At 33.3% G+C, this 72,089-nt stretch overlaps 7 protein-coding genes across 8 annotated transcripts in view; 4 read left to right on the forward strand and 3 right to left on the reverse strand.

Moving 5' to 3' along the window:
• LOC133824428 (G-type lectin S-receptor-like serine/threonine-protein kinase At1g34300) overlaps positions 1 to 267 on the forward strand; it is a 2,649-nt gene extending 2,382 nt beyond the window's left edge. Inside the window, exon 1 of the mRNA XM_062257307.1 lies at positions 1 to 267. This exon is cut by the window's left edge and continues 2,382 nt beyond it. Coding sequence (XP_062113291.1) covers positions 1 to 190 — 190 coding nt within the window. The 3' untranslated portion in view covers positions 191 to 267.
• A 6,076-nt stretch (positions 268 to 6,343) lies between these two features.
• LOC133824429 (uncharacterized) lies at positions 6,344 to 8,459 on the reverse strand. The gene is made up of 2 exons (XM_062257308.1): positions 8,291 to 8,459; positions 6,344 to 8,056 (listed from the first exon to the last, which is right to left on the reverse strand). Exon 2 carries the CDS (start codon positions 8,049 to 8,051, stop codon positions 6,525 to 6,527), a length of 1,527 nt encoding a protein of 508 aa, XP_062113292.1. The 5' UTR covers positions 8,052 to 8,056; positions 8,291 to 8,459; the 3' UTR covers positions 6,344 to 6,524.
• A 1,804-nt stretch (positions 8,460 to 10,263) lies between these two features.
• LOC133821677 (uncharacterized) lies at positions 10,264 to 12,114 on the reverse strand. Its single transcript, XM_062253840.1, has 2 exons — positions 11,551 to 12,114; positions 10,264 to 11,436 (listed from the first exon to the last, which is right to left on the reverse strand). Exons 1-2 carry the CDS (start codon positions 12,033 to 12,035, stop codon positions 10,413 to 10,415), a joined length of 1,509 nt encoding a protein of 502 aa, XP_062109824.1. The 5' UTR covers positions 12,036 to 12,114; the 3' UTR covers positions 10,264 to 10,412.
• A 6,256-nt stretch (positions 12,115 to 18,370) lies between these two features.
• On the forward strand, positions 18,371 to 24,605 carry LOC133824430 (protein POLLEN DEFECTIVE IN GUIDANCE 1). Of its 2 annotated transcripts, XM_062257310.1 has the most exons (11): positions 18,372 to 19,139; positions 19,473 to 19,624; positions 19,960 to 20,063; positions 20,415 to 20,503; positions 20,639 to 20,712; positions 21,165 to 21,315; positions 21,418 to 21,585; positions 21,963 to 22,060; positions 22,176 to 22,298; positions 23,054 to 23,122; positions 23,991 to 24,605. In XM_062257310.1, exons 1-11 carry the CDS (start codon positions 18,455 to 18,457, stop codon positions 24,195 to 24,197), a joined length of 1,920 nt encoding a protein of 639 aa, XP_062113294.1. In that variant the 5' UTR covers positions 18,372 to 18,454; the 3' UTR covers positions 24,198 to 24,605. The 2 variants fall into 2 exon arrangements, with proteins under 2 accessions (XP_062113293.1, XP_062113294.1); XM_062257309.1 differs by having other exon boundaries at positions 18,371 to 19,139; positions 20,415 to 20,712.
• Positions 24,606 to 27,781: 3,176 nt separating this feature from the next.
• On the forward strand, positions 27,782 to 30,189 carry LOC133824431 (protein RGF1 INDUCIBLE TRANSCRIPTION FACTOR 1). The gene is made up of 4 exons (XM_062257311.1): positions 27,782 to 27,973; positions 28,530 to 28,799; positions 29,355 to 29,513; positions 29,648 to 30,189. Exons 1-4 carry the CDS (start codon positions 27,971 to 27,973, stop codon positions 29,894 to 29,896), a joined length of 681 nt encoding a protein of 226 aa, XP_062113295.1. The 5' UTR covers positions 27,782 to 27,970; the 3' UTR covers positions 29,897 to 30,189.
• A 14,968-nt stretch (positions 30,190 to 45,157) lies between these two features.
• Positions 45,158 to 48,037, forward strand: LOC133824432 (binding partner of ACD11 1). The gene is made up of 6 exons (XM_062257312.1): positions 45,158 to 45,517; positions 45,810 to 45,893; positions 46,256 to 46,359; positions 46,430 to 46,505; positions 46,834 to 46,917; positions 47,101 to 48,037. Exons 1-6 carry the CDS (start codon positions 45,473 to 45,475, stop codon positions 47,668 to 47,670), a joined length of 963 nt encoding a protein of 320 aa, XP_062113296.1. The 5' UTR covers positions 45,158 to 45,472; the 3' UTR covers positions 47,671 to 48,037.
• Positions 48,038 to 48,295: 258 nt separating this feature from the next.
• On the reverse strand, positions 48,296 to 52,426 carry LOC133821678 (cyclin-SDS). The gene is made up of 7 exons (XM_062253841.1): positions 51,356 to 52,426; positions 51,097 to 51,264; positions 49,969 to 50,135; positions 49,250 to 49,378; positions 48,928 to 49,108; positions 48,802 to 48,846; positions 48,296 to 48,653 (listed from the first exon to the last, which is right to left on the reverse strand). Exons 1-7 carry the CDS (start codon positions 52,412 to 52,414, stop codon positions 48,624 to 48,626), a joined length of 1,779 nt encoding a protein of 592 aa, XP_062109825.1. The 5' UTR covers positions 52,415 to 52,426; the 3' UTR covers positions 48,296 to 48,623.
• Positions 52,427 to 72,089: the final 19,663 nt, after the last annotated feature.

Genomic DNA, 72,089 nt, shown 5'->3' on the forward strand with positions numbered 1-72,089 from the left:
ACAGTCGTACGATAGCAGGGCCCATTTTGAGATGGTTAATCGGATGGTGCAGACGGCGATGTGGTGCCTCCAGAGTCGGCCGGAGATGCGGCCGTCTATGGGGAAGGTGGCTAAGATGTTGGAAGGAACGGTGGAGATCACTCAACCTTCTAAGCCTACTATTTTTTTCCTTGGTGACGATGATCAATAATTAATTATGAGATTTTCTAACTCAAAATATAAAACTAACATTTTGTAACTTTGTAGGCTTGATGTTTTTTTTTTGTTTTTAAACCAAATCATATTTTTATCTTATTATTAATAAGAAAATTGATAAGAACTAGATGTGTTATCCATCACAATGAGGTGTTATTAGTATAATTTAATTGAGTTTTATATATTTTAATTTAATAAGTATTATTACATATCACATTATAAGGTTGTTGTACAACTTAACAAATATTAATACTCTATTAATAATTATTATATGTTAAGCAACTAGCTAGAGCTATAAATATTTTTTATCAATACTTCAAATTCACTTTATAAAAAAGTTTCAAATTTAAATTGTTAGTAAACTTTATAATTAGTATTAGGACGATCAATTACTTTTATTTTATATAATAATTAAAAGACGTATAATTATTTTTATTCCATATTTTAATTAATAAAAAAATATTATAAACTATTTAATAATTGTTATTTCTAAAATTTCAGTTTGATGACGTAGCAATCAGAAGTGACAAGTGGTAATGCATGGTCAGTAAATGACACATTAATAGTCAATAAATGTGTTGGCTCTTCGGAGTTGTGATAAAGTGATCTGACCAATCTGATAGAATTTATGTCCGACTGGTGAAGATTTTTGATTGACCAGTCAAGTGTCATGCTAAACCAGAGATGTGTCATATTAGACCAGAGATGTGCAATGTTAGACCAGAGATGTGTCATGTTAGACCAGTGGAGTGCCTGGCCGACCAGCAAAGTATTTGGCCGACCAGTGAGGTACTTGGCCGACCAGTCAGGTGTCGTGACTGACCAGTCAGGTGCTTGTCCGACCAGTCAAGTGTTTGCCCGACCAGACAAGTGTTTGGCCGACCAGTCACTTGTCTTGGCCGACCAGTGAGGGTTTGGCCAACCGATGAAGGGTTTTGGCCCTCCAGTTTTCCTTGGGTGTGACGTGGACCGACTAAACAGATCATTGCTACGCAAGAGATCCCAGTAACGACTTCAGCTATAATCGGTCATACCTGCGCGGGAATCTCTCATATTATCTCAAACAATCGCATATTGTTGTATTTTAGATGTTATTATTAATTAAATATTTAAAGAATAATAGAAAGATCTCGATTATGAAGGACTGCGTTTGTATGATCTCGGACCTATAAATACAAAGCTCATGGCACCATTGAAAGGATTCGAATTCAAATTTTCTTAAGAGAGTATTTTGCATTATGAGAGAAGTGTTGTATTCTTTTCATCTGCACTGAAGAAACTCAGTTGACTCAGGTTCATCTGATCTTGAGTGTAGATTTATAATCATAACTCTAAGTGGACTAGGCTATTACCAACACATTGAGGCTGAACCACTATAAAATTATCTGTGTCGTATTTTTCTTGAAGATTCATTGTAGTTTTGACGTCTATGCCAAAATCGTGATCAACAATAACTATACTATTTCTAATTATGTTTCTGCTACCTAATATACTTTAATATTAATTACAAATTCAGAAATAAGAATGCATTTATTATTCGATACTTTTATTAATAAAAAACAATACAAACAATTTCTTTCAGAAATAAGAATGCATTTATTATTCGATACTTTTATTAATAAAAAACAATACAAACAATTTCTTTTATATAATAGTTATACAATCCCTAATTATTTTAATACTACCAATGTGGGAATTCTTAGCCTTTATCAATTTTTTTTATTGGGAGCATTTATTAAATGATAATAACATAGTATTATACTAAATGAAAAGAGTACATCTATTTTTTTTTAATGATTGTAAATATCAAATAATACACAGATTATAGCTTTAATTATATGTATAATGAGAGTATAAGAACCATCGCATGCAAACAAGGATATATAATAGGGAGTTAGAAAAATGATTTTGTTTTAGTTATTTTGTAATTTTGCTTAATTTTGATACGGTTTTACAATATGGCCTCTGACACCCTTTGCGATAATTTTGCTACGCAAATATACGTAATCGTTAACAAGTAATAATTCGGTAAATACGAGTATCATCTCAAAGAGATTTAATTATCAATTATCAATAATTAACTCTTTATTTCTAATTGGCTAACAAAAGATTGATTATAAAAGAAAACTATAGCAAAAACTTAAAAATTATGAAACGAAAACAATTATAAACTATAAACTCAAAACAAATAGTACTAACCAAAACTATCTAATGAATGAGAAACTACGAATTTAATTTCGTCTACTTTTCACTCTCTTATTTCACTAATGCATTCTTTCACAATTATTCTTCCCATTGAGATAGCAAGTTTGCATAAATAATTTATATTCGAATTAAAATATATAAATTTCAACCTATATGATAATTTTCTACATCTCTGTGATAAACTCAATATAGAAAAAGCATTAAGCATGGAAACTCATAAGCTACACAAATCATATTGATACTCTTGTTCAATATCAAAATCTATGTCTAATCAATTATAGCATGTTTAAATCTCACATTTCAAATTTTGAATCAAACTCATATAAATCGTGTAAAAAATGGTCAATAAATCACAAACAATAAACATGAATTGAAAAGATCTCAATAATGAAGAATAAAACATAAACTTTGCATTAATTCATAGTAGAGTTTCAAGAGACTCAATTAAAAACCCTAGAAATAATATCAGTTCATAATCATAATAATCAAATCCATAAAACTAGAATTCCACTTGAAATAAAGACAAAAGAAAGAAGAAAAAAAACTCTAGAGCGATCTAATCTTCTCCCAAGTGTTCCAAATCGTTAATTCTAGGTCTTAGGCTCTGAAAACTTTATTAATATGATGAAAATGGCGATTATGTACTAAACCATGTGTTTCCCCAAAGTGAAAAGACCAAATTGCCCCTTAATTAAAAATTCTAGAAAAATGCATTTCCAGAGAACCAGCGCAGTTGCGCTACATGCTTCAAAATGCCAGTTTCGACAGATTTTCGTCTTTTGTCGATTTTTCGCTCCAAAGCATCTTGAGTCATTCAAAACCTAAAAACAAATCAAAACAAGCGTAAAATAGAACAAAATAAACCTAATTAACTAAAACACTCCATAACACCTTTATCACGATTTTCAGACAGCTAGTCCAGGTAGCCTGTGTCGAAATTTTAAACACTAGATTCTAGACAGAGACCATTTTGCGAAGAACTATTAACATTAGATCAAATTGCAAAATATAATTTAAAAATAGACTATAAAAATGGTCTTCCTTTTTTTGTTTTTCATTAAAAGACATTGAATTTACCTAGATACCTTTTTTTTTTAATTTAAAAACCAAATAATGATAAAATTAAAAAAAACACATTATTAAATGTAACATCCCTAAAATAGTAGCAGTCCTCTTCTTCTCCTCCATTATGTCATCCTGAGCAACGCAATCCCTCCTCCACAAGGTATTTCAGCATTCGAATCTTAAATGCTGAATAATAATTAGGATTATTAGGATCCCCGAATTATTACTAATCCAAATCGTGCCCCCTAATTTTTCAACGTGTTAAAAATTCTCTTTGAATTATTCACGTTACTGAGGGACTTCTGTCCAATTTCGCTAACGGAATAGTGATGTGGCAGTTTGGGCGCCATTGTGGTATTGCCACGTCACTGCCTCATTTATAGTATAAAGAATATATAGAATTCTTGCCCCCGAACTATTACTGTTTACCGCGGTTTTGGCCAACTACGAGTAGACGTCAAAACTACAATAAACCTTCAAGAGAAAAAACGACACTGGTGATTTTTATAGTGGTTCAGCCCCAATGTGTTAGTAATAGCCTAGTCCACTTTGAGTTATGATTATAAATCTACACTCAAGATCAGATGAATTTGAGTCAACTGAGTTTCTTCAGTGTAGATGAAAAGAATACAATATTTCTCTCAAGATACAAATACTCTCTTAGGAAAATTAGAATTTGAATCCTTTCTATGATGCCATGAGCTTTGTATTTATAAGCACAGGATTGTACAAACGCAATCCCTCATAATCGAGATATTTCTGTTATTCTTTCAATATTTAATTAATAATAACATCTAAAATACAACAATATGCGATTCTTTTGGATAATATGAGAGATTCCCGTGCAGGTACGACCGATTCTAGCTGAAGCCGTTACTGGGATTTCTTTGCGTAACAATGATCTGTTTAGTCGGTCCACTTCATACCCAGAAGGAAAACTGGAGAGCCAAAACACTTCACCGGTCGGCCAAACCCTCACTGGTCGGCCAAGACAAGTGACTGGTTGGCCAAACACTTGACTGGTCGGACAAACACCTAACTGGTCAACCAAGCACCTGACTGGTCGGTCATGACACTTGACTGGTCGGCCAAGCACCTGACTGGTCAGTCAAAAATCTTCACCGGTCTGACAGAAACTCTACCAGTTCGGGCAGATCACTCCCAAACCAAATAAGCGATTTCCATGTTAGTAACACCACCAGATTAATCTAAAACCTTTTACTCAACCATTCCTTGCCATTTGTCACTTCTATTGCCACATCATCATTTTCAAATTTTGGGGATAACAATGACCATTACCAAATCGTGCCCCCCAAATTTTTAAAAATTTAAATTAAACAATCTTTTGAATATTAAAAAGAAAGAAAAAAAACTATTAAACCAAAAATCAATTGAAATTAAAAAAAAAAATTGATGGTGACAAAAAAATAGCTTAGGTGTCGGGCATGCATCTGAGTGAACTTGAAGTTGGCTAGGTAACGACATCATTGACAGTTAATGTCTTATCCAAAAAGTTGTCCTTCTGAGGCTAACCTCTCATACCCCTGCACAAAAGAACGAAAACGGGGATGTGAAGGGGACTAATAAGACTGAATGCCCCGACGACATTCAACTTTGAGTTTTTCGTTATATTGTTAATATCGGGTTCAAATTTGTATGAATTTGAGAGATTTAAATTTTGATTTGTATATGTTGTGATTTTCTTTTTTTTTTTGATTGAGTTTTTGTTGTGATAAATTGATGAGTATTGTTGAGATTGTTTGGTTAGTGCAAATGTGAGGGAAAGTGAAAGAAAGTTAGAAAAAGTGAAAGAAAATAATAAAATATTTTAATATAGTTTTGTTTTTATCTATTTGATTTTTTTATTTTGTATGATTTAATTTAATTTAAATGGATTTTTAGTTTAATGTTTTTTATTTTTTCTTTTTAATATTTAAAATATTATTTAAATTTTAAAATTTTGAAATCAAAGGGCATGATTTGGTAGTGATAATAGTTTGGGGGGTAAAATCATATTTATTCTTTAAATCATACACATGACAATGCCACATCAGCAAGCAAAAAGTCACGTCAATATGTCATTAGGTACATTGAAAAAAATTGGATGGAAATCTCACTTTACAACACTGTGAATAGTTCAGGAGAATTTTTAACGACCCGAAAAAATTAGGATTACGATAATGTATAAATCACAGTTAGAGGATAAAAATCCTACATAGCCAAATAATCCATATGGTGGATATGTGTAATTAGATTAGTGTGCAAGATTATTAGGACTGTAGTAATAGTAATGAGCCAAAGATGATGGTGATAGAGTATAAAATAAATGGATAATGTCAATTTGCAACTGGGAAGTAAAATTATTTGTTAGTTTTGTAATCTAAGTTTTGAATCTATAAGAATTAACTCCACAACTTTTTCATTTTGGTATATAGGTACAATATCACATTTTGATGGGTATGTACTATGTCTAAAAAGCTAAATAATTTGAGTTCAATCAATGACTTTATTGAACCTATTTGTCTAATGGTGTTAATAATTAATTCAAGCTGATTTTTAAGTATTAGTGCTATTGTTTGAATTGAACCCTTCATTCTGATTTGATGTCACGATTGTTCCATTTGAATAGAAATGTAAGTTTCTCACATGTTGCTTAAGAATTTCACACAAAGAGGAGACAACAATTTTGGCATCTACCAATTACGTTTCATTAAGCCAATTAGGATTTCAAATTTTTTAATTTTGGCACATTAAAAAATGAAAATGAAGGAAAAATGAAAACCCAAAGTTACTATTTTGAATTAAAACTATGTACTAAAAAAGTATCTCCTTAAAGGACACACCCTAGACCAGCCCAAACCTGGTATGGCTGTATGAATGCAAAAAGAAGCAAGTATGAAACTTGCTTATGTTTTCTATAGAAATTTTGATAAACAAACATAACGATAACAATAACAGCAGTAAATTAAGAAAAAATGGAAAACAAACAAAATCAATAGCTTTCTACTTATCAAAATAAGCTTATATTCAGTTTTTGTTTCCCTTTAAGTATGCAAAAATCACTCGATCATGTTACTGTCTCCATCTTCATCTTCGCTGAGATCAAGGTCAGCTAGCATTTCATCCAATGGAATAGATGGCAAATCTTCTCCATCGACTGTGGATGCAATCTCTGATGGCTGGTATTCTTTGTTACGGTACAAAGAAATATTGAACCTCATATCAGGATTTTCCTCCAAATCTTTCAAGAACTGTTCATACTCTGAGTTCATCTTCTCTTGATCGCCTTTATTAACTCTATCATCAACCTCCATGTTGAGTGACTTAAGCTTCCATGAACGGGGCTTCCCGCGCTTCCTCTGGCGTTTCTCTTCGTAGCTCTTCTTTACTAATATGGCATCAGGAAGGACTAGACCCCTGTACTTATCCAACTCCATGTCATTGCTATTAGCTGCATACAAATCAAAACCGAGAGCCTGATCTCCAGGGTTTAGAAGATTGCCAAGATGTGTTCTTATGTTGAAAATAGTATCATTCCTGCCAAAATCGGACAGCCGGGCAACTTGAGCATCAGCTAGCGTGTATCCACCAAGACTAACTTCAGGTTTAACAATCTCGACATCTAGAACAATGTACTCCACAAGCTGCCTACTAGTAAGTAGGGATTTGAAAGATGACCTCCAATATTGATCGGCATCCAGAAAACAGTGCCTAAGGGTGAGCGGGTCAAGTAAGGCAATGCTGTTAGTCACTTTTGTGCAGATCACCAAAGGACCGAGATTCCCAAGGCTCACAGCTACTTTGGGAGGCAGACAAATCAAATCCTCACGGCATACAGGAGATATTTCGACAGAAAAAGTATACTTGTAATTGTAGTTATTACTCTTAATATCATGAGAGACAAGCTGTTTGTCATGTCGACTCCTCACCGGTGCAACTTTTCCAATGAACTCGACAAATTTCACACCATGGCTCCGGTTAGAGAAAAAGAAGTCAATCCCTTGATCCATCTGTTTTATCTTTATAGCTGTGGCAGCAGCGCCATGCTTCAAAATCATCTGCTCCAAGTAAAAGAAGGTGCGTCTATGAGTAACGTGTTGGCGCAATTGAACGGCTGCTATCCACTGGTCAGGATTGGCCTGAACCCTCGTACAAGATTCACACATGTGTTCTTGCTGAACAAACTCGACAACATAAGACTGCTCAAGCACAGCTCCATTAAGAACCTCTTTCTGTACTTTCAGCTTGACCTTGATCCTTTTGGAATGTGGCTCAGTCCAGATGAACTCAGCATGAATCAATCTCACTTTATTTAAATTCTTCAATCTCTTAACACAAAAGGTTAAGAGCTCCTTTGATTCAAGTTGGGCCTTAATCCATGTTCTCGGTGGCTGCAAGTAGGTATCACACTCTGGACAATGGATTATGATAACATGTTTTTGCAAACCTTCTGTGATATCAACTTCAGAACGCAAACATTTCACGCACATATTGGCAGCGTTTGGTGTCATTGGAATACCACACTTGCAACATAGCACGCTGCCGATTGTTTGGTTAACCATGAACATTCCTGCTTCTTCAGCCATGGCAGCTGGTACAAGTTTGAAAAAAAAAAACTTTTACAATATGCATAAAACGTAATCAATCATAAGGAGGAAATTCACCATATAATCATAAATCGAACCAGTATAGATTAATCAATCACAGATTTAATTAAGACCAAAATAAATACCAAATAGGAATGAACAAGTCGGAAACTGCTAATGGTGAATGAATGAATCGAGAAAAGCAATTAAACTAGAGAAAGAGGAAGAACATAGCATACCGTTAAAGAGAGAAGCTCCGGTGTAGCAAGAGAGACGACGGGGGTGGTCGGCGCGTGGAGAAGAAGAAGAAGAAAGAGGTTCGGAGAGTCGACAAAGAGAAGAGGCGGTAGGGATTTAGGGGAAGAAATGTAAGAATTAGGGTTTTTGGATTTAACGATGGAGAAAACCAATTTTGTGAGCGTGAGTCGTGAGGTTTATATATACTTTTCCAACAGTATGTATTATCGTGCCCTTTTTCACAATTTTGGTATTTTTGAAAATAGGCTGATATGTTATGGTATTTTGAAAAGAGGCTGATATGTTATGGTATTTTTGAAAAGATGCTGATATGTTATGGTATTATATAATTTTGATAATTACAAGAATATTAAGATTGAAGTACTTATTTTGGGGTGATTTTCTTTTGTTTGTTTTTCGTTTTTGTATATTTTGATTGTTGTTTGCATACATGAAATTTCTTCCTCATCCTCATATACTAATTGTAAATTATTGAACTATAATGGCTGCACAAATAAAAATGATAATTTATTTTGGATACTTTAAATTGTATACAATATAAAGTGTAGAGGGATAAACTAAAAAGAGGTCCAACATTAAGGCCCAAAGAAATGACCCAACTACCACATGGTGATACAAGCTACAAAATGATAAAACCATATGAACAAATGGAACTACTAAATAATAATTCTTAAAGGCCATTCGAGTAGAAAGGGGAGATAGAAAGGGACTCTATAAAACTAGCTCAGATGCATACAAAGAATTACATTCCATTTGAGCTACAACCAACATGCAATAAGTCTCACACACAATTTGAAATAATAATAATATTAGAATGACACCTCTCACTATCGATGGTAACATAATAACAAATGATGACCTACCAAGACTTTCTTTTGAGCCATTTAAGAATCGATTCTCACTAACTGTGAGATTAAAATTATTACTTCTCTTGTGGTCTACCTTTCTTAGGTTGAAGTGACTCCTAATAATTGAAATGATTGATGTACTCCATCGATAGTTGTTAAAAAAGCACGAGCCAAGTCTCACATGTGAGATTATGTAGAAATTGGACTAGGAGCCTAAGGACACCACTAATTCTCTATTTTCATTAGCAATAAATATATATATATATATTATAAAACAATGACATCGAGTAATAAAAGAAAAAACACATTAAAAGGGGACTGAAAAAATTGAAAGAAGTAAACCAAGGAATTTGAGAGACCTAAGTAAAGAAAGCAAACCCCTATAGAGAAGAAAAGACATTTTTTGACTGGTAAGTGGCTAAAATTCTAGTATTGATATTTAGTCTCAACAGTATGGTGTTTTAGTATAATTTAATATGATCTTAGAAGTTTGCCAAAAGAATATAAATATAAATAAATGCTATATTTTGTTTTTAATGATTATTGTGTAATATTTATTGGATTCATGTTATTTGATAGAGAAATAGTCACTAAAAATTGAGAATGGAGTTGTGCTTAAATATGCATTTAAATTTTATAAATAAATAAATTATTTTTATTACTATTTTCTTATTGTATAATATTCTTAAAAAAAACTATTACTTAGGTTTTTATATAAAAAAAATAATAATTGAAGCAATACCTATTACTTTAATTTTAAAAGAGATTTGAGGTGGATTGTGAAAAATAACAAAACCAACACCCAGCATAGAATTAAATCTGCATAAAAATATATATATATATATATATATATATTGTTTGTAGTAGTGGCAAATAATTTGGGTTTAGTTACCAAAGTTTGAAAGTCTAAATAAAGAAGTTAGTTTCCAAATTGTGACAAGTACATAATTAAAGAATGAAATGGGTCATTATCCAAAAAATATGTATATACACTAAAACATAAAAGAAATACTTGAGAGGGAGAGATTTATGATTATATAAAAAAATTAATGGAAAAAATATTATTAGAAATGTAGAATGCAGTCAATGCACCAGTCGGCCAAATTACTAATTTTAACATCTTTCTTCTATTCATTAAAGTGTATTATTTTAAAATTAAAAAAAAATTGGAAAACAACCAAAACCAATAAGTTTAAAAAAGAAAAAAAAAACTATATTCAGTGTTTATTTGCCTATATATATATATATGCAAAAATCACCCCATCATGTTACTGTCTCCATCTTCATCTTCACTGAGATCAAGTTCAGCAAGCATTTCATCCAATGGAATCGATGGCAAATCTTCTCCATCAACCTCTGATGGTTGGCATTCTTTGTCATTATGGTACAAAGAAATATTAAACCTCATATCAGGATTCTCCTCCAAATCTTCCAAGAACTGTTCATACTCTGAGTTCATCTTCTCTTGTTCCCCTTTATTACCTCTATTATGACTCTCAACCTCCATGTTCAGTGACTTAAGCTTCCATGAACGTTGCTTTCCGCGCCTCCTAAGGCGTTTCTCTTCATAACTCTTCTTCACTAATATCACATCAGGAAGAACCAGATCCTTGTACTTATCCAACTCCATGTCATTGCAGTTAGCTGCATACAAATCATAACCAAGAGCCTGATCTCCTGGCTTTAGAAGATGACCAAGATGAGTTCTTATGTTGAAAATAGTATCATTCTTGCCAAAATCTGTCAACCGGGCAACTTGGGCATCAGCTAGTGTGTATCCATTGAGCTTAACTTCAGGCCTAACAATCTCCAAATCTAGAACAATGTACTCCACAAGCTGCCTACTAGTAAGCAAAGATTTGAAAGAGGAACTCCAATATTGATCCCCATCAACAAAACATTGCCTCAGAGTAAAAGGGTCAAGCAAGGAAATGGTATTAGTCACTTTTGTGCAAATCACTATAGGGCCATGATTTCCAAGACTCACTGCTACTTTGGGTGGCAAACATATCAAATCTTCACGGCATATAGGAGATATTTCGACAGAGAAAGAGTACTTGTAATTGTAGTTGTTACTCTTGGTATCATGGGAGATAAGTTGCTTGTCATGGCGGCTCCTGATCACCGGAGCAACTTTGGCAATGAACTCTACAAATCTCACACCTTGGCTTCTGTTAGAGAAGAAGAAGTCAATCCCTTTGTCCACTTGCTTGATCTTTATGGCTGCAACAGCAGCACCATGCTTCAAAATCATCTGCTCCAAATAAAAGAAGGTGCGCCTACAAGCATATGATAGAAATTTGTTCCAATAAAACTAACATAACAAGTCAAATAATGTTCAAAATAGTCATTTTTTATATAAGTCATTAATCAATCTAAAATTTTGAGCATACCTATGAGTAACGTGTTGGCGGAGTTGAACAGCCGCTACCCACTGGTCAGGATTGGCCTGAACCCTCATACAAGATTCGCACATGACTTCTTGCTGAACAAACTCAACAACATAAGACTGCTGAATCACAGCTCCATTGAGAACCTCTTTCTGCAGCTCCAGCTTGACCTTGATCCTTTTGGAATGTGGCTCGGTCCAGATGAACTCGTGTTTAACCAATTTGACTTTGTCTAAGTTTTTCAGCCTACCAACACAAAACCTCAAAAGCTCACTCGATTCAGATTGGGCTTTGATCCATGTTCTTGGTGGCTGCAAGTAAGTGTCACACTCTGGACAATGGACTATGGTAGCATGCCTCTGAAGGCCTTGTGTGATGTCAATCTCAGAACACAGACACTTCAGGCATGTATTGGCAGCGTTTGGTGCCATTGGAATACCACATTTGCAGCATGGCACGCTGCCGAAGGTTTGATTTGGCACGAACATACCTAACTACTGATGCTATATACAAAAACAATCAGTTTTTTTTGGAGTAAAGCGCACGTAATCGTATTTTGAAGAAGGAATTTCACTACAGAATTTGATGAACGTAATACTATTAATATGAGAGAGTAACGATAGTATAATTGATTGAAAACAAAAAAAATTAGAAAAGAATGAACAAATAAGGAATGAATTGAAAAGAAGTATAGAAACAGAAGATCGCAGTTAAAAACAAATGATTTTTTTTTTTTTAAAAAAAAATACAGAAAGAAAGAAAGAGTAATGAGAGGGAGCAAGAACAGACCAGTGTGAAAGAGAGGAGGTTTGGGTGGTGGTGGCGGTGGCGGTGGCGGTGGCGGTGGCCGTGGACCGAGAAGAATCGGAAGAAAGGGAGTCGGTGAGTGAATGGATGATGGTAATAGGGAATTCGGGAAAGATAAAACAGAGTTAATTAGGTTTCTATTTTTATAAATTTATTTACTCTTTTGTTAGATTTTGCAAAGTATGATTCTGTTACCTTCTATTTTTAATCCTCTATTTTTAATAATGCTGTAATTTATAACATATATATTTTGTATTCTAATTAATAAAATTTTATCAATATTACCAAATTATCAACGATTATATATAATTTATAGATCATATAATTGATAGTAATTTAATTAAATTAGTAAAATTTTATTAATTAAATTTGAGTTAAGGTACTAAATATGTACAATTTTAAAATACAAAATACTAAATATGTACAGTTTTAAAATACAAAATACTAAATATGTACGATTTCAAAATACAAAGTATCAAATAAACATTATTTGTAAATACAGGATACCAAGATAATACTTTGCAAAAAGTCAAGGTACCAAATTGTTACATTGGTGATGGAATATTTTTATAAATTTAACCATAGCAAAATACAATTTTAGTTTTTATTTTTCTTTTAAAAAATACATATTACTGTATCTAGGAATTATACAAGGGATGTTAATTTTTTTTCTCATCAAATATACATATATTATTTTTTTCTTTTATTTTTACTCTAATCGTGATACCGTTAATTCTAAAATTTTATTAAATGTTTTTTATAATGTAAAAAAAATTCATTTATATATGTATTGGGTTATTTGGAGTGAGAGTATTAAGCTATTATGTTTGTAGCACTAAGTACTCAAGTTATTACGTTTGTAGCATTAAATAACCAAGTTATTTTTTTTTTACAGTGAAAGTACATTTTATTTATATTTTGGAGCAGTTTATTAATATTTAAAAAAATCATTAAGTTATAAAATTTGAGAGCATTTTGGTCATATTGAAAAATTATTTGACTAAAATCGAGTCCATGTTACTTTTTTTTTCCATTTTGCAAAATATAGTATATAAATTGTCATTTAATAAAATAGAGGGTCTGATAGTTAACTTTTACACAACATATGGTACAAAATAATATTAACCTTTTAATTTATATTTATATACCTTATATATGTTATGTAAATGAATATTCTTTTATCAAATGCCATAAATATATATTTGTTTTAAAAAAAAGTTTTGATACAAAATCACAATAAAAGCTACTAAAATCTATAATATTAACTATTAAAATTATAATAGAAGGTTTTTGAAAAAATAAAATAAAATTATAAAATGTATACCAAATATATATCAAATTATACCATATATAACAAAAATACTTATCAATCACATTTAACATCCCTTCAAACATTTTCAATTCCTCCCATAGCCTCCTTTTTAAAGTCTTCAAGATGCTAAGGTAAGTGAGCCAAAAGTAAGGAGTTTCATTTCTTGTTATTACTTTTTTTTTTTTGACAATTTTGTTTTGTTAAAAAGAAAATTAGCTTAGTTGAAACCTCTCAAAAACAAAATCTAGTGGAAACGAAGCTCAAAAGTAATTTTGTACAATTTAATATCTTATTTTTGGTGATAAGATGTATAATTTTATTTTGAGAAAAAAAAGTATAAGATAAATAGGTATTATTAAAATATTACTTTTTAAGATAAATGATAGAGATTTATGATAGGACTTTTAAAGATATACAAATAGTAGAAGAGCACATAAGACAATTATAGTAGTTTGGTCTAGAAAAAGTTACTTATATTTACTAGAGTATAATAACCTTCGTTTATATAATACATAGAAGTTGGTTCACATATCTTACAATAATAGGATATCTAATTTGTTTTCTATTTTAGTGGATTTGACCGATTAGCTTTGAATCATTTAGGGTCTGTATGTCATTATTTTCTGTTTTTTTGTTTTTAAAGTTTTGTTTTCAAAAAACAAGAGGTGTTTGATTAATGTTTTCTAAAAGTTATTTTTTAGTTTTATTTTTTTAATATTAAATAAAAAATTAACAAATATATTTACAAAGAAAAAAATCTTTTAAAAGTGTAATTAATAAATAATGAGATAAAATAATTTGAAAGAAAAAATTATGAAAAATAAATAATGAAAAAGTAAGAAGAGAAAGTTTAAAGAAATAGAAATTGAGAAGATAGACATTGACCCAAGAAAAAATAAGAGAGAAGGTGATGAGAAAGAAAATGAAGAGAGAGAAGAAATGACGAGAGAAAATGATGATATATTAAGTGATGAGAGAGAAAGTGAGGATAATGAAAGAGAAAATGATGACATAATAAGTTATGCAAGAGAAAATAAGGGGATAGAAAATGATGAAAGAGAAAATGAAAAGATAGAAAGTGAGAAGAGAGAAAATAGCGAGAGATAAAGTGAAGAGAAAAAAGGTAAGGAGAGAGAAAGCGATGAGAGAGAAAATAAGGAGATAAAAAGTGATGAGAGAGAAAGTGATGTGAGAGAAATTGAAGAGAGAGAAACTAATGAGAGGGAAAATGATGTGACAATAAATGATGTTAAATAATAATAATTAAAAAGTGATATGAGAAAAAAAAAATAGACAACAAAAATTTAAGAACAACAAAAAACATATTTTGGTTGTTCTCAAAATTTTTCAGTTTTTTGTAACTTTGTTTTTAAAAATTATTTTATGAAAATAACGCCAAATACTTCAACTTGTTTTCAAAAAACAAATTTTAACTTTTAAAAGCAAAAAATAGTTTTTAGTTAAAGAGTCAAACACCCTCTTATTTATTCTCTTCCATTATGATTTAGTGACCTTATCTAGGAAAATACTTGCTCATTTCTCATGAGCAATCTACTACAAATCTGATGATCTTGTCAAACTAGTACAGCATTGCTCAAATGTAGGTCTTGCTTGATATGAGAAAGCTTGCTCGAGTACTTATCTTATTACCTTGAGCAAAACACTTGTGAGAGGGTGCCATATATTTGTTAGTAAAATCATAAGTTGGCTAAAATCATTCTTTTGGACATGCTAAAAACACATACACCAAATATCACAAGTCAAGAACTTCTAGAACCACATTTCTATGAAAACTAGAAGTTGGCAGAGATTTGTTAGTAAATATTCATGTCATATAGTTGAACATATATTATGACAATTATCTATGAGAGTGTGATCTATACTATTATTACAATATTATCAATAAAAATTTATACAAATAGAGCATATAATAAAATACCAACTATGTCCTTAAAATAATTATGCATTAAACTGAGTTTAGTATATCACACTATGTCCTTAAAACAATTACATTTGTCTCCCAATGTCTTCTACTACCAAAAAAATTGAACAATATCTAAGAACACCACGAACTTCGACCACCAAATGCCCAAAATTTTGGTTGTCATGAGATGAGATTTTGTGTACAAAAGAAGCCCAACGGAGATTGTGTTTTTGTGCCTACATTTGTGCCTGCAAACACGAGACACATGCGTTTTACTCCACCCGTGATGATTTGCACCATTGCATTGCACTGCGCACACAAGAGAGAGCCCCTTTGCTTATCAACTTACTAAGTTAAGAATATAGAATTCTATATATATACCCTTTGGAGAGGTGATGGGGATTTAAGGTTTTATAATTTCTAAATCAACAATGAATAGTGAGAATAATCTAATATTACAAACCCTAAATGTTAATTAAGAACTTTATTCAACGCATGAATACAATTCTTGATAATTAAATAACAATATTCAAAGTATGAATGCAAATCTTGATAATTAAATATTAAATTATTATAACATGAATTTCGAATCATTTAATCATCAATACAAACAATAATGAACACAATTAAAGAATTAAATGGCAATAGACTAACACAATTATAAAGTTAAGTTTTAGAGAGATACAACTTTTGAATTGAGTAATTGAATCTTCTAATTTGGGAAACATCTAAAGGCTTATACATGAATTAGTATCGCTCTCCAAAATCTCTATTTCAAGTCTTCATTTAGTTGCTCAAAGCTTCACTAACGTGGAATGAGAAGTGGAATTTGACAAGTCTTGAAACTCATACAAGTCAAACAATGCTTGATGAGTTTCTTAAAGAAAATGAATATTCTTTGAGAGCTAGAAAGAGAGACGGGTTAGAAAGAGAATTGAAAAGTTTAATCAGTACTTTCAAATCTAATAGTCCTTATTTATAGTTTGGGCACCGTCATTAAGTCTAGCAAATATGATTAAAGCTTTTGAACACATCATTTTGGAGCTAAAACACATAACTGTACGGACACGTCAGGCGATGCATCGCCTTCAGTGTTTTGTCTCATACTTTTCTCCAAGCGATGCATCACCTATAAGATGGTGATGTAATGCCATCTAAGCAGGTGTAACTTCTTAAAAGTAACCTTAAACACCTCCAAATACCATTAAGTGAAAACCGTTAAGTGTTTTACACCACATTGTATAAACAACTTAACCATTATATTTAACCAAACTCAACAAGATGTACTACTTTTTCCATGTGGGACTACCCCCATATTCTACAATTTTTTATGCTCATGTTACCAATTTTAGGTGACAATTTCTCATTCACCCCATAATTATTTTCAGCATAATAATAATTGATTTTTATATACTTACAAATAAAAATACAAATCTCCATAGGCATCTCTCTAATTACACATGTTTCTTAACAAAAATCACATCTTAAAATGCCACTTAAGGTTTAACACTATTTTCCAACAAGATTCACCATTAATAAAGCTCCAAATCTTGATGGAACTATCACAAGAAGTGGCAGGTATTGTTGGGAATGACTTTGATTGACCCAACAACAAAACCCAATACTTAAAATCACAAAAGGACAATGATATTGTACAAGTTGGTATACTGTTATATCAAATATACTTTTACATAAATTCCTCTAAATTAAATGATATACTTTTTAAAACCATACTTCTCTATCTCTTCTTCTGCCAAAAGTGAGTAGCATAGCATTTATTATTTCTAAACTTTTATGACATATATATATATATATGTTTTGCAAATGACCAAAAACAACTTTTATGACATATTTGGGAGTAGTTATATAATATAATAAAACTACGCAATTACTATCTTACTAATCACAGAAGTTAGTAATCATCAAGAAGTGTTTCTACATCAATAAAAATTGACTGAGATTTTTGGAGAGGATTTCTTTCTACACTTAATTTGGTGCAATAATTTTAGAATATAGTTTAAAATACATAATATCTTTAGATATTAAGTAGTAATCAAGACAATATGTTTTCTTTAATAAGTTAGAAGATTATCTTCTAGAATTATTTTTTTTAAATGGATCTTCTAGAATTATGCATTCCCATAATATTATTAGGGTTTGTTGGCAAAATGAATTATCTTTTAAAGGTATTTTGCATTTTATCTTAGTTTTGTTAATTTTTTGTAAAATGGCGTCAGATACTACAGACAGCTAGTTTTCAGAAAGCTGATCGAAAGTTTTAGATAATTGGTCAAAATTTTAGACGGAAAACATTTTGTAAAAAAATTATTAAAAATATGCAAGAGTAAAAAATAACTAAAAAAAAAAAGAAAGTGATTTTCACCAATTTGAAGGGATAATATTATTATTTTGGTTATCAAATTGTTGAAAAGTGTTAAGAGGCACCATTAGTGTTTAACACTGTAATAAAATAACTTATTAATATTGATGCAATTTAATATTAAATTTTATACATTTAAATTTAGTAAATATTATAAAATATTACGTGGAAAATAACCTCAATCCAAATTATTACTTACACCGATAGGAATGCGAAACGCAGCGAATGTGATGTGCCATGACACGTCATAACATATGACGTGGCAGTAACGGATTGACGTTCTCATACCACTTCACCATTCCTTAGCTTAAAACTAACATTCATAATCTGCTTACGTGTCCACCACAACACAATATCTCATAATAATAAATCCTTTTATTTATGTCTAAAGTAAACTACACAATAATACACACGCATTCCATTTTACACTGTTCCTTTCTTTTTTCTTTTTTTTTTTTTAACTCTGTCTTGGTCATCGACCTCCATGGCCATGGCGTTGAGATCCGCAGGAAGAACGCTCTCTTACGAGATTCTCAGCCAAAGTAGTTCCATTGAAGATGACGAAGCTCTCTTTCTCCGCCCTAACTCGGATCCATTTCACAACCATTCTGCTCCGAGACCGAACCGAAAGAAACGGAAGAAGAGAAAGAAGAAGACGACGACGACTGCGACGACGACGACGACGATCGAGATCGAGAGCTCGATTCCCGAGGAACCGATCAACGGAAATGACCGCGAAGTCGATTCCTCCGTCTCGGAGAATTTCGGAATCGCGAGGCAAGCGTTTCAGGTTTCCGGCAATGGAGATAGCTGTTGCTCGATTGGTTTGGAATCGAATTGCGAGGGTTATAGCGTCATGGCTGCGAAATTTGTTCGTTCAGGGAGTGGAGGGAGTGTTTGTACGGTGACGACGGTCACTGAGCAGCCGGGATTTCAGAATGTGCGCGGCGAGTTGAGACAGAGGACTGTCAATGGTAGTGGCGGTGGCGCCGGGGATGGAGGCTTGGAAGATAGTGCCTCGCGAGTGTACAGTGAAGGGAAATTGGAGACCGACATCGAGGTGAACTCGGCTGGGAAGCAGAGAACAGAACCCAATGGGACCGTCCTTACGAAATTAGAGACTGCCGAGTCCTTGGATTGGAAAAAGCTTATGTCAGAAGATCCCAATTGTGAGTTGAATTTGATTTCCTTCTCCATATTGCATTCCCGATTTTCTTTTTGTAAGTATGCGTAAAAGCTCAAAAGAAAGGAAATGAAGTATCACTGGCAGTATTTGCTGGCATTTAATTACACTGGACATGGTTATCTGATGAATTCTTATCAGTAAGTCAAAATAATTTTTCTAGCTTTACATGACTACAACCACATATGGCTCTCATTGGTAACGTCAATGACACAAGTCATACAATAAATGAATTTCATTTTCCCAATATGGGTGTTTTAATTGATGCAGCTCTGATTGACCCTTTGTACTTTGTTATCGTGGCTTAATTTATTGTCAGATATGTTTTCTTCCGAGAAATCACCTTTCAAGTACTTCTACGATGACATGTTGGGTGGAAATTCATTACGGAGGACGACAACTTTTGGTAATGAGAAAGAACGCGAAAGAGTTTATGATACAATCTTCCGCTTGCCATGGAGATGTGAACTGGTAAACTAAGCTGGTTTTTTTACACCTATAAGAATACTTGGTCTCTTGAAAGGTTTATCATGTTACTTGTATACTGATTTGGTTTCATTTAAAAGAAACAAGGTTGTTAATGGTTTATTTTATTATTTGCATAGTAATTTTTTTGTCATAACATAATTAAAAAATGAGACTGGAGTCTCTTGGCCAATTAGATGATAACGCCATTTGCTTCAAAGAATTGAGTCTGTTTCTTTATCAATAGTATTAGAATTCCTTACAAGAGCACATAGGAATTTATGTTCATAAGGATTTCATCTAAATTGATAATTGATACTCAGCTTTACAAATTCTTGCAGCTCATAAATGTTGGCTTCTTTGTCTGCTTTGATTCATTTCTGTCATTGTTAACTATCATGCCAACAAGAATCCTAACGTCCATTTGGAGGTTTATAAAAACAAGGTTAGTCCATTTTTCTTTTAGTTTCTATTATTGGATTAATAGAAAATGTTGAATACGCAGAGTTAAAGGATGATGATTAAATGTATCTAGGAAAACTGTTCACTGACTTGCCAAATTATTAAAGAGATGAATTTTACTTTTAAAGACTAACGGGGTGCTTGATGGTAATAGAAAGAATGAAAGTTTCACTACATGCATGAGATAATGAATCGCGAAGCATGAGGTTTTATTGTATTTTTTTGATAAGAAAGGAAGTATCTCCCTTGGGAATCTTACTTTCTCGTTTGGTTTATTTAGTTGATTTTGTACACTTCCCATATTTATAGAGTATTCTAACCATACTTGTGGCAGGCAGTTCAAACAGGCGTCTGCAGCAGAGCTGTCTGATTTTGGTTGTTTTGTTATAATGGTTTGTGGAGTCTTTCTTTTGGAGCGAACAGGTTTAGTAAGGATATGTGTCTATCATGTTCTCTTATTCTACTATCATACTAGATTTACTTTAGCTTTTTGGTGGCATTCTTTTGATTCTTATTACATGAATCTCAATTCTAGTATATTTGTTTCGTTTGTTTTAGATATCAGCTTAATATATCATATGATCCGTGGTCAAGGAACGATCAAACTATATGTGGTCTACAATGTGTTGGAGGTAACAAGCTGACAATTAACTCTTAAATGTTTCTTAGAAATTATAGGATTCCTTTTTTCTCCTTATTCTTCAAGACAACTGTTTTTGGATTCAAAATTCCCAAGGTAAAGAGCAAAAGTTATTGCAATTATTTATTTTGCCTGCGAATAATTTTTTTAGGTTTTTTTTTCCCTTTCTCTATACAAATTTGTTATATCATTCTATGCTATAAAACAAAAATTCTTTTTTCTTTTTTTTGCAAAATGACCTCTTTATCTAAATTACTAATTTAATTTACTTATATTTTAAAGATGACATGGTTAACCTGCTATTTCTAGTGTTCAAACCTACTTTATTTGATAGAGAAAAAAGAAAAAAACTGTCAATATCTTTCGGCCCTTGTTGCTGGCTGCCATAATTGTTAATATGACCTGGCACTGACATTTATATGTTATGATCCTTTACTTCTGCAGATATTTGATAAATTATGTCAAAGTTTTAATGGAGATGTGTTGCAAACCCTATTTAATTCGGCAGATGGACTTGCAAACTCTCCGCCAGATGGAATAACCTTCTGGATTTGGAGATATGTGTGTGACCTGACTTTAGCTGTTGTTGCTTCCAATATCCTTAACTTGTCTTGTCTCTAATCATTTTTTAATCCTTTTGTGAAAGGTGTGCAATGAGTTATTTGACTATCCAATGTGAATCCTTAACTCTTACTACTCATTCATTCTTTCATTTTATTAGCTCAAGCTATTACTTTGTCGACCTGTATAGTCGCTCACAACAACGCTTTACTGGCTTTGCTGGTGTCGAATAACTTTGCTGAGATAAAAAGCAATGTTTTTAAGCGATATAGTAGGGAGAATATTCATAGTCTGGTATACTTTGGTAAGTTAGCTCTCTATAACTTGTCTTTATGGTTTGTCTAATGATAATGTTGTTGTCTGTGCTTGTAAAGATTAAAGAAAATATATTAAAAAAACGCTCAGTAGCTGATTTTATCTTTTGTTGATAATTCTGGTTTGGGACTTCTCATTGCAAATATATATCAAATGTTTGGAATGCCTCACATTTCCTCATTTTTACTGGATTTGATGATTAAAAGGGTGCTAGGAAGTTTTTTTTTTCAATATTAATTGTGTTTGACTTTGTCTTACAATTTCCTCTCTTTTCTTCATTCTTTCCTGATTAATTGTGGTTTGAGTTCGTCTTACATTTTCCCCTTTTTTCTTCATTTCCTTTTTGGAAATGCAATTGTCAACCAGATTCGGTGGAGAGATTCCATATCTCAGCGTTTGTCTTATTTGTTTTAGCTCAAAACATTCTGGAGGCCGAAGGTCCCTGGTTTGAAAGTTTTCTTTCGGTAAGTTTTCTGACCTCTAAATTCAGAATTGGTTTAATAGGAAATGTACTTTACTGAACATTAACAACATTTCTGCTGTATAGCCTGTGTGACTCCTTAATCATATTTATGACAGAATGCTCTCTTGGTATACGTTTGTGAAATGGTTATTGATATCATAAAGCACTCTTTCATAGCTAAATTTAATGACATAAAGCCCATTGCATACTCTGAGTTTCTTGAGGACCTCTGCAAACAGGTAATTGTTGATTCTTTTGTTTTTTGCTCCTTTCTCTTATGAGTTGATATTTGTTCTGTGTTGTATCACAGCTGCAATATACTTAGATATTCAAGTAACAAAATGTATGTTGTTGAAAGTGAAGTATATGCCTTTGATATATTACGACAATGGTCAACGAGTCTCATTATATTGTGATATGTTTCCAGGTTCCTTAATAGTGTCTCATGAAAAAGGCATACGACCAAAGATAATTAGTGGATAATTTGAGTTTAGGGAATCATTTGGCTATCTTATACTGTTGAATAAATGAAAAATATTACTGTAGGATTTGTTATTTGTTGTATTAGTTATTCTCTTGATAGTACATTTAGTTGTCATCTCTTCCCAATGAGTTTCAGGTTGACAAAAGCCATATGTACTAAACTATTTCGAAGTATTTCTTCCCCACTACAGTTTAACTTGGTCTTCATTATTATTATAGATTTTTTCTGTAGTGATTTTTCTCATTTACAAGTTTTGACAGTTGCACACTTTTTGGGATCATGAAAGGTGTCAATACATAACATTTCTTCAATAGCGTGGGCATTACTCACATAGTCAAGCATAAGCAGGAGGATCACTGTACCTTAGTCTTAACAATGTTTTATTTGCTTGTGTTAAGTTGAGAACTCTTGATTTTCTTCAATAGCCACAAAGATATCATGCCATGTTTTACTTCGTTTTGAGGTTGTATTTCCTATTGGAATCTAACCTCAGTTTTCTACTATTCTTAGATTTTACATATAGATACCGAAGATTCAAAGAATATTCTCACTTTTATTCCACTGGCGCCAGCTTGTGTGGTAAGTTCTAGCTTATACTTGCTCTTAACATGTTTTCACGTGTATACAATTATCTGATTTCTTACAAGTATTAATAAATAAAAGCTTTATTATTTACATGTTAATTTTATTTTTAGACCCAAAATAACATGCATTCTATTTTTGGCCCATTAATTTGAAGTTATCCCAGATTTGAAACTCATTCTATGTTTTTGTCTTAGTTTGAACAATCTCTATTACAAATTAATGGCCAAAACTGAGGCAACAGGGAAAAAAAAACCGTAGCGGAATTGAAATTTGAAACTTTAGAGGCAATACCTGATGGGAATTGGATTAATTAGTTGGGGTTAAAATAGAACGGACCCATTATTTTATGTAGTGGGTAGTATAGTGTTATTGTCTTGTATCTTTGAATGGAGGACACAGGCTTTTGAAGGCCCTACCTTAGCATATAAGGACACACTAGATTATTTTATTTTAATGGACAAAGTCTAGTTTATACAACTGGTAAAGATTTGATTCTTCACATGCTCACTTGATGGGTTATGATGTAGGAACTATAAAGGAAAAAATGTATTTTTAGATTAAAAAAATCCATTCATTGTGCACTACTGCCACCCTTGTTTTTTCTTTTTCAACAAACCGTGTGCTACTCTTGGCTCAACAGAAAAAGTTTAATGTTCCTCATAAAATGTTTTGTTGAGTCCATGTTTAGTGTGTTTGTATTCGAGTTCTCGAAAACAGAGTTTTAGGGGTTTTTGGCATATTGAAATCGTAATCATAACTATAATAAACAATTTGATCACTAATAATAATCTTATTTGACATTGATATATCTACAATATTAGATTGTCATTACATAATAAATCAATTACAATTTTGATTTTAGGTTATTCGAGTCTTGACTCCAGTCTATGCTGCCTGCCTCCCATGTCATCCTCTCCCATGGAAGCTCTTTTGGATTGTGTTATTGTTTTCCGTGAACTTTGTAATGCTCACTAGCCTTAAGGTGCTCATAGGCATGGGGCTACAGAAACACGCCACCTGGTATGTCAATAGGTGCCGAAAAAGAAAACACCATCTTCATTGTGATTAATTCGAAAGAAAGAAAGAAGCAAAGAAAGATTCAAGATAGACGAGTCTCACTCAAATCTTTGGCTGCTCAAAGTCCCTCTTTTCCGAGCCTGCAACAAGCTGAGATCAAGCCCTCTGGAAATAGTGTCTCGAATTATTATGTCGAAAAGGGCGGGACAGCATAAGCCCCAGCAACACCGTCGAATATTCAGGCCATCTTACCTTAAGTTTTCAGTGTTGTTGCCTTTCAATTTTGATACGAAGAAAGGACTTTCGATCGGTTGGGGGGCACTCCTGGCTTGTATACATACATAGGTGAGAATGCCCCTTCACCATTTTCTACATCGATAATTCAAAGTGCTATAGTTTCTTGTATCCCTTTGAATACTTATTAAAAGAAATAATAAAGCTATTTCAATGAAAAAAAAAACATTGACATATGGCCACCATCAAATAGCATTAGCAGTAAGTAATGTGAGTGGAGCCTAAGACATAACCTATGGTTCTTAAATTTTATGGGCAAAGCTCCTATGTTCTCTCCAAACTACTATGGTATGGTATTGTCACTTTTTTATTTCTTTACAAGAAATAAAATATAACTCAATTTATTAACCATTTTTTTTAATTCTTTGGGTATTTTGTGCTCAACTCAAGTCATCTTTTGTTTATTAAAATAAGAGAATTGCAAAGAATGTCATCGTGAAATTTATTCTTGAGTCTCACATTTTAATTTAATAATTATTATAAAAAATTGTTAACTATTTATAGGACAGTAGTGGTGGACATTACAGATGACTAATAATAAAAATTTTAAGTATCACAATAAATGAAATTATCACTTTATAATAGTAGAAATTTTATGTATCACAATAAACGAAATACAAATAAATGCTATCATGTAACAAATTCAAATTTCCTCCATAACTATAGTAATTAAATAAATTTCCATATGTAATTAGTTTATCTTCTTTCCTTGGTGGCCAATAAACATGGTTTCATTCCATTATGGTTAGAGTATTCTTGTTTGAAAGTTTGTCGTTATAATAATTACCCAATTAAGATTTGACAGAAAAAGTACCCACTAAAATGGTAGGTCAGTGGATCACTGCCACTTTCTCAGACTTTTGAAAGAAAAAAATAATTCAATTAAAGACAGGTAAATATGGAACATTTGCCACCTTAAAAAATAGTTAAACATATTATCCATATTTTAAATATTATAATAAATATTCTGCTTTTCAAAATTCACAGATTTTCGGAGCAAATATGGGACTTCCTATTGAACCTTTCATATTCCACAACAAGAATTTAAAATGAAAATTTATAATCAAAAAATAAAAAAAACAAAAGTTGGGTATTAACCAGAAAAAGGTCAGAGATTTTATTTGGCTGTAAAAGGCTCCTTTTGTGCTGTCAACCAAAGAATGAGAAGTAAATGTGACCATTTGATTCCTAATTCTCTACTATCCTATCATATTTGCATAGAGTAAAATTTGACTTATTAGCACACAAATTATTTTAAAAAATATTTATTGACTTTCTTTACCATATAAAGGAGAAAAAACCAAAACCAAAAACAAAAAAATAAAATGAAAAAGCATAGTTTGACTTCTACTTTGAATGAGCTGACTAATAAATAGTAGGCAAAATTTGAGTCCCAAGAAAAGGCTTATAATTTTTTTTACCTAATTTAATCCATAATTACCAAAATTTGATTCTCCATCTTTAAAAATAAAAGAAAATTGATTAGCACACCAAATATAATAATAATATTCTTTAAAATAATATAAATATGAGTTTATATATTTTTGGATAATGTGTTTTGTCACATTACCGGTTTGGATCCTGTATTTTGACAAATTATTTTTGGACCCTATATTTTGTAAAATAGTTAAATAGAACCATAAACTCAATTTTGATGAAGAAAAAATTGAATATAACAACACAGATTTTAAGCAGAATGATTTTATTTTTGTTCTGAATTGTTAGTTTGGTAAATTATTTGTGATTTTAGTTAAGAATATATTGACCAAAATCAGGTTTAGAGTTCTATTTTAACTATTTTATAAAATATAGGGTCTAAAAAGTAATTTATCATAACATAAGGTCCAAACAAATAATGAGACAAAACACAAGGTCAAAAAAATATAAACCCTATAAATAATCTTAAAAAAAAAAAGGAAAACAACAAAACAGCATTTGATGATGCCGTTTTAGACTTTTAGTTGTACAAAGAATAGGATATGAATCAACTTTCATAATTATATGAAATAATTTACGTACCTTTATTGAAATAAAATGATATGTATGTATTAAAGAAAAATAAATATAATGTTTTAAATTCTTTGTAAATCATTGCTTAGACCCCACCAATATTGCCCTTTTTCACGTTCATTTATATGAGTAGTAAACGAAATTATACACATAACTACAATTATCAAAAAAAAATTATTATAAACTATATATAATAAAAACAAATAAAATGAAATTTTGTCAAAAAAAAAACTTATAAAATGGAAGAATAGAAGACACACTGGCTTTTGGAAAAAACAAAAAACACCATTAATAATCCCTAAATTATCGGTTATTTTCGGCGGCCAAAATTATATAAATAATTCAACATTTTTTTTATTTGACAAAATAATTAATTCAACATTTTATATCATAACTTTATTTATAAAACTGCCCATTTTTCATTTTTTTAATGCCCCATTTATCAGTGTTTATTGCTTCAAATTTACCATTTCTATGTATGTATAGTGAAAAAAAAGTATAGAAATCGATACTAGTTTTTCTCCAAATGTTGTTATTCGACAATTTAAGGTGCTCAACATCACGTGATGTGACATTCTATAATTGGTTAGCGATACTTTATAATACTTGTTAAATTCAAATAAATGAAAATCGATATTGAATTGCACCAATAACGATATGTCTCATCATCCTTATAGTATTTACACATTATTGCTGCCCTTTAGCAATTCTTTTTTTCCTGCCTAACAAGGAATAACAATTTTTGTTTTTTAATATGAAAACCACATCCCACATATTTGGTAGACGTCCACATTTTTCAACATGCTTAGCTTATATTTCCTAATAATTTAAAAAAAAAAATCATATTTAGTAATAATTCTCTACAATATATACTCTTATACAAGTTAACTGCACACTATTCTAAGGCCTTAGTTAATATATGTTATAATTGTTGGTACTAAATAATAAAAAATATTTTTAAATGGTAGAAAAATCAGTTCTTATAAAATAGATTATAATTGGTAAATTATTAATTAATTTGTTTTTGTCATATTAAAAGTATAAACACTTAGTTGGAGCCTTGTGTAATGGGAGTTACAAAAGTTTATTTATTTAATTTTTGTTTATTTATTTTTTTGATAAAATAATGACCGTAGATGACTATGAATCATTCAATCCAACGGCAAAAAAGTACATAACTTCCCGCCTATATACAATTTACTCTTATTATTTTAATTTTTCATTTTTAGTTATAAAGAGTAAGATATACCACTGTCACTGACTGCACTTAACCAAGATTTTATTTTTATGTTTCCATTTATTTATTTTTTTGCTATATATAATTTCCCATAACTATCCTCCTATACTCTCTCTCTCTCTCTCTCTCATATTTGTAAAAAGTTTTTTTTGCTTCTCTCTAATATTTCAAGTTTCAAACTTTATTGAGTTGTGTTGTGTATGCACACAAAAAACACTCTGCCTTCTTCTGCCATTGTATGAACTCTCTGGTCTCATCAAATTCAATCCAAAAACAAAGAAGAAATGGTAAGAAATAAGTTTACTTTTATGGATACCAATAGATTACTTTTGAATGTTGTTATTTAAACAATAATTTATGTTTTTGAGTATCTCCATTTCTGTATTTTTATTTTCTGGGTCTTAGCCTTTTCTGGCTTTTCTGGTTTTTCATTCTCTGATGGGCTTGTTAAGTAAGAACCTTTTGGTATTCCATGTGATGGTTTGATATAATTTTTTTTTTTTTTCTTGTATTGATGAAAGCTTTTCTTTCTCTTTGCTAATTACTACCTTTTATGGCTTAGAGGAAAAAAAAAACAAAAGAATAAAGCTTTCACCATCAAAAGTCGTATTTAGTTCAACTACTTTATTAGAATTTATGATTTCTATCGATTTTTTTCAAAAAATTCTGACACCCCATCTGCCTAAACTTTTCAAGCAATGAATTTTTAACAAATTCTCAAATGGGTCTTCTGAATTGCACACAATCTTCATCTGGGTACATAAATTTTTCTATGTTGAATTCAAAAGGAGAGTACTTTACTTTGTGCTGATTGTTTGGTTGGAAATGGATTTGTTTTTGCAGATTGGATGCAATTTAGTGATAAAGAAGAAGAAGAAAACAGATTGGCTTAACACTCTTTTGAGACTCAAATTCTTTGACTCATGTGTTCATCATCAAGAATACCGGAAGAATGAGAAGAATTTGTTCTGCATAGACTGTAATCTTGGCTTTTGCAGGCACTGCTTAACAGCTCATTGCCTCCATAGAAGGCTTCAGATCTGCAAATATGTTTATCATAATGTTGTTCGTCTTCAAGACATGCAGAAACACCTTGATTGTTCTAAAATTCAGGTTCAATAATAATCTATCAACTTTTTCTTTTTTTTATTTTTTGGCCCAATTTGATATGACTTGTGCATAATTTGATGAAATTAGTCAAGCAAGGATCAAATTAAAGTATTATATTGGTGATTTGGTTGAGAATATATTTTGTTTGAGATCTATGTTACCTCATCAAATCATTCATGTGTTAATTTTTATTATTAGTTAAATTTGTTTTGCCTTTTAGGTAGTGGATGACAGTCTCATTTTGTCAATAATAATGACAGTCAAAGAAAACAGTGGATTTTCTATGCTCATATATTGATTACAGTTTTTGTCAATCTCTATTCTCTTCCTAATAAACAGTACAACTAAACCAATCAATCTTGTTATTTAGATGATGTGAGTACTATTATCCTGCCCTACTTGCATTCAATAATTTTGACCATTATTGTAAAAAGTTTCTTAACTTTTTCATTTCACATCTCCAACTGCTGAGTTAAGTTAATTCAAATTGAATATGTCTTTGCTAGTGGTTATATAACAAAATAATAAAGTTTTTTTTTTTCTCTTGATATTTTTCAGACATATAAAATCAATGGTGAAAAAGCTGTTCATCTAAATCCAAGGCCTCAATCCAAAGATGCCAAACCATCAACTAAGTCTGTCTGTGCTGGTTCATGTGAAGCTTGTAAGAGATATATACAAGACCCTCCTAATAGATTTTGCTCCATTTCATGTAAGGTAAAAATTATCAAATCACTCACTTACTCACTCAGTCTCTCTAATAATTGGTCAAACTTTCAGTTCAATAATGTCTTATCAAATTGTTCACACTACTTGATACTATTTTTCTGCTTTGCATTTTTAATTTTCAGATCTCAGTAGTTCCATTGAAGCCTAAAGACCACAACAACCAGAGTAGTTTCATAACAGTTTCACAATATGAAGATTTGTCATGCAAAGAAAAATCCATCTCTGAAACAAATTTGAGTGAAATTGAATCATCTCTATCACTGGCTGAGTCATCTGAGGAAATTCAAGCTTGTTGGGTTAGTTCACCATTGAAGCCAAGGAAGCTGCTGCGCAAGAGGAAAGGCATACCTTTCAGAGCTCCTCTCTACTGAAATCAGATCATGACTAAACTTTTCCCATCATACTTTGATTTGTCACCCTTTTTTTTTTTTTTTTTTTTTACATTTTGGTAATCAAGAAAAAAAAAAAGCAATAAGAAAAAACCACAGTTAAGTTATTAATATCTATTTAATGATAAAAAAATCACTACTCCCAAGCAGACCCCCATTTTGGAATTTAGTTGGGGTTAGTTGAGGACTTGAGAGATATTGTCTGATGTGAGTTCTTTGATGTTGTACAGCATAAAAAAGAAGAAATGGTAATGGTGGAAGCTTTTGGTCTATAATCAAGCTTTATATTATTAATATCTCTTGTGGGGTTCTCAGAAGAATTTATTATACTTTCTTTTCTTTTGTTGATTTAGATATTCCTTGAATATAGTAACCTTTTCTGATCACTAGTTATATTATATAATATATAATTGTCTAGTTAGTAACACATTACTATAATATTTGAATAAAGACCTTTTTTTTTTCCTTGGGTTCTTTTCTTTTCAATAGGGGAATGTTTCTCACTGTGCAAGCATGAAGCATTGTTTGCCCCCCCCCACTTTTTTTTTTCTTTTTCTTTTATTAAAATTTCTTTATTGTTGGAACCGCCATAGATTGAGAGTTTTTGTCCCAATATTTGTCGGACTTGTTGTTGATGGCCTTGTGCTCGTCCATTTCATTCGAGTAGTCTTTGGTAGTTGTTTTAGTTGGGCCCTCGTTTATTTTCATTTTCACTCTTTTTTTTTTTGCATTATGGCAACTATATTTTTCTTTATGTTTTCATTCACAATGTGGCAGACATAAAGGACAGAAAAAAAGGGTTTAATTTGTGAGTGAATAGGAATATATATATATATATATATATATATTATAGGATATGGCCATAACTATCTCTTCAATCGAAATAAATGGCTAAGTTAAGTTCATGTCACTTATTATTTCAAAAAATATATAAGCATATAAATAAACTTTTAAAGTTAATAATTAAAGAAAAGTTAAGTAAGAGGACCATAATAATAAGTTGTGTGCTATGCACATGGAATATGGTTTAATACTTAAAACATTTTTTTTCTTCTTATATTTTTGGCTGGCTTTGGAATATGGTCTGAACACTGTATATGAATATGACCATACCATGCTTATCACTTTCTTTTATTTTGTTTTTTGATCCATGATTTAAGGATATATATACATATATAAATTAAAAACATTATATTAAAAAAAAATGTTACATCTTTGCGGCTTGTTAGTGTGAAAAGCTAAGCTTGGTCGGGTTGTTTTTTTTTAGCTTTCTAATGTTTGTAATGTTATATTGTTTTTAGGGTTTAATATACATATAATGCATGTACTTCTCTTCTTTTTTTGTAAAAAGTTTTTTGACTTTAATACGTCGGTTGCATATATGTGAACGAGAATTCTCCCATCTGTATATATCGTATTTATATTTCTTTCTTATAGTAAATGGGTAGATAATAAAAATTATTAGTTTTAATAATTTTTTATTTTTTAATGTTAACTTTAACAGAATATTCTTAATTAAACTTCAAATTTAAATAAAATAAAATAAATAATTAAAAAATTAAAATAAGATATTTTATAATAATTATTATTTACAAATAATAAATAATTAAAAAAATTAAAATAGAATATATTTTTAGATATTTTACAATAATAATTATTTAAAAATAATAAATAATTAAACAAATTAAAAGAAGATATTTTACGATGATAATTATTTAAAAATAATAAAATCATACATTTTATAAATGAAAAAAAAATTAATTAAACTTAAATTCACTTAGAATAATATCATATTAAACATATAATATAATCTACTATCAATTAGCAACAAATTACTTTTAAAAAAAATGTCAAGAAACTTAAATTTAAAATTCACGTATAATATTTAATATTACATTAAACATATAATATATAATCTATTATTGTCACTCCCAAATTTAAAAACTAGAACAAACATAAATTTAAACATAAATAAATAAATTATTTAATTAAAATATGATATTTATTTGAAATTTATATGACATTAATATAAATTTAATAAAAATAATCAATAAATTTTATAAATAAAACTAAGCAAACGTACATATATTACACATTGTTTGTATCTAATATTTATATATATATATATACATATAGTGTATGTATAGCTAGGTCTAGAAGTGATCACACGTGTGGAATGAAAAGAAAAAACTAAATAGAATTGTGGGAGGAATTTGTATTATTGTTATAATATATGACTTGTATAGTTTGTTATTAGGCTAATATTGACCAAGTTCCACCTTAGAAATAGTAAGAAAAATATGGGATTTGAGAGTATAAAAAAAACAGAAAGAAAATGATGTGATATTTCTCCTATTATTCATCATTATTATTTATTACTTTTCTTTATTTTATTTTTTTGTGGGGGTTTAAGAAATGACTGTGCATGAACTTTAAGAGAGGCCCCATTAATGAGGAATGATCTACAGAGATTCTCCAATCCAAAAAGAACATAATGAAAAAGAAAAGCTCTTGTGATCGATCTGTAAAGATGATCGACTATATATATATACATATATATATGTATATATTCATATATTGTAAAGATCAAAATTGTTATTATTATTATTGTTTTCAATTCCAACTTGACAACTTGGTCGACCCTAAAGCCTAATCTAATATCATTAATAGTACTTTAAATCATCATAATAACTATATCCAAATTTTGACGAAGTATAGAGAAAATAATAATAATAATAATAATAATAATGCTCTAAAGAGAAATTTGAGAAAATATAATTTTGATTAGATCAATACGTAGAGAGTCAATAAAAAAGATTGAAAAGTTTACCATTAGAAAAGAAGATTATACATGAGTTTTAGTTTTACACCTAAGTTAAGTAGAGTCATAAACGACATGTCGTTTATTTTCATCAAATAATAAAAGTGCTTTTCGGTTGGAAGAAAACTTTACATGTTGTTTACGTAAAGAATATTTGTGCTGTTTGGGAAGAAACTGCTTTTGTTTTTGTCATTATTTTTTCAAGGAGAAAACAAGACAAAAGTAATTAATAATGTTATGGACTATTATTGACCATTGAAAACGGCACATCTCAAAAGATTAAAAAAAATGATGTTACAAAGGAACTACATAAACTTTTGCAAGATATATACCACATTGTTTAAAGACTGCTGTATTCATTTTCTTTACTTATTTATTTGATTAATCAATGCCTAATTAGAGTTAATAGTAAACTTCTCTATCCATGAAGGATATAATCTTTGTCTTTATTTATGAATAAATACCAAAATTTTATTCTCTTGGCGGTGAAAATACTAATATATATGGATCAACTTTTAGCAGACGCTGCATAATTATTAACTGGTTAAAAGTCAAACTTAACGGTTGCTACACTAAAAGGCAAGAAAAAATAACGTTTTGGTACTTTCACTGTAAAAAAAAAATAAAAATTTGATACTTAGTGTAAAAAATGTAAATGTTTTGGTACTTTAGCCACAAATATCTCATATTTATCAAACTTATTAAATCATTCATGGATATATAACAATTTTTATTATCATATCATAAACAATGTTGTAAATATGATATGTATCATATTTGTGGTTATTCTTCATTTATGACTATTAGCCAACCAAAAATTTGAAATTTTAAGTATGCATTCATGAATGAATATCCCGATGATATCAAATTTTATTTGCAATAAAGATGGTAATTTGGGACCATACATTTGTTACAATCTCATTACATGTTCTTTAATTTCTAGATCAAGTGATCATATATATTATGATTCTTTATGCATATAAAGTACTTCAAGATTTCTCTTCTCATAATCTAATTTATAAATAAACAATATATTTGATAATTCTCAATCTAATAGTTTGTTTTTCAATAATTTTATGATATAATTAGAAGCTCTTCATAAGCCTTTTACAACGTATAAATTACAGATACATATTGCATAGACAATCATACTTGTTTTTTTAAATAATTATTTGCATACATGTCTTTAATTCATACAAATATCTTTGTTATATAATGCGCACGATCTTGAATTTATAAATCTTAAAACATATTAAATTATTTTGAATTTTTTTTTTGATAAGGCATATTTCAAATTCTCATAGTATTAGGAGTTCCAAATAAATTATTTTTGTTGCATTGTTTATGTGACTCATATCAATTCTTTCAAAACATATATTCCATGCTATAATCAAATTTTGGTTATATTTTCCCACAACAATATGTATATGTCTTGTTTTAATTAATTTCATGTCTATGCAAATTTTGCACACAATTTATTTTGTGTACAAATATACAAGCTTCTCATTTAAATTACATTTTCTTGTACAATATATGTATTTGTAACCATTACCGATTTACCTCACTTTATGTGGGTAAATTATATATTGCTTGAATTTCGTCATATGTCTTTTGCATGCACGTTAATAATTCTCGATGAATTTAATTAATATCACTATCATTGTTATTTATATTAGTTTATTGCATATGCAAATATTTAGTATTGTCGATAATAATTCATAATATGATAATTTCCTCCCATATTGACATAACTTTTAAAGATCTCTTTATTTTCAAGGGTTTCAATTATAATCAAATTTGTTATGTCTATAATGTTGGGAATTTACGGCTTTTCACTTTCTAAATCAACAATGAATAATAAGAATAATTTAAATAATACAAACCCTAGAGACTAATCAAGAATCACATGCATAGTATGAAAGCAAATATTGAAAATTTGAAAGATTAAATAAAATTTAGAAAATGATGTAAAATGGGCAGTGAAATTACACCTCCTAGATTAATGAAATCCTCACATGAAATTTTATAGAACTATTAAATGTTTGAACACAAAATATAATGGGAAACCCTAAAATGAAATAAAAATGGTCTATTCCATATAGTTTAGAGTTTTGAGAAATACAACCTTTGTTTTGAACAATTGAATCTTCAAACTTGGGGAACATCTAAATACTTATACACGAGGAGTATCGTTGTACAAAATCTCTATTCTAAGCCTTCCCATTATTGCTTGAAGCTTTACCAAGATAAAATGAGATTTGGGATTGAACAAACATGTAAAACTCACCAAATCAAGTAATTCTTGATGAGTTTCTTGGAGAAAACTTATGATCTTTGAGAGCTATAGAGAGAGAGAGGTTAGAAAGAGTTGAAAAGTGTGATCAAGACTTTACAACTCTAATAACCCTTATCTATAGTGTAGGCACCATCAATAAGTCTAACCAATAGGATTAGAGATTTTGAACACATCATTTTGGAGCTAAAACACTTATCCATACAGACACGTCGCATGTCTATAGGCGATGCAGCGCCGGCTAGACGAGATGCATTGCATGTTGGGTTTCTCAAAGCCCTAAGGCTTTAGATGATGCATCGCCTCCTAGGAGGCAACGCAACGCCACATGCACTAGTCAAGCCTCTCAAAAAGTGACCTTAAACCCCTCCAAATGCTCCCAAAATTTTTGGGCATGCTTATATACCTAATTGTATCACCTTAGACCTATAAAAATCAATTATAGATGCCTACTACAAAATCTCATATTTTAACTTCAACTTAAGTGAAAATCGTTAAGGGGTTGTTTGGTATGAAGAGTCCATATAGTTTTCATATTACTAGGAAAGTTGAATAAATAAGTTGAATAGTTTGGAAACTTACATAATTGTGTTTGGTTGTGCATTGGAATCTTATCCATGAAATTAAAATCACCATATATAATATATAAATCAAAACATAAAAAAGACCAAAATTCAAATTATTATGAACACTAAATTTCAAACTAATAATAAACAACATCAAATAATTTACTTTGAAACTAGAATGTATCATATTTTTTATATGTAAAAAATGTGTATCTAACGAATTCTTAGTTTATCGATTTTTTAAAATAAAAATTATAATATTATTTATTTCTTTTAAAACTATAGACAATATGTTTTGGCTTAATTTTTTAAAAATATGTTTGTGTCATTTTTTTTATAATATATGACATTATTTATTTATTTAAAATTTAAATGATAATTAAAAAATATAATAATTTCTAAATAAAACTAAGTAAATGTGCATTGCAAGCTGATTATACCTAGTATATATATATGTATGATTTTATCATTTTGAACTTCTGATCTTATTTTGTGCAATGATTCTTTTTCAAAATATTCATTGATTCAATTACATTTCTCTCCCTCATATCGAGATATTTTAAAAAAAAATTAATATAACTTGGAGGGCTTTTAATATTTCACAATAAATCAATAAATCACAATTATGAACGTATTTCATTTTCAAGAATGAGGCATATATCTATATAATTAAAAATATACAAACTTATAATTTTTGTAAGTCCATGATTATATGATCTTATCACATCGATAAAAAATTATGTAGTAAAAATTTAACATTGATTCAAAATTACAAAGATAATATAATCAAACACTCGTTATCAAAATAATGTATTTTTTTCTCATACATATTGAGCAAATAAATAACTATATAACAAAATAATTTTAAAAAGAAATAAAATTTCAACTTATAAACAATTATGAAAAGTTTGAAAGATTAATACACTAACATTTTTCCTTCAATGACATGTAGGAATTATTAATTAGAAGAATTCTTCTAGTTCTTCAATAAAATTTAGGAAAACTTTTTACATTTTTTTGCATATGATTGATCATATATCAAAACAATTCAATTAATGAACTTCATGTTCACTATAATTTGTATGAAATTTTCTCAAGATGATTTGTAAAATTATTTCAACATATATAGTAAACACTATAAATTTACGTGTTATAAAACTATTTATAAATAAAAGAAATATAATCAGATTAATAGAGATAGATATAAAGAAAGAGTGAACTATTTTGTTTATGTTAATGGGATGGACTCTTATTTATACAGATAAATATAATCTAGAAAAATCAATTAAGTATCATAAATACAATCAAGAATTAATGTTGATATTTAACTATAAGTAACTTATGATTCTCTATTATTATATAAAATATTTATAACAATAAATATTAAATAATATAAAAAATTTATAATTTTTTTTATATGTTTCCTCAAGTATTGGTGTCAAAATTTATCAATATACATGATGTTTTATGAAAATGCATACTTTTGTAATTCAAATATGTTTGATGTATAACTAGATAAGCAAAATAGTCTTATGCATTATGGGGATTTTATAAATCAATCACGTTTGTTAAGTTTTATTATTTATAAAATTTATTAATTATTTTGTTTATGTATTTATGATTGTCGTATAATTTTTTTTAAAATAAACAATATTATATATAAAAGAATGACATAAACATATCAAAAGAAAAATTTAACCAAAATATTGTCAATGTTTTAAAAAAAAAATAATAATAATAATAATATGATAACAATTTAGATCACAAACTACCATATCCAATGTATAGAATATTTGTGATATTATTTAAAGTACACCTCAATGATTGGAGAATAAACTTGTTTATTCTTGATAAAAGATAAATGTTATTTCTACTTGCTTATGTAGTTACACAATCATATTTTTTGTACACAAAACACATACACATAATATATTTATAATATTTGTTGTTATTTATTATGAATATAGATTTATATAAGTTATATTAAGTAATATGTTTTCTTTATAAATATAAATGATAAAAAAAATTTATAAAAATTAGGATTATGTATTATATATTATTATAATAATAATATTTTACAACATTTGAATTTTTATTAATATAATTATTAAATATCTAATTTTGTACTATATATATTATTATAATAATGATATTTTATAACATTTAAATTTATATTAATATAATGATGAAATATCTAAGGTATGAAAAATGAACATTAATCTAGAGAATGAAATTGACATACAATTTCCCCCTCTTGAGGGGGTTCACCCAGCCAAAAAAAAAATGATATACAATTTATATAAAATAATTTAAATTTAAATGTAAGATTAATTTGATTCAATAATGTTTTTACATTATAAAAATTTATGTAAAAATATATGTCTTTTTATTTTACAAATATTATCAAATATTTTAATTCTTAAGACAACTTATAGAGTATGTATATTAACATTTTTTTTCATCACACTCTTTTTAATGTATTGACAAGAATGTTTATTAAATAATACAAAAATTTATTGTTAAGCGCACTTCTAAAATATCTAATATATAGTTTACCATTTTTAAACAACTATTTTTTTACATACATATATTTATTTATTTATTTTGAGAAAACATTTATTTATTTTTGAAAAATGAATAATTTTATTAATTAAGAATAAAATTCTGTCACCCTAGAATGCCCTACTTCATACATTTAATATTCTCAAATGACGAAAAAAAACCCAACCTCATTTCAAAGCTTAGAGTCTTACTTTGTCACAATACTAGACCACAAAATCTTCTCCTGAGAACACAATGACAAGGGCCAAACGCAACAAAATAAACGAAACACGGTACTGTCTAAGATAGAAGGTCCACAACACCATCACATACGACGGTCTATGCACATCCACATACGCAGTATCAAAAGTGGAATGGTTCGGTATGGTTTGTATCTTGGCTAAACCGCGTGGTGCGGTGCGGTGCGCGGTTTGACGATGTAAAATTTTGGTTTGCACCACACCGTACCGTATACTTACAAATATGTTAAAAAAAAAATTAAACTTTACATATACCATTTTTTAGTAATCCAATATGAAACTAGAAGCCCACTTAAATTAGGGTATAACATTATTCTCTAACACATCATACACAACAACAACTCTTTCTTCTCTCATCTCATTTGCACCTCCTCCCTATCACCATCTCTATCTCACACATTTTTTAACACACTCACACCGTGGAAAACCACCCAAACCATATCGCAAAAAATGATTTGGTTTGGTCGAAATCACACCGCACAGTATGTTTTAGCTACTACACTGCACTTGTGGCGTGGTGTATTAAAAAGAGTTCAAACCGCTCAAACCACACTGTGCACACCCCTACGAGACTCTATCACACCCAGCTAGCACCAAATAAAAACGTAAGGACCCCACCTTGAAAATTGAACATATTTTAAGTACATTTATTTTTGTAACTATAGAAATTGAATTTATACATGTATACTATTTATTTCTACGTGTATTGCATGACTATTATAAAAACATAAAAAGAGAAAATGTTGAATTAATATTGTTACGACTTCATTATTTTTCGGTTACAAGTTTCAATCAGTCAACTCAAATAATTAGTTAGTATTATGTAATAAATTAATACTTACCTGTCTTTTTAAGTTTAAGGCTTCAAATAATAATATTTAATTAATTTAATTTGCAACTTCGTTTGTAGAAATTAGACGTGGTACCCAATTTAAAAGAATTTCTTTCATTTTCACCCATTATATTATATTTTAACCTTAATACCCAATATTTCATTAACATATCTATTATATCCCTCTCATTTCATATTAAACTAGTAGAGCTGGTAGAAGATTATTTAAAGAGAGAAGTAAATAGCACGACAGAGGTAAAGATTGAGATTTTTATATTGGACTTCTAGTAGTGTTTTAAGGGTAATATGGGGAATGTGATTAAAAAAGTGGGTAATATTCAACTAAATGTTATTAGTAGCTATTTTTGGTTAACTAATCCTAAATTTCGGTACTTTTCAAGTTATCCAACTTTCTTTTTAATTTTTTTCTTTTATATTTTTATGTCTTTTCGTTATTTTTTTATTTATCTTCACGAAAAACCTATTTTTTTTTACTACTGGGTGAGAAACATGCCATTCATTATGTTAGTTTTTTTATTATGAATTATTTCATATTTTTTTTACAAACATTATTATTATTATTATTATTACCATTGTTTTTACTATTGTTGTTGTTTTTTTGTTGAGTTTTTTTTATTGTGAGATTTCAAAAAAAAAAATATATCTGACTACTTTTAATTAAGTTTATTTTATAAATTATTTCTTTGTTTATATTTTGTCAAACATTAAAGAAAAAAATTACACCAACCGACCTCTCTTTGAAATTATTTATATTTAACTTGTAACAAAATATTTACTATATAATATTTTTTTAAGAAAAAAATATATTATATGGAATTTACTAACCAAAATAATTTACTCTTATTTTATATCTATTCTATACAATAAGTGTGTAGATAACCAATTTTTTTTGTTTTAACGGTTTTTTATGTTTTTAATGTTAATTTTAATGGAATATTCTTATATTTTTTAGATATTTATAATGATAATTATTTTTAAATAATAAATAATTAAACAAATTAAAATATGATATTTTACCATGATAATTATTTAAAAATAATAAAATCATACGTTTTATAACTTAAATAAAATTTAATTAAACTTAAATTCACTTATTAGAATAATATCATATTAAACATATAATATAATCTATTGTGAATTAGTAACAAATTATTATTTAAAAAAAAAAACTAGCAAGAAACTTAAATTTATAATTCACGTATAATATTTAATATTATATTAAACATATAATATATAATCTATTGTTGTCACTTCCAAATTCAAAAGTTAGAACAAACATAAACTTAAATAAAAATAAATAAATTATTTAATTAAAATAGAATATTTATTTGAAATTTATATGACTTTAATATAAATTTAATAAAAATAATTAATAAATTTTATAAATAAAACTAAATAAACGTGCATATTGCACGTTGCTTGTATCTAGATAAGTGGCACCATATTTTTCATTTTAATTCAAATCCACTTTCTTTTCTATTTTAAACAATGTAGCTCATTATTCTTCAAAAAATATAAAATAATAACATAGCTCATCAGCTATTTTATCAAAGATTAATCTCTGTTCATCACTCCCATCAAAATGAATGAAGATGTATTTTTTTATGAATTACATTTTAGTATCATTATTATTTTTTACATTGTAGTTTAGGTTGCTGGGGACATTGTTGATTCTCATCAAAAGACAATCATATATTTTGCAAAATAAAAACGCCTATCAATTCAACTTTTATCAAATTTAATTTAAATTTATAAATATTTAGAAAAAGGAAAAAAAAATATATAACCTACTACTTTTTTTAAAAATATATTATTTTTATTTTTTTGTTGTTAAACACAAGAATGTTTTTCAGTATTTAAAAAAAAAAAAAGGTTTATGCTTTTTTAGATCTGTGTTTTGCCTCATTATTTATTTGGACCTGTGTTTTGACAAATTACTTTTTGGACCCTATATTTTTTAAAATAGTTCAAATAGATCCCTAAACTCGATTTTGATCAAAGTTTTTTGAACTAAAATCACAAATAATTCATTAAACTAACAACTCAGAACAAAAATACAGTCATTTTGCCTAAAAACTGTGTTGTTATATTCAATTTTTTGTTCATCAAAATCAGGTTTAGGGGCCTATTTGAACAATTTTACAAAACACATGATCCAAAAAATAATTTGTCAAAACACAGGATCCAAACAGGTAATGAAGCAAAACACAAGGTCTAAAAATGTATAAACCCTTTAAAAAAAACATGGGCAGAGTTTGGAACAAATATTGGGATGAACATTTATGTAAAACTTAATAGAAATCAAGTAAAAATAAATAAATGAGATTTTTGCGACAAAAATACATAATGTTTACCGAATATAATATTTAAATACCTATTTTTTTTATCAAAAAAAAAAAAACTCAAAGTTGTAAAAATGTAGCATTTAAATACATAATTTTTTTTTTTGTGGTAAAAATACTCAAAGTTGCTAAAACTTTGCACTTTTACTATCAAAATATTAATACAAATATAGTTTAAGTATTCAAAATCAGTAAAATTATACAAAAATATATAAAAATAACCTAAATTAATACTAAAATATAAAAAAACGGTTTATTTGATAAAAAAATATTTTTGATTGAAAATAGTTAAAAGAAAAATCCATAACTTAAAAAACTATTAAAAGAGGAAAAACATTATTAAATTTAAATGCTGCATTTAGTAAACATTATGTATTTTTGCCGCAAATATCCCTAAATAAATTTATGCGAGATAGAAAACAAAATAGTACATATGAAAAAAAGGGCTTATTCAACTATTCATAGTTTGGCAAATTGGTCCTTGAACATTTTTTTTGACAAATTGGTCCCCCAACTTTGATTTTTTTGTACCGTTAATTGCTAATGCTTGGGGACCAATTTTCAAAAAAGAAGTTCAGGGAACAATTTGCTAATAATACTAATTAAACTTTTTGGAATAATAATTAGGAATATTGGCGACGATAATACCAAAAAAATTTCAAAAGTTGCACTTTAATACCCAAATTTTTTTTGCAGTAATAATACATAAATCTATAATTTTGGTGCAACCGTTAGTACTCACCGTTTACTGTCAGTTAAGTATCCACGTGTCACATTTTTATTAGTCTAATTGGTGGCGATAATACCCAAATCTTTTCAAAAGTTACACTTTAATACACATTTTTTTTTGCAGTAATACCTAAATCTACAATTTTGGTGCAACCGTTAGCACTCACTGTTAACTGCCTGTTAAGTATCCACGTGACATATGTGGATTTTGAGATGATTTTAGACTAAATTATTTAAATATTATAAAAATAATTTTAAATTTTAAAAAATCTAAAAGATTATTTAAAACTAATTAATAATATGGATTTTAGGATGATTTTGACTTTCAATTTTAATTTAGGTTTTTTTGAATTTGTAAATTTTAGTTTTATTAATTAGTTTCTAATAATTTTTTAGATTTTTTAAATTTTTAAATGATTTTTATAGTATTTAAATAATTTAGGGATATTGGCAGCGATAATACCCAAATCATTTATAAAGTTACACTTTAATACCTAAATTTACGAGTATGAAAATGTGTCATGTGGATACTTAACATGTAGTTAATGGTGAGTACTAACAATTGCACCAAAATTGTACATTTAGATATTTTTACTGCAAAAAAATTTGGGTATTAAATTGTAACTTTTAAAAAAAATTGAGTATCATCGCTGCCATTATCCCTAATAATTATGGCTCATTTTTTTTCTTTTGTTTTTTGTTTGAAGGGGTATATGTTATTCTTTTAAATAAGTAGGTATTAAGACCAAAAATATAATTGAAAATAATTTTGCTTTATTATATATTTTGAGAGTAGATATTAAGATATATAATTTTATTGTTTAATAACTAATAATAACGATAAAACTTCAAATTAGATGTACAAAATATACAATTTTATAAGCTAAATATAAATAAGACGCGTATATTAATGATGATATTTATGTAAAAAAAAAGTATTTTAAAATAATTAATTTATTAAATATAATTTTGAAAAATTATCATATAGAAACATTTTGAATTATTATAATTTTAGTCAAAGTATTTAATAAGCAATTAGGATTGTGATTCTCTTTTGAAAAAAAAATAGAATGGTACTATAAGTAATTATAGTTTATGTAATGGTAAAATACTAAGCATTATTTCTACAATCGTATCAAGCCCAATAAGATAGACACAGGCAAGTCAGTCTGGCCCAAAGTGACAGAGAGTCTGTGTTACTATAGCACTTAAGACCCAAGGTAATCAAACGAGCTAACTGGGCTCAAGCCACAAAATAAACCCACATTCACATAATGGGCCAAAATAAATAACTTAACATGTACTCGAGCTTAAATATACACAGTCAACCAAACGAGTCAAAGAAGACGAAGTCAAGAGGGACGTTATCTAGCTGGCGAGATTCCAGGGCGAGACCTGGGAACGAGACAGGAGGAACATCACCTGAGAAGTCTCTATAAGAAAAATGAGAAGGAGTCATCAGGTCAAGAGATATCGAATACTAAAACTAAACACTCATACTGAGCAAACCTGACGAGTCTACTGACCCAGTCATCGCCCTCAACCTCTCCATTGTTTCTTTTACTTATTGTTGATCATTATTGGTTTCTTTGCGTATTTCTCCATCTTATTATTCTCTAGCAATCCGACTGACTTGAGCGTTGGAGTCTCTTTGGCTGACACCCCAGCGATGCTCCCAATTGAACTCTTGCCTCTTTCTTTGTTCTTGATAGGTTATTAGTGCCTGTTTAATCAATTGTAGGAAATCATCTCTACATTTTAATATTTTTTTGTTGGATGAAAATAATAAACTATACGATGCACCCTACTTATTTAGAAGAAAAAAAGATACACCTTCAAACAAAAAAGAAAAAAAGAGTCATAATTATTATTCTAAAATGTTTTATTGGTAAATTGGCCTCGGACATTTTTTTGGCAAATTGGTCCTCAACTGTTAGTAATCAACAGTGAAAGACTAACATTGTCAAAAAATCAAAGTTAGGGGACTAATTTGCCAAAAAAAAAGTTCGGCAACTAATTTGTCAAACTATGTATAGTCAAAGGACCTACTAGGTAAATATGCCAAAAATATGTATATTTGTTTTTCTCTCGGATAAGACAAGAAGACAAACATAGAATTAATCTCTAATCTAATCTCTTTCTTTCATAGATTTTTTCTTTTTTTTTTTAATTTTAAAAAAATGATAATAGTAGATGAAGGGCGTAGATGAAAGGAAATACATAAAAAGAAGTGTAACATTGGAAAGAGCAGTGAAAGAAAGAGTTGAACTGAAAAAACGCGTCTTCTCTTACCAAGAAAAGAAAGGACATTGCCTATAATCAACGCCCAACTGCCAATATTCCCGCTAATTATTATTTATTTTATTAATCAATCAGATTCAGACAAAGAGAAAGAGAAAAGAAAAACTCAATCTCTTCTTCTCTCCTATTTTCTTTGAATGCAAAACTTAAAAAGACCCTTTTCTTTACGTCCAATTTTTTCATTTCATACTCAAAAACACACAAATTCTTAGATCTAATCTTAAGCCCATTCCCATTCTCTCATTCCTCACTTTCGGCCACTGCCCTTCATTTTTGTGGATAATCTAATGTCGGTAAGTTTATTACTTCTTTTTGGATTATTATTATTCATTTCTGCTTTAGATTAGATCCATTGGTTTTTGTTGGACACCCATTATTTGTCTTTTGGCCAATGTACTTTCTGCCCTCTGTTTGGTTCCTGGGAAAATGCGGGAAAGGGGAAAAAGATTGAAAATTTCTAGACCCAATACAGTGTAGAAGATAAAGTGCAGATGTGGTCATTGGACTGTTCACATTAGGTTTTTATTACAGCACTAATCCCCCTACCCCAACCCCAACTTTACCTATTATTTTCATGCAGGAATGAATTTATTTATACTTGTGCAATCTTAATCTTTATACGATGAATTTCACAAATTTGATTCTAGTTAAAAGATTTTGTATCCATGTCATGATGAAACTGCTTTTGTATATATATATATATGTGTGTGTGTGTGTGTGTGTGTATGTATAATTAAACTTTTTTTTTTGGAGGGCCTTTGATTCCACTCCTGAACAGAGTGGTCTTTAATGAGCTTTGCAGAGAGAGCCTGCTTCTCTGTGACCCACCAATAAAATCTCAATTCTCTGCAGATGGTAACATGTGATGTGGGTAACACTAGCAGTTTGGTGCCCAAAGTGCGTGTTACAGTAAATATTTTTTCGGTATTAGAGTACTGACATTGTTGGCATCTCTATATTAGACCATATTTCTCTTGTTTTGGCCCTCTAAAGGAATATAATGGCACATCTTTTGTTGGTTTTTGGTACTCTTTTTCATCATATTCTAGCCAATGCTCTTCATCTAAGCAAAGAAGTGTTTATTGGTTAATAGTTATGTTGCTTGTCCTTTTAAGTTTGTCTTATTAACTCCTCTTTTTTTTTTTCCTTCTAATCATGAAAAGAACTTCACTAGAAATTTCATGTGTAGGCTCTGGTGGACCATACAGATCAAGGGAGTGGAGCACTTCTCCAGTCAACTACTGCACCAAACTGGACTATTCATGTTTCAGATGTGAGAACAATCTTTTTTATTAGAATCTCAGTTGCTGCTTTTTTCTGCAAAAATTTCATCCATATAGTGTAACAATACCAATCCTTGAACTAGAAGAAGAGAAAGCAGTAATTTTATAAATTATCATTTGTATTTCATATAAGGTCTTGTTATGAATGGAAGCTCAGAGTTTTGTGAAATGAAAGCCTATTTTTTCTATTTGAATATGTTCTGCTAGTTTGGTAGAAACTCGATATTGGTGTGAAAAAAATCCAGTTGAATCCAAGATCAGCAGTTATGGTCAGACCAAATAGCAAATAATTTTGTACTTCTTGATTATTTATGGGATTAAATAGAAAATTTCATTTCATTACTTTTCGCAGATAAGGACAGTTAAGGTTAGCAACATTTCTGTAGCTGTATCTGAAAGGGATATCAGAGAGTTCTTTTCGTTCTCTGGTGATCTTCAATATGTTGAAATGCAAAGGTCAGTATTTTTGAATTGAATGATTCGCATGTTATTGGGAACTCATCTAAAGAAAAGTTATATTTACCAGGGAATCAGAAACTACCCATATTGCCTATGTTACCTACAGGGATTCACAGGGAGCAGATACAGCCATTCTTTTGTCGGTATGATTGTTTACCAATAATAATGGATATAAATCTTCAAATTATAGATATCTGAACTAGCAATCTCTAATGTTTCATATTACAGAATACAAACGGTTAGAAAGAAAACAAATAAGATAAACTTGATGAAATTCTGCTTAAGCATTTCTTGTGTTTTAATGTATGGCGTTCACGCTTAGTTTTTTTAATATTCCCTTAAGAGGTTATGGAACCACACCTTTTTGAAGTGTAATTGGATGAATGATGTTCATTAACATTGCAAAGCTTTAAGCTTGAAATAGTCTTTTGTTATCAAGTGTGTCAATGTGATTGTTTTTTTGTTTTGTAGGGAGCCGTTATAGCTAATCTTGCTGTTACCATCAAACCTGCTGAGAATTACATACTGCCACCTGAAGCTCTCCCATCAAACACAGTAAGTTCCACAGGTTCTGTAGGTGGCAATATTTAGTTAATATTGGGCCATAAATCCTATATTTCTTTATGTCTTGAGTCTTAAAAATCAAAGCAGAAAGAAAACACACCCATTTTATTAGTCTCACTTTCAAATAAAAATTGAACTTAATTGCATACGTATTTTTTTTTAAAAATTGTGAAGGAAAGAGACTCAGCTCTTAGCAGCCCTGCTGTGAAGAGGGCCGAAGATGTTGTCAGCAGTATGCTTGCCAAGGGTTTTATATTGGGAAAGGATGCTGTTAACAAAGCAAAAGCCTTGGATGAAAAACATCACTTGATATCGAACGCATCTGCCACAGTTGCTTCGATTGACAATAAGATTGGTCTGAGCGAAAAACTAAGCATGGGAAAGGCAGTGGTGAATGTCAAGGTGAGAGAGATGGACGAAAGGTACCAGGTATCCGAAAAGACGAAATCTGCCTTGGCAGCTGCTGAGCAGAAGGCAAGCAGTGCAGGATCTGCTATTATGAACAACCCTTATGTATTAACTGGAGCTTCCTGGGTTTCGAGTGCATTTAGTGCATTTGCAAAGGCAGCTGAAGATGTAAGCATGTTGACTAAGGAAAAGGTTGAAAAGGCTGAGGAGGAAAAAAAGGAGAGCATTTACAGGGAAAGAACAGGGATCATCAGTGACTTTGCTCTGATCCATCTAGACGAGGCCTCAGCAAAGGAACCTCCAACTGTTCCAGTTAATTCAGCTGATGACCACTAGCTTGGAATGATATGATTGTTTTGTATTATTATTTTTTATAACTGCAAATGAATTCCTTATCAATTGTTTTATAGTTTTTTTTATGCAATATATATACATATGTTGCATGGAATTGTTTGTGGGTGTTAATACAGATATGTGTCAAATTTTTTGTTCGAATTTTCTCTATGCATTCATGTTTAGAGGTGTAAAAGTGTAAGTCCCTCTTGTCTGGCTATTGCAACGTTGTCTGGAGAATTCATGTAATATTGTTGACAAGTGTCAGTAGCTAGTGCTAGAGTTCTGTATGATATGCCAGGACTTTGTCTTACATGGAATTGTATCAATAAGCTTTTGGCATTTTGAAATCATATTACTTTGAAATATAGTTGGTAATGTACTCCAGTTCATTTTTTGTTTTATTCCCACCTTAATTCTGTTATATCTGTACTAAATTATCTCAAAAGACCAGCGACTACATGACTAGTAATTGGTTGATTCATTTCAATTTATTGATGAATAAGCTCTTTGAAATGATGAGACGGTTAGTTGGAAAATATTTGCACTAAAACTCCAAATATAACCGCATGCTTAGGAGGCCAAAGATAACTGTACAATTAAGAGAGCCTAAGGACAAAGAAAAAAAAATTGCTTTTTTTTACATAAGCTTCTCATTGCTACATAGTAGCAAACTTAAAAACAATGGTTGAATCAACCAAATTTAGGGTATTGGTTAAAAATAAGGACTGTGAATATGAATATGAATGTTTTCCAAAGTTTATGAGAAGTATTCATTCTATACTTACTTACAGTGAGAAAAAGAATCGAATTTTTTTGTTACCTATGAGATAATGATCAATTCTTGTAGAAAGGTCAACTTGGTCACCTTTCAACCTTGTATTATGATGAATGAGTCAGCGAGCAGAATGGGAATTGATGTTTATGATCCTTTTCCTGGTAGCTAATACAAGCTATCATATATACTTTAACAACCACTCGAGGCTCTGTGGAATTTCAACACAATCATCAGACCCCTCAAAAACTCAAGATCAAAATTACTGCCAAATTTTTTGTTGAAAGGTAAGGAAAGCTTTGGAACGAGTGATGTTTGAGTTCCAATCTAAAATCAGGGAATAAGATGACTGCTCGTACCTGTATGCATTCATATAAATCGTTGCATTCTGTTCTGATATGAGTCTGCAAAATCAAAAAATTAAATCAGCACACAAATTAAAAATTACATTTGATATAAACGTGTGGTATATCAATTAAACTTACCTCTATGACGCGTTGAATGGATAAATCGGAACTGCTTTCTAAACAGGCCAGGATTACCACTGCAGCTGCAACTGTTGAGGGCATAAAGTACATCTGCACACGGTCCGGGAGCAGCAGTGCTGCCAAGTACTTGGCCCTCTTCTCCACCTCTTCGTCAGCTGCGGCGGCTTTTAAGTAGAACCTGCAATAGTTTCAAAACAATTGAGTAGAAGAACATATATAAAATGAAGTTACGAAACTCTTTGAAGTGTTATTATATATCCAAGCGCACACTGTATACTGAAATCAAAAGAGGGGGTTGAGTAGGATATTAGTGGTGTACCATAGGAAATTGTAGATGGTGGGCAGGAAACACTGGAAGTCGAGAACCTCCTGTACTAGCCATTCCATGGCAACAACTTCGCATCTGCTGTAGGTATCGTTTCCAAATGAAATATTTTTTTGCCGAACGCTGAATTGCTCAATTCAATAGAAAAAAAAAAGATGGTGTTTCTCTCATCAGATTAGGCACACATTTTCAGAAAAGATAGCTTTACTTTGGAGAATGGGGATCAATAATATCCGATCGAAAATAAAATTAAAGGGGGAACTATTCAAGATATAGGTATGACACTGTGAGCTTGGTTTTAAGTTTTAACCCATCAAAGCAATCTTAAGCCTCGGTAATGTTTAAATAAAGTTCCAGATTGAGAATTATATGGTTGCTAGATCCTAATTAGTGATACACAATATAGAAGCAAACATCATTTTCTTTAAAGGGTGTCAAATACTGAAATTACCTATTATTAAACTTATAATTTGAGCATTTTTCTCTTGGGCTAAATTCTATCAAAAATGGTAAAACATTATAATTCTGTCATTTCTTGTTTAAGTTAACTAAAGAGATGGTTTCAAATTTCTCTTTTCTTCTTAAGGGCAAACATTATTTTCTCCAAATCAAAATTTATAAGAAAATTACTTTCAAGTGACGTTTTTTTCTGAGTTTCTCTTTAAATCGCCTAAGCAAGAAAAGATAATTGCAAGATTAAAGACAAGAAATACCTGTTATAGGGCTGGTTTTCTTCCATTCTAGTGGCCAGTGCAAGACAAGCTATACCAACTATTTGAAGGATCTTTTTGTTTTTGAAGAACCCTTTGCTTAGAAATCGATCAAGTAAGCAAACTCCTAGGAACGTTGTCTCTTGCTGAAGATCTGTTTCCTGGCAGCGCTGGTTTATATGCACAATAATTACCACATTATTAACAAGCAATATTCATATGTTCAATTATCATTCTAAGACAAACTCAAGAAATAAATCAAATACGAAGTATAATAGTTTTGAAGTTTAAATAAATAAATGGGCCAAACTAACACAACATACATATTTTCTAAATTTTAATATATAAGGCGAATACTGTCTAGTGGGTTGAATTTTTTTTCTTGATAAGGTCTGTTCATATTGTAATATAGAAAAGCTTAAATATATGAAAACATATGTTACTAATGATTATAAATAATAGGCTTTCTTTTATTGATAGTAATAAATAACAAACTTTTCAATGTATTTCTTGGAATTTTTATAATAAATGTGTACCTGAAAAAAATAAATATGTTTTAAGAAATCAATCAATTTAAAGCTGAAAAAAACGCATAAAATCAATCCACACTCTTCTCGACATGAGGACTACTAGTGGGTAGTGACACTGAGCGACTAACATGACTTTTTTCAAGCGCGATATTTGACCCTCACGTCACGAACGCCCCCAGAAGGCCAGAAAACGTGATAATAAAGGAAATAATTTGCATTCTTCTAATATTAATGGCTAATAACTATTTTTCTATACAATTGTTTATAACAGAAAAATAAAAATGAGTTTGAACCTCTAGTAACGACCCACTCACGAGTCACGTTGAACAGTGAAGGTGTCTACGAGATTACAATAATACTACGTGCATGATTCGACTGATGACCCTTTCAGTCTCTTTCGAGTATGACCAACATAGTCCACGCCAAATACTTACGTGGCATTTTCTCATTGGACACTACGGTACTTCCCCTCACTAACCAACATGCTATTGCTCTCCCAACAGTTTTGGGCAATACGTCACGTCACGCCGATTTTTCGGTTCCCTATAATTACAACTAAATTAAGGCAATGAAACGCGTTTCAAGATATTTAAAAACTCACCCCGATTATCCAGCGGATCATTTTACGCCGCTGATGGAGGATAAGATTGCCGTAATCCGTCGTGGAGGAATATTCCTCTATGTAGTCACGTAAAACCACGCGCCTCCTTTCTCTGTTTCTCAACATCTGGTAGCTCTCCTCTTCGGCTTCGTCTTCGAATCTCGCGTACTAAAAATAAATGAATAATTCATTAATAATTAAATAAGAAAATAAAATAAAATAAATCAACTTAATAATTGATTAACTTGGAAAAACTTACTCTGGACTGGTCTATGTACTCTTCCTGATAGTTCGAATCGAGTTCGACATCTTGCGCAGATGTTGATCTGAAAAATACATTTCTGTACTGAATGAGCAACGCGAAAGTAATTGAAGAAGCTGAATCGCCTTCTGATTTCTCAGAGAATTCGCTTCCAGAATCTAACATCGATGGTGTGTAATCAGAGAAATCGAGGTCGGAAGTGTCGAGGAAAATCTCCGATTGAAGCTCAGAGCATGCAGTTTCGTGAGTTGACGAAACTTCTGTATCGGAGTATTGCTCAGCACAAGCAAGGTCTGAGGTAATGCCGAAGCTGATCTCCGGCCTCTGGTCTATGGTCGATTCGGAGTTCGAAACTGTAAAATTGTTATCCAAACAATTTCCCGAAACGCCGCCGAACTCCAATTTCTGTGCGGTGCTGATATCTTGCTTCGTCTTCTCCCCTCTATTCGCTTCGAAACACGATTCCGAAGCTGAAATACACGAAACAACTTCATTTTCCTTCGAAATGTTGAGATTTCCATTGCCAGAAAGTTGTATAATGCAAGAAGCTGAAATCACGGCCTTAGAATCTTCCTCTCTTTCTCTACTTCCTTCTAATTCCTCCACAATTTCATTCCCTTTCGCTCTCTTAATCTTCAACTTCATCAACCTTCCATCTTCCGAAACTTCATTGCCAGCACCACAATTCTGATTCGACTCCACGCAAGAAAATTCAGAGACCTCCGAAGCTTCAACGTCACAGCACGATTTCACCGCAGGCTCACAGAACTCTCGCTTCCGAAGAATCGACTTCCCCTTACTCTCCGATCCAACCGAAACTCGACTCGATTGGCACGAAACATCACCACCGAAGTAGGAGCACGAACTCGAATCCACTGAAAACGAAGCAAAACCAGAATTCTTATCTTCAAAACCAATATTCCGATTCCATACTACAACAGGAGATATACGAGTTCGTCGGCGGCGAGGACGTTCCGATCGAAGCTTCTTCTTCACCGACGGCATCTCCTGAAGCTCCTTATTAGCTCGAGTAGTACTAGATCTGCTGGTTCTCATTGAAGTGCAATCGAGATTAGAGAGAATTGGTGGTTTTAAATTCTGTTTGAGAGGGAGATATATATAGTGAGAGAGAGAATGGAACAAAGAAAGTTGGCAGAGTGGCGACGCGGGTCTGAGTTCGTGAAAGCGGTTATGGAAGTTGCCATCGGGAAAGGCGTCGGTTCATCTTGAGTGGGTCCCACCCCACGTCCGTACACGGAAATTGGATTTGCTATTCTTGTGTTCTTATATGGGCCTTTATTGGGCCATTGTCTTAGCCAACCCATTAATAGTGTTTTGAGTAGTTTACATTGGGAAAAATATATGAGAAATTTACAAAAATATGGAAAAAAATAAATTATTTTTTATATTTATGGGCATAAAAGTTATGTCACAAAATATGGTAATTCTAACAAAACAAAAAGTTTAAAATATGAAAATCCCACAAAATATTATGAACAAAATAACATAAAAAAAAATACACACACTCTCTCTCTTACTTTCCTCTTTCTCTCTATCTCTCACGTATTCTTCACTTGCTCTCTCCATTTTTCTCACAACAATGGCAGCCAATCATTTTCTCTCACAACAATAGGAGCTCTCTCACACCAGCAAATGGACGACATATCTCCGGTTACCATCTCCGATTTGTATTCTTCTTCGTTTTCACGTTCTTCTTCTTCTTCTTCTTTATCATCATCATCTTCTTCTTCTTCTTCTTCTTTTTCTTTTTCTTCTTTTTTACGTTTTTCTGGGTCTTCTTTATGTTTCAGATTTTTTTTTTTTTTCAGATCTTGTTTTCTTTTACAAATCTGGTTTTTTTTCTTCTAAATCTGTCTAAGTAACCAGTTACTGTCACGATTCTGTTTTGTTTTCAGATCTGAGATTTTTGTAGACTTAACTGTAACCAGTTACCTTATTTAATTTCTTTCTTCATGGTTGTTTTTAAATCTGATTTTGTTTTTTATATCTGGTTTTTTTTTAAATAAAACTACTTAAGTAACCAGTTACTGTCACGATTTTATTTTATTTTCATATCTGAGTTTTTTTGTGGACCTAATTGTAACAATTACCTTATTTAATCTCCTTCTTCATGTGTTATTTTTAAATCTGATTTTATTTTTCAGATTTGGTTTTCTTTATAAAACTACCTAAGTAACCAGTTACCTTCTTCGATTTTCTTCTTGGTTATTTTCATATCTGATTTTGTTTTTCAGATGTAGTTTTTTTTTTTTTTTTAAAGATTTAGCTAAGTAACTAGTTACCAATTAATTGTTATTTTGATAGGGGTAATCGGTTACCACCTTCTTCTTTTTCTACTACTTCTCAGATTTAATTTTTTATTTTCTAAGAATTTTTTTTCTAGATTTGGCTCAGTAACTAGTTATCAATCAGTTATTTTAATAGGAGTAACCGGTTACCTCCTTCTTCTTCTTCTTCTTTACTGGCAATATTCTGATCTGTATTTTTTTTTCTTTCAAATCTGTCAGTAACTAATTACAATTCACTCGAGCACTTGCTATGATAGTTAAAATTGATAGTAGTAACCGGTTACTGCCACATTACTAAAAAAATCTAAATTTATTTCTATAGTGGTAATTAGTTATTATTTAAAATTAAATTAAATGACATATATACATCTCCAACAATAATCCAAAACATACATATGTATAATGACATAACCCAGACATCATCATCATCACAACCACAATTAGTGAAAGTCTTTCTCATCACCTCATATTTTAATGTATATATAAAATTAATATAATAACAATAATAATACATCTATATATATATAAATGTGTACTATTTTATAATCATATATATATGTATATACATATAAAAATAATAATAGCAATAATATATGTATATATATAATGGAAAAAATTATATGGTTTTATATATACGATGAATTGTATATATATGTGTATATATATTATTAACTTAAATATGATTAAAAAAATATAGCAATAAAAATATCCCATAATTAAAAAAAATCAATATTGAAATTTTATATCAAGTATATGGTATATTTTAATAAAATTAGAAAAATATGGGAAAAAATCCCATAAAAATGTAAATAAATAAATTATACCATACAAAACTTAAAGGAAAAAAAAAGTCAAATTTATCAAAGTTTTACAAAAAAATCTCATATTCCATGTAATTTCTTCAAAATATATATAGTTTCTAAATTTATGGAAAAAATAATAATTATATAAAATATGGTAAGTTTTGAAAAAAAAAAGAAGTTTAAAATATAGTAATTTCATAAAATATTAAAAATAAATTACCATAGGCTTAATTAGACAATTGTCTCTTATTTTATGTTCTCTTCCTCCTGATATCTCTCTCTCTCTTCTCATTTATTTTTTTCTTCTCCCCATTCAGTGTCCATAACCTCCATCGCTGCCCCCAACGATGACGTCGCCCAGGTTCTTCTTATTCTTCTTCTTCTTTGTTATACCCAGATTTCGAGCCATAGTAAATATGACCTCGAAAGCTGAGTTCGCAACAAATGGTCTCGTGAGGATTAGTGATCAAGGGTTGTAAGTCGAGCCTGCAAAGTATGATGTATGATTTCGAATGCGGTGATCTCGAAATGACCTCGATCTCGAAAGGTAGCTCCGAGAACACCTTCATCTTCAGGAACTTCGGAGCATGGTTCTTGAGCTCGATGTCCCATCTCGAAAGAAACGTTAGCTCGGTAGATGTCAGTGGCTCGCACAATGACATGAGACCAGAAATGCTGGAGACTTGAAGATACGCCATAACCACCTTGAGTATCTACAAGTGTAATAACCATGAGATGTAGTCCTCATTAATTGATGTAAATCCCCAAGAATTGTGGGATATTATTTAATACAGTTATACGCCCCCTGATCTTTGGGGGACGTTTCCTTTAATATCTGATTATTGGCATTTAAAGCCATTTATTTGTATTCACAAAAGAGTAACTACCCAAAATATGTGGGATAGTATTCTGCATCCTTCTCTATAAATAGAGAAGGCATGCACCATTGTAAGGGAGGGAAATCCTGATTCTTGAGAGAAAACTCTGGAGAATTCTTGCTAAAGAATTGTTTAGAGAGAATCTTGAGATTAATAACAGAGACTCGTGGACTAGGCAGATTTAACTGCTGAACCACGTAAAAAACCGTGTTTGATTCGTTTGTTTATTTTTGGCCATTGTCTTATATTGTTTACGTGCTCTATTCTTTTATCTGTTGACGAAAAACGGCGTCAACAGTTTGGTGCTTTCATTGAGAGCCTTAAGCATTCATCCCTGAGAGATTCATGGCTGCAAACAATCAGAACACTCCTGAAGAAAATTACCCAAGGCGTCCTGGAAAACAACCAATGGAGAACCCGGACGCTGATGAGAGGAGTGGGTCCTCCGATTCCCGGGGGCCACCTTCACAACCAAGGGATGAGGACATGTACTATAACCCTGAACGTTATGTCCCTATTGTAGAATTGGAGAATCGGCAGCTGAAACAGTTGTTGGCAGAAGCCAACAAACGTAACGAGGAGTTGACTAGGATAGCCGCAGAGGCGCAAGTGGCTCAGCCCCCGCCTCCGCGCGAAGACCAAGTCCCTCCTCCAAGGGACGTGCACGTTCCTCCCCGGAGGCCCCGTGGACGTCCACGAAAAAATGCTGCCACAAGGAGGCCGGCACAACCTCCAACACCAGCAGAGCCATCCGCCGCTTCTAGGCCTCAGAGGAATACCCGGGCTCGGGTCCCGCCTAATACACCTGCGGAAGCACCTGCAGGAACTGAGAATAACCGAGCTCCTACCGAGGCTCGGACTCAGGTTCCTGGTAGTGCACCGAACGCAACTGGCCCATCTCGGGCAAATTCTGGGCCCTCTAGGCCGAAACAAGGAAGACAACCACCGTCACCTATACGGTTCCCACCGTCTCCCATAAGATATCCTTCACCTCCCCGAAGAAACGCTCAACCTGTTCAAAATCAGGGTCAAGGGCGTACGGGGGATGGGCAAGGACACAGGGAGACTTTCCAGGAGCGGAGAGGCGCACAATCTGAGAGAAGTCAGACGTCTCGGTCTCGCACTGCGGAGACAAGGCGACATAGAAAGGATTCACCACGAAATGACCGATCAATAAGTTTCACCAGTGACGAGTCCGGAGAAATCAGGTCCGTCAGTAAACGCGACCGAGGTCGTAAAAATACTGGAAGCCGCAAGAACCATCTCGACCTGCGGAATCATCTGAATCAGAGCAGGGGGAAGGGAGATTAGACGAATCCGGACCTAAGGAATCACCTAAATGGGCGTAGAGATCCCTCACGGAGACGCGAGCCTGGGATCGCGATTAATGATCGGCAATTCCAGACACCGCATAAGGACCCAGTACAAGAAAGGATTGATCAGCTCGAAAAAGCCTTTAGGCTTTTGAAGAATGAACGAGGGAACGGTCGATATGAGGACTCTAATGAGGAGCTCGAGCCGTTTGCTCCCAATATTTCTAACACTCAGTTCCCTCAAGGGTTCCGGATTCCTCACGTCCCAGCGTTTGAAGGAAAAACCGACCCATGCAGCCACCTGAGTACATTTAACACTATCATGAGAGCTAGTAACGTGGGTTACGAGCTCAGATGCATGTTGTTTCCGACATCATTGGCCGGACCTGCCAAGAGTTGGTTCGAGAAGTACAAGAGACATTCTATAACTTCGTGGGATCAATTGTCTAGAGACTTCAAGAAGCAGTTCCGAGCTATGATGGGAGTCAGACCCGAAGCATCCACTTTGACTAACGTCCGACAACAACCGGGCGAAACACTGAAGAGCTACCTGACAAGATTTAATCTAGAGGTCGCCCGGGCTCGAGATGTGGATGACAGTGGACACCTAATGGCTATCCGAGCTGGTGTTTTACCCGGGAGTGCCCTTTGGGATGACATGCAAGGGAAACCGGTGAGGTCGATAACCGAGTTTAACAGACGGGCGCAGAGATTTGTCAATGTAGAGGAGGCGAGGTCAACGCTCAAAGCGACTTCGCAGACCGAAACTACAACGATAAACATTAACTCCGCCTCAACCTCGGCTGACCCAGCAGCTTCACAGCCTACCTCGGAGAATCACTCCAAGAGGAAAGAGAGCAAGGGAAATAACCCCGAGGCTGATGGAGGAAAGAAGAAAAAAGGAGAAAGGTATTTCTCCGTATATAAAGTGCACACCGAGCTCAACGAGTCTCGGGAAAACATATACCTGGCTAATGAAAACCAGGTCCCCTTCAGGCGTCCGGACCCTATGAGGAATCAAAAGTCCAAGAGGGATTCCAGCAAGTATTGTCGATTTCATAGGGACACCGGACACACAACTGACGAGTGCCGACAGCTGAAGGACGAGATCGAAAGGTTGATCTCGAGAGGTTATTTCTGGCAGTATGTCAAAAACCAGAATACTGGACAGGCTACTGCCAGCCAGAGAGTAGCCGCGCTTCCGGCAGCACAGAATAATAACTCCCGATCTCGGGATGAAGACAGGCCTCCGCCGATAGATGGAGAGGACGTAATAACCATCTCGGGAGGTCCTCATCTCGCAGGAGGAGGCAGAAATGCTCAAAAACGATATGTGAATGAGCTGAAGACGGGGGACGGGTCTCCTTATGAACCCGAACCAAGGGCACCAAAAAGCCAAAGGGTTGAGACTCAGCCTATAACCTTCACCGAGGAGGATGCCTCCCATGTCCAGTTCCCTCATCATGATCCACTCTTCATCACCCTACAGCTTGCCAACAAAAGAGTGCGCCGAGTTCTCATAGACAATGGGAGCTCAGTTAACATTCTTTATAAAGCAACACTAGAAAAAATGGGACTCTCCCTTCGAGACCTGAAGGCTTGTGCAACCACGTTGTACGGCTTTTCTGGAGAAGGAACCGCCTGTATGGGGTTCATCTAACTCCCTGTGACCTTGGGAGACTATCCAGTCTCGGTGACCAAGATGATGGAGTTCGTGGTAGTAGAGTTACCATCTGCCTACAATGTATTGCTCGGGAGACCCGCCATGGTCGGGCTGGGGGCAGTTTCATCTGTAAGGCATCTAGCCCTTAAGTTCCCAACTCCAAGCGGAGTTGGAACATTGAAGGGAGATCAATTGGCAGGAAGGGAGTGCTACAACATTTCCTTAAGGGGAAAGAAACAAACGAGCGCGCAAGCACTCGTTGTCATACAGAATAAAGATGGGACAGTTTTAGAAATTGATGAGGAGATCGATCCGAGGATTGAGGAGAAGGTTGACCTCCAACCTTTGGAAGAGCTCGAAGAGGTTCAGCTCGAGGAAGCTGATCCCTCAAAGAAAGTGAAGGTCGGGAAACACCTCCAAGACGAATCAAAATAGCAATTAATTTGCTTTCTGAAGAAAAACCAGGATGTCTTCGCGTGGTCACACTCTGACATGGTGGGAATAAGTCCTAATGTAGCGAGCCACGCATTGAATATAAACAAAAGCTTTCCCCCGAAGCAGCAAAAGCGAAGGCAGCTGGATGAAGACAGAAAGAAAGCACTAAAGGAGGAGGTGGACAGGCTGAAAGCAAATAATTTCATAAGGGACGCTTTTTACCCGGACTAGGTGGCCAATCCAGTGTTAGTCCCGAAACCCAATGGGACGTGGAGAACGTGCATTGACTACTCAGACCTCAACAAGGCCTGCCCGAAAGACTGTTTTCCCCTGCCGAGAATTGACCAGCTCGTAGACGCCACGGCGGGGCATGGTCTGATGTCGTTCATGGATGCTTATTCTGGATATAACCAGATTCCCATGCATGCCCCCGACCAAGAGCATACGAGCTTCATCACAGACAAGGGGCTCTACTACTACAATGTCATGCCATTCGGACTCAAGAATGCCGGAGCCACGTACCAGCGGCTCGTAAACATGATGTTCTCAGAGCAAATAGGGAACAACATGGAAGTTTATGTTGATGACATGCTTGTAAAGTCTCAACTTAACAAAAACCATGTTGATGACCTCGAAGAGTGCTTTGGCGTGCTCAGAAAGTACAACATGAAGTTGAATCCTCAGAAGTGCACTTTTGGGGTGTCTTCAGGGAAATTTCTGGGTTTCATTGTCAACTCTCGTGGAATCGAGGCTAATCCCGATAAAATAAAGGCCCTGATCGATATGCCTTCACCTTGGAAGCATAAAGATGTTCAAAGCTTGACTGGCAGGATGGCAGCTCTGGGCAGGTTCATTTCGAAGTCAACGGACCGCGGTCTCCCATTCTTCAACTTATTGAAAGGAAGTAAAAAGTTCGAATGGACAGATGAGTGCGAACTAGCCTTTCAGGAGCTCAAAAGGCACTTAGCCGAACCACCCATCCTATCGAAGCCTGAGACGGGAGAAGTACTGTTTCTATACCTCTCAACAACTGAACACGCGATAAGCGCGGTGCTAGTTCGAGAAGAAGAGAGAATACAGAAACCCGTCTACTACATCAGTAAAAGATTACTGGGGGCAGAGTCAAGATATCCACTGATGGAGAAGCTCGCCCTCAGCCTAATCCACTCATCTCGCAAGCTCCGCCCTTACTTCCAAGCACATCCTATCCATGTACTAACAGATCAAACACTAAGGCAAGTCTTGTCCAAACCAGAGGCGTCTGGTCGACTCCTTAAATGGGCTGTTGAGCTCGGACATTTCGAGATCACCTACCATCCGAGAACAACCATTAAGGCGCAAGCGTTGGCGGATTTTATAGTGGAGTGCACCGGTACAGCCGACGACGAGGTAACAACCACGGCCCACGAGCTGTGGAAACTTTACGTCGACGGGTCGTCAAATGAAAATGGAGCAGGGGCAGGAGTTATTCTGATCACTCCTGCAGGGAGCAAATTTCACTCTGCTTTAAAGTTCGGCTTTAAAGCATCTAATAATGAAGCTGAGTATGAGGCTTTACTTGCGGGACTGCGAATAGCAAAGGAGCTCAAGGCCAAAGCTATACATTGTTACAGCGACTCCCAGCTCGTGGTAAATCAAATCTTGGGAGAATACCAGGCTCGTGGCACAAAAATTGCAGCTTATCTGGAGAAGGCAAAATCCGCATTGGAGTTTTTCGAGTTTTATGCGATCGAACAGGTTCCCCGAGAACAAAACTCAAATGCAGATGCCTTAGCTCGGCTCGCCACTTCCACCGAAAATGAGGAGCTGAATGTTGTACCCGTAGAACACCTGTCAGCACCCAGCATTACTGAGCCAGACAAGGAAGATGTGTGCATGATCGAGACAGAACCGACCTGGATGAGCCCGATCGTTGAATACCTCGAAAATGGAATTCTTCCAAAAGATCAAAATCAGGCTCGGAAACTAATGTATCAACTTCCTCGTTACACCATCCTGGATGGAAGGCTATACAGAAGAGGGTATTCCATGCCATTGCTCAGATGTGTGACTCCCCCCGAAGCAAAGAAGATTATTGAAGAAATTCATGAAGGGTTCTGCGGAGATCATACCGGGGGGCATAGCCTATCCAAGAAGATAATACGCCAAGGATATTTTTGGCCAACCATTAAAACGGACTCTTTCGAGTACGTGAAAAAGTGCGACAAATGCCAGAGATTCGCCACGATACCCCGAGCTCCACCTTCCGAACTGACCATGTTGACATCCCCATGGCCTTTTGCAGTGTGGGGGATCGACCTCATAGGCTCGCTCCCAACTGGCAAAGGAGGAGTAAAGTATGCTGTGGTCGCGGTTGATTACTTCACAAAATGGACGGAGGCTGAACCACTGGCGACCATAACTTCGAAGAAGATCCTAGATTTCGTGATAAAGAACATCGTGTGCCGATATGGAGTGCCAAGAAAGATTGTGTCTGACAACGGAACCCAGTTTGATTGCGACTTATTTACCAACTTTTGTAACAAGAACGGTATAATAAAGAGCTTTTCGTCAGTGGCCCACCCTCAGGTGAATGGTCAGGTCGAAGCCGTTAATAAACCTCTCAAAAGTTCTTTGAAGAAAAAGTTGGAAGAAGCAAAGGGACGATGGCCTGAGGAGTTACCTCAAGTCCTTTGGGGATATAGAACTACAGCTCGGACATCAACTGGACATACCCCATTTTCTCTAGCATACGGCTGCGAGGCAATGTTGCCCATTGAGGTCGAAATTCCAACGATTCGAACTCAGATTTACAATCAGGATTCAAACCACGCTCAGCTCGAAGAAACCCTAGACTTGATCGAAGAAAAAAGGGAAGAGGCTCAGCTAAGAAATGCTGCTTACCAGCAACGAACCACAAGATATTTCAATAAAAGGGTTCGAGATCGAAAGTTCGGAGTGGGAGATTTGATATTGAGACGCGTATTCTTAGCAACCCGAGATCAATCGGCTGGAGTACTCGGGCCGAACTGGGAGGGGCCGTACCAGATAGAATCAGTCATCCAACCTGGCGTATACAAACTGGCAAGATTAGATGGGAGCCTGATACCACGAGCATGGAATGGCGAACACCTTAGACCTTATTATCAATAGTATAGGAAAAGTGTTGCCTGTAACCATGATTTTCTATCTATGTTTCTTTATTTTTGAATGACATGTCTACTCTGATCCGCATGTAATTTATTTTTTATTTTTGCAATCTCTCTTAAGTTAATAACCTATGGTCACACTCATAGGATATTAAGGGGGCATCATTAGCATACATACCACCAGCTTAAAAAATAAAAAGTAATAAATAAAACATGAAGTATTTGGATATAACCAAATGCGCGAGCTCAGATAGTTCGGACTTAACCGAATTATCAAAAACGTACAAAGTATTTGGACATAACCAAATACGCGAGCTCAGATAGTTCGGACTTAACCGAGTTATCAAAAACGTACAAAGTATTTGGACATAACCAAATACGCGAGCTCAGATAGTTCGGACTTAACCGAACCATCAAAAACATAAAGTATTTGGACATAACCAAATACGCGAGCTCAGATAGTTCGGACTTAACCGAGTTATCAAAAACGTACAAAGTATTTGGACATAACCAAATACGCGAGCTCAGATAGTTCGGACTTAACCGAACCATCAAAAACATAAAGTATTTGGACATAACCAAATACGCGAGCTCAGATAGTTCGGACTTAACCGAGTTATCAAAAACGTACAAAGTATTTGGACATAACCAAATACGCGAGCTCAGATAGTTCGGACTTAACCGAGTTATCAAAAACGTACAAAGTATTTGGACATAACCAAATACGCGAGCTCAGATAGTTCGGACTTAACCGAGTTATCAAAAACGTACAAAGTATTTGGACATAACCAAGTACGCGATCTTAGATAGTTCGGACATAACCGAACCATCAAAAACATAAAGTATTTGGACATGACCAAATACGCGAGCTTAGATAGGTCGGACATAACCGAACCATCAAAAAACCTAAATATTTGGAGTTAACCAGATGTGCAAACAACAGATTTGGAACAAACCAGCCAAATTATCGATCAATGATAAGTGGGAACCTAAACCTATTGCGAAATATGTCGAAATCGAGGCTGGAATATCTTAGAAAAATAGTTTCGAACTCATAAGCTCGGAGCCAAGATACTGAGGATGAGGAAAAGTGACAAAGAGATATAACCAAATCATTCATATTACATGCCATATAAGTACTTTTCAGTTCATGGTTAAAGTAATATCCGACCTTGATAAATAACGAGGTTGGAAGCGGATAATTCGAATAAACTATGCATGAATGCATCGAATTTCGAGCCTAAATCTAAACTATGTTTGTATGAATTAAATAAACATAACTCATCAATGCAAGAAAAATGCAAAATATTTCGAGCCAAGAAATGTAAAGCATATAATAGAAAAAGTTAAAGAAATTGAGTCAGCCCCGTGGGCACAAATTTAAATAGTTACAAGAATGAGGGGACGCAGCCCCGATAACTGATCTCTCCGAGATCGGATTTAAGGAAGAGGAGTATCCTTGGCCTTCTCAGCATCAATATCACCAGACCCTCCAGGACGAATAGCATGACTATCCTGCTGGGCCACCTCTCGAGCAGCTGTACTTGCCAAAAGACGGGCATTCCACCGCTCAACATATGTGGCTTCGAGAGGACCCAGGAAGCTGGTGTCAAGATCGTCATTGTCGGCCCAAAGTTTGTACATGGCCTGGTCGACCGCTTTCTCCCTCTGCTCCTTAGACTCATTCAGGAGGCGGGTCTTCTCGCTCTCCATGAAATCGAAGGTGGCAGACTTCTCCTCTTCGAGCTTGGCTTTGGCCTTCTCAAGCTCAGCGTTTGACTTTTCAAGCTCCTCGAGACGGGTCTTCAATCTTTCAATTTCAGACTTCGAGTCTTTGAGCTCGTCAATCATCTTCAGCTCGAGATCCTTCGACTTTTGAGCCAGAGATAAGCTCGTTTGCACCTCGTTGGTCAGCTTGTAGTTAAGTTGCGCTGAAACAACAAGGGCCTGAAACACAAAGAATGAATCAGAATTATAATCAGAGACATAAATACTCTAAGACATAAATACTCTAAACAGAATTGAGAAGGCTACCGCGGCGGAGAGTTCGATACTCTTCTCGTAAAGAGTATTGCAGTCCGAGGCCTTGCGCACGAGGTCCCAGTGGTCGGCACCAAAGCCAGAATAGCTCTGACCCACCCGAGAAAGGACGTTCGAGCTGAGAAGCGCCCCTTCTGCCCCAGCGGCGCCATCAAGTACATATTCCTCAGTATGAGTTCGGGTCGTTGGCAGCTGAACCGTTGAGGTAGAAGGTTTCTTCGGAGGCCGAGCAACTATTAACCGGGTCTCGGTGGGAAGCTGCGAGATGGATGCAGTAGAGCCTGACCCATCGACCTGGGCAGTCGGCTCCTTGGAGGTGTCCGCAGTGATCTGGGCCGTGGGAGTCGTCTCGTGACGTTTTGACACCTTGGACTGTCGGTCGGGCCTCTTTGGTATCCTCGGGCGTTTGCTCTTCTGGGCGCCAGCTCCCCCATCACTAAAGAGCACGGCGTCGAGGTCGGGATTCATGGCACCTGCATAATGACAATGAGTTAAACAATGATAATAACTTTGGGAAAAGATGTAAACCAGTCAAAGAAAAAACCTAACTGGGACTCTTCCCCGAGCTCGAGCTTGGGGACCATGAAATTCCCCCGTCTTCAGAAGAGGCGGGGGGAGTGCCTTCCCTATAAGTTGGTGACAACCTCGAGAGGTCCCTATAGACATTGGTCCCATACTGCACCGCTATCCCATTCCACACCTCGTCCGTGGTGTACATGGTATCATATTTCCCGAGCCCACTATCAAACCTATGGACGCAGTCATCTACCCAACTCCATATGTAGAAGTGGTATCTATCCTGTGGGCACGAGACTAGTCTATTGGGCCTGTGTTTTAACAGAGTGGGGGACCACATTCGCGAAGTAGGAAGGGTTTTACCTCCTTCGGAGTCCGAGCTCGGGCTTCGTCATTGGCCTCATTTCCCGACCGCGGACTTCTCGAGCGAATTGGGAGAGATGCTTTCTTTTCTCTCCTCGGAGGAAGGATGCCTGTGGGCAGAGGCACTTCCTCCCAGCGTTCATATTTTTTACTGGACCAGTCAGAGGTTGACTGGCCCTGTCCCAACAACCCACAAGCTCGCAACTTGTCCTCATGCAGCAGAAATGAGAGAGACCTCCTGCCGTAAGGGAGTCGGAGCAGGCTCTCTCTGTGCTCCTTCATTGTCTCGTCAGGGGTGGGACGCTGAAAGTTAGCTGAAAGGCGAGATACACTTCAGCTAAACATGGATTCAAGGGCTAAAAATTCGAGCTCAAAAATAGAAAGTAACGAGAATACTTACGAATCCGCCTAAACGAACGATGTCGAGACGGGAACAGACCGTCTGTCCAGAAAAAAGCCTTCTTGAAGTCAGGGGGGTGGTTCGGAAGGTCTTCAAAGATCTTTGTCTCTTTGGGGTAGCTCGAAAGATAGTAGAAACCATATCCTCCCCGAGCTCGGGAGGGATTACTCTTCAAACAAAAAAGATATAAAATCTCTTGGGGTGAAGGTCCTATCCACCCCAGCTCGTGGAATAAGGACCTCAGGGCAGACAGCACCCTGTATGAGTTGGTGTTGAGTTGGAATGGAGCCAACCCAACGAAATCGATGAAGTCTCTGAAAAAGGACTTCAGGGGCAGCAAAGCTCCTGCCCTTATATGTTCCTGGCTCCAGGCCGCGTATTTCACACTGGAATCGCGGCCCCCAGGAGCGAAACAGCTCCGTTCATGCCTTGTCGGAGCTCGACATTTCAGTGTGTCCAACGAGCTAAGGCCATGGATGGCCAGGATGTCAGTTATCTGGTCGGAGGTGGTAACCGAGCTCTGGTAGAATTCGGCTTCAAACATCTCCCTCCTAGGCTGCGAAGACGAAGGCTCCGCCATTAAGGAAAACTGAAGTTCCCCCGGGTGGTATGCTACCGTGACTTTTAGCGCGGGGTCGAGGGGTACTGGCCTAGGTCCGGGGTTAGGCTCCGGATAGATGGCTTCCCGAAGGACCCTTATCTTCTTTTCGATGACCTCGTCTATCTGGCGACGATAGTGGGCTCAAATGTCTTCTTGCTCGCGTGCGATCTCGTATTCTTTAATCCGACGCTGGTTCCGGGCAAAGATCGATTCCGGCTCGTAAGGAATTGCTCGTAATGACCCCCACCGTCTTTCCGGATTCTGTGACATCTAACGAGAAAGAAAAAATGGTGAGGGCCATGCATGCAAGAATCACGAGCTCGATGGATGAGCTCGGAGATCTAAGGACAAAAAACTAATTATTTAGACCCTTACTAAAGAGTCAGAGCGTGTGTTCCACAGGAAAGGAAAAGGAGTGTGGATGATTTTTTTTTTTGAAAGTCCCGAAATTCAAGGGAAAGGAGAGTGGCGGTTAGCCAGGAAAAGCGTTTTTGGGTTTCGTGTATTTGTCAAAACCCATGTTTTTATCCGAAAGCTTAATGTACAAGAAACGCTGCCTAAGAACTTCAAAACCCAGAAAATGGGAACCACATTCAAAGGTCGAAACTGGGTATAAACCAGAGACGAACATCCAGAGTGGAAGTCCAGAAAGCCTAAAAACCTATCGGTTCAAAACCTCCTATCGCATCACGCTAAGAACATACATAGCAAACACAGTATAAAAAGAACAACAAAAATGGCGTACTTACACAGTGATGGTGATTGCAGCGAAATCGTCGAGTGGAGAAGAGGTTGCAAGAAAGAACTCACTGACTCGTACAAACCAGGATTCTTTTGTTTTTTCGGCCTAGAAAACATGCAATGAGGATAAACTGTGGAAAGAAGTTTAGGGGGGGTGTTTTTCTTTTTTCTGGCTTGTGATGAACAAACGTGAAGAAGACGAAGAGGGAGTCTTGTATATATAGGTGGGAAAACTAAACTAATCAGGAGCGTTGATTAAATTCCTCAACAGATCGAATGGATGGGAATCGGTGACATGATGGCGCCGAAAAGTTGTCAGACGAACGATCGTGGGCGTGTTCCCAAGGTACTCAAGTACCTAAGGTGAGCAATACCCATCTGGCACGTGTCAATTTTCAAGAGTGTGACGGTATGGTTCCCGAAAAGAGTAGTTCAAAAGTTTCCTTCTCTTAGGATTCGAACAAATACTTTTGAGGGGGAAAAATGTTATACCCAGATTTCGAGCCATAGTAAATATGACCTCGAAAGCTGAGTTCGCAACAAATGGTCTCGTGAGGATTAGTGTTCAAGGGTTGTAAGTCGAGCCTGCAAAGTATGATGTATGATTTCGAATGCGGTGATCTTGAAATGACCTCGATCTCGAAAGGTAGCTCCGAGAACACCTTCATCTTCAGGAACTTCGGAGCATGGTTCTTGAGCTCGATGTCCCATCTCGAAAGAAACGTTAGCTCGGTAGATGTCAGTGGCTCGCACAATGACATGAGACCAGAAATGCTGGAGACTTGAAGATACGCCATAACCACCTTGAGTATCTACAAGTGTAATAACCATGAGATGTAGTCCTCATTAATTGATGTAAATCCCCAAGAATTGTGGGATATTATTTAATACAGTTATACGCCCCCTGATCTTTGGGGGACGTTTCCTTTAATATCTGATTATTGGCATTTAAAGCCATTTATTTGTATTCACAAAAGAGTAACTACCCAAAATATGTGGGATAGTATTCTGCATCCTTCTCTATAAATAGAGAAGGCATGCACCATTGTAAGGGAGGGAAATCCTGATTCTTGAGAGAAAACTCTGGAGAATTCTTGCTAAAGAATTGTTTAGAGAGAATCTTGAGATTAATAACAGAGACTCGTGGACTAGGCAGATTTAACTGCTGAACCACGTAAAAAACCGTGTTTGATTCGTTTGTTTATTTTTGGCCATTGTCTTATATTGTTTACGTGCTCTATTCTTTTATCTGTTGACGAAAAACGGCGTCAACATTCTTCTTTGTGACACTTTATTTTCTGAGGTTCAATTCATACTTAAAAAAATATATAACCCAGAAAAATGCAGAAATGAATTATGTATATATATATATACCTTTGTGGAAAGAATACATGTTCTTAAAATATTACACCTTATATCCAGATTTGAGTATAGCTTCAAGTTGATGATTCCAATAGTCCCAGACTTGGAGAGTTGAATCAAAATCAAAATATATTTCCTCTAGTTTCGTTTCTGCAAAATATGAATATATATATATATATACATCTTCTTCTTCTTCTTCTTCTTCTTCTTCTTCTTCTTCTGTCTTTCTTATTCTTCTTTTTCTTTCTTCAAATCTAGTCTTATTCTTCACATCTGATTTTTTTCCTTCATATTTGATTTTTCTGGGTTTTTTTTTCCAAATCTGTTTTAGTAACCAGGTACCATGACATCTGATTCATTTTATTCATATCTGATTTTGTTTAGACCTAGCTGTAACCAGTTACAATAACGATTTATTTAGATTATTTTGTTTAGATTTGATTTTTTTTTACACCTAACTAAGTAACCAGGTACCATGGCAATTGGTTCTTTTTTTTAGATTTGATTTTTTTTTTCAAATATCGCTGTAACCAGTTATGATCATGGCCAGTTTAGATTTTTTGTTTGAATCTCATTTTTTTCCAAGTCTGACTAAGTAACTGGTTACTATCGCAACTGTCTCTGTTTTTTTTTCATTTTTTTTTCAGACCTAGTTGTAACCAGTTACCTTCACGATCAATTTATTTTATTTTTTTCATATCATTTTTTTCTTCTAAATCTCACTAAGCAACCAGTTACAATTCAGTTGATATTTTGAAAATGGTACATTCCTTAAAAAAATAAAAATTATTTTTATAGTTGTAACCAGTTACTACAACACCACTTAAATAATAAAACTGATTTTTATAGTTGTAACTGGTTACCACACATCACTAAAAAAAATGCACAGTTACTATTTTCATTGTATGTCAAACATACAATACAATTCCTTTGTTCTATCCTCAATGACAGTAACATTAATTTTTCAGGTAGAATATTACGTCTTTATCCTTACTTTAGTGCATACAACACAAACATCTTCAAAATTCCATCTCATAGACTTGTTTTAAAGATTACTGGTCATTATTAGATCACATTTACAAGTCCTAGCATGTTGATTGCTTGACCTTAAAAAGACCAACTAAAAACAAAAAGAGAACAAATTTGACACTCAAACACATAACCACTATATCAAAACTCCTAAACCCTTGATTATCGACTAGGAATGTCAAATGGAGCTATTTCTTCTAGCAATACTAAGGAAATCTTCAATACTGTCATATATACATCAGAGTATTATTCTTGAAACATGGATATAAGTGTAAAATAAAAACCTTGAGGATTGATTACTAGAGCTCATTGGGCTCCATCGTTGGAGTCGAAATGGAGATGACATGCCAAGAACAAATACAGATGATGCATTGTTATGTCTGAAAACTAGGAGATAAAGCCTTCGCAAAAATTTCGGCCTCCAATTGCCAGCACACGATAATGCGCAAAGAAGGAGAAACAATGACATAATAAAACTATAAGAAGAAGAAACAGATTTATCTCCATCTGAAGTATCTCATAGTTGTGAATCCCCATTCTAGTCGAAAATGCTTTCCCGTCTTCCAACAGAGCCACTCCAAGAGCCCTCTCTCAACAGTGATACAATATAGGGTGCCCTAAAGCAGTGCTGTTTAATAAACGGTTGCGGAGCAACGCTATTCTTTGCAACTTCCCATGTCCTTTCACAAAATCCCCAACCCTTTTCCAATACGTTATCAAGTGCTGCATCTAAAGTTAGGTTGAAAAACTGATAAACAACAAAGAAGCCAGACAATGCATAAAATAAATAAAAAATTGGATAGTGGTAGCCAGTTGTGAATAAAATATTGATTGAAGAAGATAAAAAATGAAAGAAAAGAAGAAAAAATGAGAATAAAAAGTATGGTGATGAATGTCTCAGTTTTTTTCTTTCAAAGAATTATGTAACAAAATATTTAATCAAATATAAATGATAAAAATCAACACAAATAGATTAAAATTATAAAAATAATATCAAAATATATCAAAAATAAGTACTGAAAAAAGTATAAAAAATAAAATATGGTATACAAATAAAATTTTACAAATATATGGGAAAAAAACTCCCATAAAAATGTAAACGAAAAAAATATCCCATAAAAAACTTTAAAAAAAAAAACTGTCATATTTTTCAAAGTTTATAAAAAAATCTCATATTTGGTGTAATTTCCTCTAGTGTTTTGTTTTGTTTGTTGGCATTCAAACTGGTAAAGTATGATTTTTTTTTTTTTATATATTGGGGTAAAATTACTCGATTTTTAAAAAAAATGGGAGTTAGTAATCAATTTTATTTTTGTGAAAAGTATCCAATATCTATTTTTATTGGTCTTCGTCAGTACCCATCCTAATAGCTTAGTTAAAATCTGACTGAGTGTACACATGGCACGATGTAATTTGTCAATTTCATTATATATTTAAAAATTAAATTTAAAATAAAAAAAATATTTTTTGAAAATATTTTAAATATTAAAATAATATAAAATATTAAAACTAAAAGCTATAATTAATTAAAAAAAGAAAACCCTAATATTTTTTCCATTTTTTTCTCTCTCCTTCCAACCCCCTCTCTTGAGCTTTCCTTCTCTCTTATTCGCCTCTCCTTTTTCCCCACTGCCAGCCATGGCAGCTCCGACGTGCGAGACCTCCCAACTACATGTGCACGCAACATCTTCTTCCTCACAGGCGGTGACATCTTCTTCCTCGCAAGTGGCAACATCTCAGCGATATCTTCTTCCTTGTAGGCAACATCTTCTAGTCTAGGTGTGGTCATGCTTGAATGCTTCGGATTTGGGCGTGGGCATTAGGGGTGAACATTCGACCTGAAAACCCGATAGACTCGCCTGGCCCGAGCCCGATGGGCCCGAAAAAGTGAAAAACTCGTTTTTGGCAGGTTGAATCCGATCCGAACCCGATTATATGTGGGTCATGTTCGGGTTTTAAATATTTATTTTTCGGATTTCGGGTTTAAACTCAAACCCGATGCACATCTGATACATAGTTTTTTTTTTATAAAAAAATATACTAAATTTAATACATTGATATAAAATGCTCTCTTCCAAACCCTAAATGCATCATTTTCCTTTTTCTTATTCTCTTACCAGCCGCCCAACATCTCAACTGTAACGCCCTAGTTACCCCAGAACAGTTACGGTGAACGGTGGACCGGAAATTTGACTCGCTACCCGAGTCCTTTGGTCAAAAACGTGTTCTAAGTGTAATTAACAGGTTAAGGTACAAAACTTAGTAAAAAGGAAATGGATATTCTCATTACAAACTTCTCTGCAGAGCTAATCAAAACATTTACAAGTTGTTCTCAGTACAAAATGGTCATTACTGTTTTAAATTTACAATCCCGCCGACCTAAGCGGCAAAAGTAGGGTAAACCCCCTAGTTCCTCTGAGAACTCCTTGGCCGTGGTGGTCAACCGGTCGCATATGTACACATCACCACCTAAGCTCTCCACTCAAGGCTAGGTGAGCTTTTCTTTTCCTTTACCTGCACCACATAGCACCCATGAGCCAAAGCCCAGCAAGAAAACATAATATTGTATGTAAACATTATCAAATGATTATCATTATAATCACACTGAGCATAAAGCTCTCAAACAAATGAGTGAATATCACTGGAGGTCCTGATAAACCATACTGAGTGACTGACAGGCAGGTCACTAATTCAAATGGAAGAGTGGCCGCTAAGTAAGCCACTAGCCTTCAACAGGTTCTGGTAAACCATACTGAGTGACTGACAAGCATGTCACTATTTCAAGTGGGAGAGTGGCTGCTAGGTAAGCCACTAGCCTCCAAGCGCTTATTTCATTCATCGACCCTCGGTCTGGCATTAATGCTCTTTGAGTCATTCAATGCTGGTAATCGATTAGATCTAATCTTTGTTGGCTCGCGTTAACACGCTAAGGCTGTCCTGACTAATGAGTCAGCGCAATGTGACCAGTGCCCAGTACCACTGCCGAACCTGACTAATAAGTCACAGCTTCACAGTTGATACTAGCACCTTTGCCAAACCTGACTAGTCAGTCAGTACCATGCACAAGTGAGCAACATATGTTAAGTATTCCACAATCAATCCATGTCCATATTTACTCAACCAACATGCCTCATGTATATCCATGCATGT

This window comes from Humulus lupulus, chromosome 3 (genome assembly GCF_963169125.1).
Source record: "Humulus lupulus chromosome 3, drHumLupu1.1, whole genome shotgun sequence".
Classification (NCBI taxonomy): Eukaryota; Viridiplantae; Streptophyta; class Magnoliopsida; order Rosales; family Cannabaceae; genus Humulus; species Humulus lupulus.

Bases quoted from the DNA above. Each gene is read 5' to 3' on its own strand.
- LOC133824429 (XM_062257308.1), bottom strand. From the start codon at position 8,051: ATGGCTGAAGAAGCAGGAATGTTCATGGTTAACCAAACAATCGGCAGC.
- LOC133821678 (XM_062253841.1), bottom strand. From the start codon at position 52,414: ATGAGAACCAGCAGATCTAGTACTACTCGAGCTAATAAGGAGCTTCAG. The intron at 49,379-49,968 runs GTATTTCTTGTC...TGAGCAATTCAG, and splicing joins GAAAACCAGCCCTATAACAG to CGTTCGGCAAAAAAATATTT. The intron at 48,654-48,801 runs GTACGAGCAGTC...GAAATTCCACAG, and splicing joins ATTTATATGAATGCATACAG to AGCCTCGAGTGGTTGTTAAA.
- LOC133821677 (XM_062253840.1), bottom strand. From the start codon at position 12,035: ATGTTCGTGCCAAATCAAACCTTCGGCAGCGTGCCATGCTGCAAATGT. The intron at 11,437-11,550 runs GTATGCTCAAAA...ATATGCTTGTAG, and splicing joins CGCCAACACGTTACTCATAG to GCGCACCTTCTTTTATTTGG.
- LOC133824430 (XM_062257309.1), top strand. From the start codon at position 18,455: ATGGCCATGGCGTTGAGATCCGCAGGAAGAACGCTCTCTTACGAGATT. The intron at 22,061-22,175 runs GTAAGTTTTCTG...TATTTATGACAG, and splicing joins GGTTTGAAAGTTTTCTTTCG to AATGCTCTCTTGGTATACGT. The intron at 22,299-23,053 runs GTAATTGTTGAT...TACTATTCTTAG, and splicing joins TTGAGGACCTCTGCAAACAG to ATTTTACATATAGATACCGA.
- LOC133824431 (XM_062257311.1), top strand. The intron at 28,800-29,354 runs GTTCAATAATAA...GATATTTTTCAG, and splicing joins TTGATTGTTCTAAAATTCAG to ACATATAAAATCAATGGTGA. The intron at 29,514-29,647 runs GTAAAAATTATC...TTTAATTTTCAG, and splicing joins TTTGCTCCATTTCATGTAAG to ATCTCAGTAGTTCCATTGAA.
- LOC133824432 (XM_062257312.1), top strand. From the start codon at position 45,473: ATGGTAACATGTGATGTGGGTAACACTAGCAGTTTGGTGCCCAAA. The intron at 45,894-46,255 runs GTGAGAACAATC...TACTTTTCGCAG, and splicing joins GGACTATTCATGTTTCAGAT to ATAAGGACAGTTAAGGTTAG. The intron at 46,360-46,429 runs GTCAGTATTTTT...TATATTTACCAG, and splicing joins CAATATGTTGAAATGCAAAG to GGAATCAGAAACTACCCATA.